The sequence below is a fragment of the Danio rerio genome, chromosome 16 (genome assembly GCF_052040795.2).
Source record: "Danio rerio strain M-AB ecotype USA chromosome 16, GRCz13ab, whole genome shotgun sequence".
In the NCBI taxonomy this organism is placed as follows: Eukaryota; Metazoa; Chordata; class Actinopteri; order Cypriniformes; family Danionidae; genus Danio; species Danio rerio.
In genome coordinates, this window is record NC_141036.1 from 4,511,617 (window position 1) to 4,583,705 (window position 72,089).

The following is a 72,089-nucleotide window of genomic DNA, read 5'->3' on the forward strand; positions in this document are numbered from 1 at the left end:
TTTATTGTTTTTCCCCTCTTCAAAATATATACTTTGCATAAAAGCATTATAAATATACTCTGCACAATATAAATAAAACAGATTTTAATACGAATTTCAGCAACCAAACACCCTTAATGTGTTTATTCCTTTATTAAGATGTTCATGGTAATCTTTACTTTCACGGTTTCATTTAGGGAAACTCCTGAGGTAAATAAGTGATATCTATGAACTTTAATAATAAATCTAAATAAAATGCAGCGCTTCCCACCTCCAGTCGCAATGACTTCTGGGACTTCCAGAGCGAGTTCGTCCTCAAGTCTGCATCAGTGCGTCCTCGATATCAAGAACACATCCGGGAAGTTTCACACATCCTCCACACTTGCAGTCTTGAGTATTGGAAGTGAACTTAGGCAGTTGATGATGACGTTTCACGAGAACACGAGGACGCAAGACCGCTGAAGAACGCATATTGAGAAACAGCCACTGTAGCTCCCTCTAGCAACAAGCGAGCAAGAGTCTTTTTTTCTACTGACTGGTTTATTTTCATATCCATTCTTCAGTTCTCAACATAGAAGGCAGATCAGAAGACATCAGACGTTTACCAGACGTAAGAACTTAAAAACATACAACACTAAATTACAACAGTGTATTTCCATATCAAATTAATCCAAAATCACCACGTCAAGGTCACAAATAATATAGTGAGCACATAATCTTAACTAATACAATTTAACTTCATAAATCGCACGGCTAACGAACAGTTAAATCCACACACCACACTAACAACATTACACTTCAAATCAAACAAAACCAACAAATCATACAAAACAAACATACCTCATTGGCTGGTTACGGAAGGGAGAAACTCAAGAAAAGCTTAAGCATTCCCTAGCTTGTTGAATGCTAGCGGCTTGGAAGTGAATGCATTTGTTTGTTTACTCACAGTGGTGCATCATTTTTATAGTTCCCCCTGCACTCAGCTCCGCCTTAATTGGTTCCTAGGTGAAACTAGCATAAGATCCAAAAAGACACATGACATACGCTTCACATATGCTGGAATAGTTGGCGGTGTGGCGACCCCTGATAAATAAGGGACTGAGCCAAGGAAAATGACTGAATAATAATGCTAGTGAAATGATCACCCACACATTTCCAGCTCGATCTTTACGTTTTGTCAGTTCAGTGGCTAATTCATACTTATCGAGTTGAGTCGTACGAAAATAAATTTAAAAAGGAGGCGTGGCACCTAACCCCGCCCCTAAACCCAACCATCATTGGGTGATGAGCAAATTGTACTAAATTGTATGAATTAAATCGCAGGAATTCATACGAATTAGCCACTAAATCAAAAAGTTACGAATTGCCCTGAGATTGCGTTGGAAATGTGGGGTTTTCTTAAAAAAGCCTCCCAGAGTTTGCCAAAATTCAAGAGTTCAAACTTAGCTGATAATCAATAAAGCGTATTTGGCATGCTGTCCCGGGAGAGAGCCCTGAGCTCGTAATATCCTCGAGCCCGGGGCTCCCTCCTGTCAGAAGGGCGAGAGGGGAGTTCGAGCTCAGGTAGGTCTCGAGAACCTCCCTGCTTGTCGCCGTGAGAAGAGTAAACTAAGGTTGTTATGGATGATAATTTGTTTTAGTCGATTGGCTATGGTTTATGTTTTTGGACGGTGGAAGGAAACCGGGGAACACGGGGAGAACATGTAAACTCCGCACAGAAACACCAACCGGCCCGATAGGTTGGACCGGCGGTGTTCTTTCTGTGAGACAACAGTGCTAGCCACTGGGCCGCCGTGTCGCCCTATCAGAAAAGGGGGTGGATGTAGGGGTGGAAAGGGTGTGAGCTTCAAGACGAAGATAACTGTAGTGAAAAACTCAGATTATTTATAATGCTTCCGTAATCATCTAATAGGGCAGATTACGGAGCTAATAGGGAGCCAGCAGTGTTGATCATAAGCACGAGATCCTCTCGAAATTAGTTTATGAATAAACCGCACAAATCAAAACAGCCATGCAACCCGTTTTCAAATTCCACACAGTCCTACAGTTGTTAGCTTTTTGTATTTCTCCAAAGCCTTATGACAGAGATGCGGAGGATGTGCTGATCCAGCTGAAATGAGGCACAGAGAGAAAATGAGTAGCTCTGAAGAGACTGGCGCCGCAGTTGGACACAACTGTCTGAAAATCTGAAAGTACAAGTGCAGGCGGGTGGAGACGATGCAACACTTTTTTTTTTACCCCCTTTATTACCCATGAGTCAGCAGCTACACCCTAAAACATGCTGCCATGCTGCTTTTAATCATTCATTGCTCATTTGGAAAGCTCATTTAACGAAATAAATATGCATATTTAACACAATTGTCACCTTTACAATAAATACACTCTGAATGTTGTACAGGGATTCATATACAAAAACACACCAATAACCAAAACATAATATATAAATAAATGCACATTTGCACATGCATCCATTTACCAAAATGTGAATGTTGCTGTGTGTTATATAAGGCAGTGGTCCCCAACCTTTTTATCACCGCGGACCGGTCAACGGTTGTCAGTTTTACAACGGACCGGTGTGGGCGAGGGGGGTGGGGGTTGGGGGTCTTCACGTGAACACAGCTGCTGCGCTCGTGCATCCAGGTTAATCATGAACAACTCAGTGCGCATGAGCTAGTAGCACTATCGCAGTCTGATTATGCTTCAATTAGGGGTGTCACGATTTCGATTTTTAATCGAAACCGATCAAAATTTATGCTCAATTTCGATTATCGAATCAAAAAATAGAATCGTTGATGCTGCCACGCCCCCCCATGTCAGCTTGGCTTGCCAAGCGGGAAAAAAACAGGCTTGTTGAAGTGCTTGTTAAACTGCAGACGCAGGAGACCCGTCGACAGAACTTAAACCCTCTCCTCTTTCAATGAAGTCGCCGGTGTTTAAGCATTTTGGATTTCCAGTGAGTTATGTTGACAACGTTCGTGTTGTCGACAAAAAAAACACAGTTTTGCAAGCTCTGCTATGTACGTATTACGTACGGTTCGTCCGATAGACAACACCGGCATCGCGATCCTCCGCCCTGCCCCCGTTGCAAATCCGCGAAAAAAATCCGTCGAAAATCGCGAAAAGTACACACTCAGGCCCTGTTTACACTGTCTTTGTTTAAGTGAAGTTTTAAAACTAATTTCGAGAGGAGCACGTGATATAATTGACTGCAGCTGGCCACCTATCTACACTCATTAGTTAGCCAATCAGATCTATCCTAACTCACTATAAGTAGCCTAGCTAGATATTACTCCCTTATCTTCGTTTTCCGAAGAAACCCCCCCATCCACCTCTTTCTCCTCCTTTTCTCCTTTACAAAAAAGAGGAGCTCTGGAGAACCACCTGATCTCGTACTCCCCTCACATGCTCTATGGACCTGGCGGGAGCCCTGGGCTCAACTATCTCCGAGCTCAGGGTTCTCTCCCGGGACTGCATGCCAAACCTGCTTACAGTTGTCAAGCAATATCTAAGTGTGAACTCTTGAAATGGCATTTTAGAACGACAACGCTTTGACATCCACAGTGGCGTGTGGCATTTCTGAGCAGCCCTCCTTCCTCTCTGCCTCTGAAAATGCACATCACGTGACCACACAGACACAGACGCACACACAGCCATGCGCTCGAGACAGCAGGTCCAGGCAGTCAGTGGACTGCTTCAATCTTTCACTCACTTGTACTTAGTCATTTTAGCGAACACCTCAGATACTGTTGGCTGGTTCCTGTTGGTTGTGCGTCTTTTTTACCGACGCCATTATAACGACACAGATCACTGCCTATTCACGAGTCCCGCAGAAAAAAGTGATTGACAGCTGGTATTACGTGTGTATCTTGCCTTTATTCATTTACTGTATGATTTGTTTATGGGTAAAACAAAGACCATCCAGGTCAGGTAGTTTAAACGGTAGGCTACAAATAATTAATTGGTCATTAATTAATTAATTATTCATAATCGATAATCGAATCGTGCCTTTAGAATCGAAAATGTAATCGAATCGAGTATTTGGAGGATCGTGACACCCTTAGTTTCAATCAAGGTTTATATGAATCAAATACATAACATCTGTGCCAAACATTTCAACTGGCTAACATATTAACAATAATACAACCGTATAGCCGAATTAAATGTGTGCATTGGCATGTTACAGCCCTAATGAGTATGATTATGTGAAACTCCATATAGATACATATTGCAATGATTTCGGGTACTTACTTAGCAATGCACGCACACATATATGCACAGTCCTTAAATGCTGTGCTGATACCTGTTTTATAACTTTAAACTATCAACAACCACTACTGAGCTATATTCTAGCGATCGTTCTTCCCGCTCTGTGGTGAATTTTGGCATAGTCCATTTCACGTGAGATGGCGGGGGTGAGTGGAAGAAACCAAGTCGCGGGGGGAATATTTTCTACAGAAATAATTTATGATTTCTTATGTGGCCTGGTACCAATTGTTCCACGGACCGGTACTGGTCCGCGGCCTGGTGGTTAGGGACCACTAATATAAAGGGGTTTAATTGGTTATATGAAGAAGCTGTAAAGACGCTCTGAAGTAAGGAAATACATTTGTGCTAAAGATTCAAGCTGCATTGAAGAGAATTTTCATCTGTCAAAGTAAGTCAACACATGCTTTTGTGAATTCATTCTGGTAATTATAAACAGATTATGTTTATAATTATAATCACAGATTATGTGTACATTCATAAACATAACAACTATGACATGTTGGCATCAGCCTTTGACCCATATGTTCTTTGACCTATGATGTACTAACAACAAACATGAACACAATTAACTGCAATGGAGTTATTCAAACTTTAATTACACATACTGTATGATCATCAAGTGCACTCAGAGTTACTCAGCAAGTCAAACATCCAAAATATATTGCTTCATGATTACAGTATAGGGAAGTGTTCACATTTGGACAGAGTGAATGATTTGATAATTCTTTTCACCTTCCTTCCTCATTTTAGACTTGCAATCGATGAGATCAAGGAGATCTGACATGACTGAGCCCTGTTTCAAGATATTTAAAACAACCCTGCTGAAAAAAACAGCTTAAACCAGCCTAGGCTGGTTGGCTAGTTTTAGCTGGTTGACCAGGCTGGTTTTAGAGGGGTTTTGGTTATTTCCAGGCTGTTTTCCAGCCATTTCCAGCCTGGTCATAGCTGGTCAGGCTGGGAGATGACCAGCTAAAACCAGCTAGACCAGCTTAGCCAGGCTGGGAGCCCAGCCAAAACCAGCTATGTCCAGCTTAAACAAGACTGATCAAGCTGGTTTTAGCTGGATTTAGCTGGTCATTTTCCAGCCTGACCAGCTAAGACCAGGCTGGAAATGGCTGGAAACCAGCCTGGAAATGGCCAAAACCTCTCTAAATCCAGCCTGGTCGACCAGCTAAAACCAGCCAACCAGCCTAGGCTGGTTTAAGCTGGATTTTTCAGCAGGGAACTGATAATGGAAAGGGGTGGTGCGGTGGTGCAATGGGTAGAGCTGTTGCATCACAGCATAAGGATCACTGGTTCGAGCCTCGGCTGGGTCAGTTGGCGTTTCTGTGTGGAGATTGCATGTTCTCCCTGTGTTGGCATGGGTTTCCTCCGGGTGCTCCGGTTTCCCCAACAGTCCAAACACATGTGCTATAGGGGAATTGGGAACGCTAAATTGTCTGTAGTGTATGTTTGTGATTGAGAGTGTATAGGTGTTTCCCAGTGATGGGTTGCAGCTGAAAGGGCATCCGCTGCATATGACATATGCTAGAAAAGTTGGTGGTTCATTCCGCTGTGGCGACTCTGGATTAATAAAGGGACTAAGCTGAAGAGAAAATAAATGAATGAGTTGGTGGTTCATTCCGCCGTGGCAAACCGTGAATGAATGATTAAATGATAATGGAAAGGTGGAAAACTGTTAGTGAATCGGTATCAATGTTTTTTAGGAAGCATATAACCTTTTGATGGGTTCATTTATTTAAAAATGAATTATAAAACTGTACTGTAAAGATGCTGCGTCGACTCTGTTACCAGGGTAAGTGCGACAAATTAACAGATGTGAAAGAATTGTCACAGTGAAATGTTCATTCATTCATTTTCTTTCAGCTTAGTCCCTTATTTATCAGGGGTCGCCAAACTGCCACCAACTGTTCCAGTAAATGTTTTACACAGTGGATTCCCTTCCAGCCGCAACCCAGTACTGGCAAACACCCATACACTATCGCATTCACACACACACTCATAGACTATGGCCAATTTAGTTAATTTAATTTACCTACAGCATGTGTTTGAACTGAACTGGAGTACTCGGAGGAAACCCACACCAACACGGGAAGAGCATGCAAACTCCACACAGAAATGCCAACTGGCCCAGTCGTGACCTGAACCAGCAACCTTCTTTGTTGTGAGGCGATCGTGCTACTCACTGCGCCACCGTGACGGTGAGTTTAATATTATTATCATTTATTTTACAGTTTTTTTTTGTTCCTCTTATGTAAAAATTATTCTCAAACACACACACACGTGCTTGTACTTTATGGGGACTTACAAACTCTAAAGCAAATGATTCTGTTACATTTTATGAGCTGTTTTCCTCATGGGCACCAAGAAAACAAAATAAAAACATCCGTACAAGGTTAAAATTTACTTGTAGTGTTATACTTTTGACATTTGGTCCCCATAATGTGATGAATACTAGGCGCGCGCACACACACACACAACCATCAGAACATCATTTGAAGAAGAAAAAGAACTTTAAATATGTACACGTGAGCTTGTCACAGCACTTGTGTATGTTTATATTAGCATATATAGAGGTAGGATATAATCATACTGCTATAAACTGGGTTGATGTCATACCCATACAAGAATCTGTTATTTGGCCTTTATGGCGATGGTGTTGAACCGATGTACTTCCGCACGACACAGAGCCAGAAGTGACAGTGCTTTGGTATGTAGTGACTGTCAGGTCATTGACTCCATTAAATGTTTGTAAAGGGGGTAACTCCCTCTCAGCCATGTGGCTCGTACCAGTCTTTCGCTGCAGGAAGTCAGGAATCACCTGAGCTGGAAAGGGGCGTGGCTCCACCAAAAGGCGGCCAATGTTTTGTTTACATTCTCTCAGCGTAAGTGTAGGAGAGGTGTGTTGGGACAGGCCCACTGCCGGTCCTCCAGCATTGCTTACATAGCCAGCGTGATGAGCGCTGCGTTGGGAAAGTGAGTGGCGTGGTGTGTAGGTGTTATCGCTGGCGCTGTTTCAATGCATGAATGGCATCTGGAATGTGTGTTCAGGGAAAGGTGGAGAGCTCAGTGTCATTTTCTCCAGGTAGCCTCAATGCGGCACGCTATAAAAGCAGACTTTAACCTCCACATAACGAGAGGTCAGGTTAATGGTTTGATTGATTCGTTCACCTTTGATACGTTCGCCAGAGTTCATTCGCGTTATTTCCAAGCAACTGGTCTGTTGCACTGGAAATCCCCCTGTGTTTCTTGAGATGTTGTTTCCTGATGCTTTGCTTTGGAATGCTTCGGCAGGTCTGGACTTGCCCAGCTGTCAACTTTTTTTTTTTTTGCAGTATTTCTGGCATTAGGTCTGTCCACAGCAAAACACACACAAGCACATGCTTACACAAAACTCGCATTCTTGAAAATTATTAGCATACCGAAACCAGCATAATATGCCTCAGTCATGCAATGACCAGATTCTTGGGATTCCTTTGGTTCATTATTTTATTTTTTTTCTGCAGCATTTATTCAAATATTTTTTATTTGTGGAAAATCTGCAGTTTGATATTCAGTGTGATGTGACACTGGTATAGGACTTTAAAATTCTGAAATAATTATGAGAAAGGTTATACAACGAACTAAATCCGGAATCTTGGAGTTAAAACACTAAGGGCTCTATTTTGATGATCTAGGCACAAAGTCTAAAGAGCATGGCGCACAAGCATTAAAGACGTGTCCGAATACACTTTTGCTATTTTAAGGACGAAAAAAATACACTCTGCGCCCTGATGCATGGACTAACAGGGTTGTGCTCATTCTCTTAATGAGTTATGGGTGTGTTTTGAGCATAACGTGCATTTAACCAATCAGTCTCATCTCCTATTCCCTTTAAGAGTTGCGTCACACCATGGAGCATTTGCTATTTACATGGTGGACTTTATAAGTGGAAAAACTGAATGCTTCCCCACTGGACCCATTTCCCTAACCCCAACCAATAGTGTTTTCAAAAGCACCGATTGACCAGGGCCCACCCACTTTCCTAACCCCAACCAATAGTGTTTTCAAAAGCACCAATTGATCAGGGCCCACCTACTTTCCTAAACCCAACCAATAGTGTTTTCAAAAGCACCGATTGACCAGGGCCCACCCACTTTCCTAAACCCAACCAATAGTGTTTTCAAAAGCACCGATTGACCAGGGCCCACCCATGTTCCTAAACCCAACCAATAGTGTTTTCAAAAGCACCGATAGACCAGCGCCCACCCACTTCCCTAAACCCAACCAATAGTGTTTGCAAAAGCACCAATTGACCAGGGCCCACCCACTTTCCTAACCCCAACCAATAGTGTTTTCAAAAGCACCGATTGACCAGAGCCCACCCAACTCCCTAAACCCAACCAATAGTGTTTTCAAAAGCACCGATTGACCAGCGCCCACCCACTTTCCTAAACCCAACCAAGTGTTTACAAAATCACTGATTATCCAGCACCCACCCACTTCCCTAAACCCAACCGATAGTGTTTTCAAAAGCACAGATTGACCATCGCCCACCCACTTCCCTAAACCCATCCAACAGTTTTTGGTTTTGTGTTTGCTTTGTAGAACCGTTCTCGACTCGAACCTCGTTGTCAATGCATCTCAAATCCTCCAATGTACACAGCGAGCCATGGAACAAACTGGTAACAGCTGAAAAACCCTTCCACACTGAGGTAACGAAATGCAGCCATACGTGCCTCTGGCTACATAATTTGCGATCTCCAGAAATGTATATAGGACTACATTTTCAGAATGAGCATATGTAGGAAAAATATGCAGATGGGCTAATAGTTCAGGAGGACTAATAATTCTGACTTCAACTGTATATATTGCATCACTTGCCTTTAAATATAAATATAATGCTACAAAACCTGTTACTATTTCTGTAATGTGTATTTGTGTGTTCTGTTAATCTCTCTTAAGGTGTGAACACTACCTGGCACGCGAGCCTAATGTGGGCACTTGACTTATCCTAATGAAGAATTCACACCCTTGACATCTGAGCATGGGAATGTGCTCCTAACCTGCAGTAAAAGTCAGTCATGTCGAGAGCTGGACGAGTGTAGAGCTCTCTTGTGAAGAGCACTAAAACATACCTTCCCGTAGTAAAATTGCAATCCCAGTGGATTATCAGCAAATTTATGTGGCTAAACAGTGCCGAGGTTTACACAGAGATTCTGTCCAGAGTAACAGCTGCTCTCTGCTGAATTACAGAGGCTCATGCTGGGATCTCCTTCTCACCCTCTGGTTCATATATCACTGAGTCCTTCTCTGCGAGACAAAGTCACTCTGCACTTTTATTACTTGTGCTACTAAATTTTTTCTAAGAGTCTCAGGGGCATGCTGGGTAAGTGATTAAGTGGTAGAGAGGTTTATAACTCTTAGGTGTCCAACTTAGCATGGAAACCACTTTCAGCTTTTTGGAAAGGAAGCTGTTTCTGTGAAGAAACTTATAAACGATGTACATCTATCTTATATTGTCTTATTTGTTTATCTCTTACAGTGATTGGTTAATCGGTTTTGAAAATTGCCAAGAGATTTCTTATGTAAAAAACGTGACTCCATTCATAGAACTGAAAATGTGGAAAATATGGAAAATCAGTCATTCATTCATTTTCCTTCGGCTTAGTCCCTAACATATGCATTCCTGCATATGTTTTACACAGCGGATGCCCTCCTCGCCGCAACCCAGTTATATATTTATAAATATCAATGCAATCTCACGGCAATTGGTAACTTTTTGATTTAGTGGCTAATTCGTATGAATTTTTACGATCTCATTCGTACAATTTAGTACGATTTGTTCATCACCTAATGACAGTTGGGGTTAGGGGTGCGGTTGGGTGCCACGCCTCCTTTTTAAAATCGTACATTTTCGTACGACTGAACTCTGCCTCGTGAGATCAGGCTGTATATATATATATATATAAACACACACACACAAACACTCACTGGCCACTTTATTAGGTACACCTTACTAATACCGGGTTGGACCCCCTTCAGAGCTGCCTTAATCCTTCATGGTATAGATTCAACAAGGTATTGGAAATATTCCTCAGAGATTTTGGTCCATAGTGACATGATAGCATCAGGCAGTTCCTGCAGATTTGTGGGCCTCACATCCATGATGTGAGTCTCCTGTTCCACTACATGCTAAAGTTGCTCTATTGGATTGAGATCTGGTGACTGTGGAGGCCATCTGGGTACAGAGAACTCATTGTCATGTTCAGCAAACCACTCAGAGACGATTCGCGCTTTATGATATGGTGCGTTATCCTGCTGGAAGTAGCCATCAGAAGATGGGTTCACTGTGGTCATAAAGGGATGGACATGGTCAGCATCAATACTCAGGTAGGATGTGGCGTTGCCGCAATGCTCAATTGGTACCCAAAATGTGCCAAGAAAATATCCCCCACATCATTACACCGCCAGCACCAGCCTGAACCATTGATACAAGGCAGGATGGATCCATGCTTTCATGTTGTTAAAGCCAAATTCTGGCCCGACCATGTGAATGTCGCAGCAGAAATTGAGTCACTTAAATCTTCTCCATTCTGATATTCTGCTTAAACTGCAACAGATCATCTTGACCATATCTACAAGCCTATATGCAGTTGAGTTGCTGCCATGTGATTAGATATTTTCTTAATGAGCAGTTGAACAGGTGTACCTAATAAAGTGGCCGGTAAGTGTGTATAAGTATATATATATAATTCCACATTTGATGATTCACCCAATCCCATTTGACTGACAGTTTGAAAAACAGAGGGGGGTCTTCCATATATCTGTCTTATCTGCAGAGAAACAGACAGGTTTACATCAGTATCCCATTAGCCGCCACTCAACCCCCACATTATTCATGTATGTTCCTTATCCACACGAAATGTAAATCACTTGTGTATGTGTGTGTGTTCCATGCAGAAGATCAATCAGTGTAATTCCTCTCACGTGCTGCTCCACCAGCTCTAAAACACATACACAGTATACAGTGTTGCATTTGTATTTAAAATGCAAACTTTATATATGATTATGATTGATTATTAATGATAATAAATACAAAAACATTTATAAACTATCTGGCTGCAAATATGAGCAAACTCTGAATCAAAATACAACTTGCATACAGACCTGGAGACCGCAGACACATTGGTAGACTTGTCAGACACGAAGAATGAGGCGTGAAATCACTGTTAACCTTCATTGTCTGCTACTGATATGTGATCTGGATCGAGTCCATCGTCTCCAGTCAGCGCTGGTCTGAACTGCCCTCCAGACAGGAAAATGTGACAGCAGCATTGTTTGCTTAACACTCCAATAATTACTCAAGCATTTACAGTATCACGAGCTACAGTTACTCAACCCACTTCAAAGTATGATAAAAGGTGAAGGGGGAAATTTTTCTTTTACTGTATTATTCTTCCACTCCTAGGTAGCTCTTTTCTTAGAATACTTGTGGTTATTGTAGCTTAAGCATGTGAATATTTTACAATCGAGCAAATGCTTTCATCTAAAGCATTTCATATTTTATAGTAATGGCGAATTCGGATCATTTTACTGATTCGGACCGAGATTAACAACATTTTTTTTGAGTCATTTCATTCAATTTGCCAAAATAACATTAAAAGGCTAAGAGTTTCTTCCAAACACAACTAGCCCAAACGTTGATCACACTGCAAACAAGTCAGAACTAGAATGCAGTAAGAAAGAGAAAATAATCCTTCATTGTTTACCTGGGTGTTTTGCCTATGATTATCTCGATTCACCTCTTCTGACATGTCCTCAAATTAGAGTCGTTCGTTCACGTGACACTGACAGTCGCATATGAGATTAACCAATGCACACAGACCGAGCTGGAAGAACCCGTACCCCATAGCAAAATTTCACTGCCCCAGATCTGGCCCACACAATCAGCATTTGCTTGGCCCACATGCCGCAGTGAATTACAGCACATGACTGGACCAAGTCTGGCTTCCGTACAAGCAGCAAACGTGGACCATATCTGGGCCAAGTCTCAGCCAAGTAAATAACCCATAACTGGGCCTGAACTGGGCCATATATGTTGATGTGACTGCAATGTTATTATAAACCCTTGGAGCATTTCACTTTTTGAAGTTTATTTATAAACAAATTTCGAGAGGATCACGTGCTTATGATTGTTCACAGCTGTTCCAACTTAAGCTAATGACTGATTATCCTATCAGACGATCCTTAACTCCCTATAAATAACCAGACTTTTCTCATCTCAATATCTTCGTCTTGAAGAAACCCCCCCACCCAACCCTACTTTCCCTCCTTTCAAACGGGCGTCACGGTGGCCAGCGATTAGCGCTGTTGCCTCACAGCAAGAATGCCCCTGGTTTAATTCCTTTCCAAACCAGACGGAATTTCTGTGCGGAGTTTGCTCGTTCTCCCCGTGATCGCGTGGGTTTTCCCCGGGTCCTCCGGTTTCCTCCCACAGTTCAAAAACAAGCACTCTAAACAATTAATCCAAATACTTTAGCTAAACTCTGAGTACACTTTTCAGCATCCATATCTGACACTTAGCTACAACAAGCAAGAGGGGGAGTCAACGAGATCTACCTGAGCTCAAACTCCCCTCTCGCCTTGCAACGGTAGGGAGCCCAGGGCTCGAGGATCTTATAAGCTCAGGGCTCTCTCCCGGGACAGCACGCCAAACTAGCTTTATTATCAATCATCAGCTAAGTGTGAACTCTTGAAATGGCTGTGCTTTTTCTTGAAGCGACCTGATTGATCGAATTTTTTCTTTACTCAAAAATAATTTAAAAGTATTTTAAAAGTGGGTCAAGATAGACCAAATTTACGTGGCCCACATATACATTTTAACCTCTGGGCCAAATACTACATTTGATATCTGGCCCAAGTCTTGAGTGCTGCCTGTATGGGCCTACTCACACTATGCTATCCGTACCGTGCCCAGGCCCGTTTCCCGGATCGTTTGAGAAGTGTGCGACCTTTGATGCTCTCACCGCCTTCGATGTGAACGCACAGTTAGAGTGACATGTCTTGTGAATTACATAATATAATTATCTTTGCTGTAGTTCACTGAACAGCCACCGGTGTCACTATAAGAACGTTGTCTTAATTCATTTATTCATTCAATTTCTTTTGGCTTTAGGCTGATATATACTTCTGCGTCAAGTGTATGTGCATGGGGCATGGACGCATAGACCTCGCCGTAGCCTTCGATGCGCACCTCTCAAAAAATTACATATATCGCGTAAGCTCTGTGATTGGTTGGCTTGGTAGCGCTGACGAGTGTGGGTGGGACCGAGAGCTGCGAGCCCGATGGAGTGATTGATTGCAAGTTTGGAGTCCTGTGAAGGAGCTCCGGATTGAAACCGTTGTCTTGTGTTTACCTCATGGTTAAAATTGTTGCTTGATGCAGACGTTTAAACCAGGCTTCAGTCCCTTATTTATCAGGAGTCGCCACAGCGGAATAACCCGGCAACTATTCCTGCATATGTTTTACACAGCAAATGTCCTTCCAATTACTGGGAAAGTTTTCTGAATTCTACACAAGTTAACTTAAATTTTTTAGTGTATGAAATGTAAAAAACAAACATGTAGAAAAACTCTTTAAACGAAAAGCACTCTTCCCCCGTCTGTGTTCTGCTCCAGATCTAGATGTCAGATGACTTGTTACATTTCCTTGGCTAATTATAGGTCGGTCCTGCTCAGCATGAGAAAACAGTTTCTCTCTCTCACACACACACACACACACACACTAGCAGTGGTTTGCGGAGCAGGTGACTGGATGACGTACACTGGATCCCTGCGAGGGCAGTTTCCACAGCAGAATACCTGATCGCAGGCACGTTGCTCCGGTGACGTGTGAACTGGGAACAGCTCTTAAAGCGACACCTTTAAACTCACTCGCTACACATTCAATCTCTAGTTGAAAAATAAGCCATTTTCTGGATTTATATGGCTGGCTTCTGTTTTAGACATTGCTTGGGGTGTAAGGTTCACGGTTACAACAGACAGGTTTACACAAGGGCCGTTCAGGGAGCATTTAATCTCTCACCCATCAGCAGCTCGTGGCCTCCAGAGACCCAACTGTTACAACTCCACATTGCAAGTATGCAGCGCTTTCTAAACAGCAAACCTTTGTCTGTCTGTACAAAGTACATTACAGTTCCTCTGGTGTTTGAATGAGTTATTTGCTGAATCAGTGGCCACGCTGGACATTTTGTGTAACCTGGGCATAGACAGCCAAAGAAAAGGTAGTTTTTAAACAGTTTTAATGACTAATTTCTAATAACTGATTTCTTTTATCTTTGCCATGATGACAGCACATAATATTTGACTATATACTTTTAAGACACTCGTATTCAGCTTAAAGTGACATTTAAAGACTTAACTTGCATAATTAGGCAAGTAATGGTAATTAGGCAAATGGTATGTGATGATATAATATCAATGTATAATGATAGTGTGTTCTGTAGACTATCGAATACAAATATTGCTTAGGGGGGCTAATAATATTGACCTTAAAATGTTTTTTTTATTATTATAAACTTCTTTTATTCTCGCCAAAATAAAGGCCCAATCCCAGTTCTATTCCTTAGCCCAGTCAAATGTAAATGGAAACCTCTTCAGAAAAAAGATAACTATCCAATCAGAAAACAAAACAGAGTGACCAGGTGTAAACAGGCCCTAAGGGGTTCCATGCAGGATAAAAGGACAAGTGATGACAGTGAAAGATGAGCAAGTGCAGCGTTTGACAGTTCCTGTCATCTTCTTCCCTTGACTGCAGGAATGTCCAAACTCGTTACTGAAGGGCCACTTTCCTGGAGAATGTAGCTCCGACTCCAATTAACACACCTGGAGCATCTAGTCAAGGTCTTACTGGTTATAATTAAAGCTTTCAGGTAGTGTTTTCAAAAGTATTACGGTACTGAAATTTTTAAAAGTCTATTTCCCATTAGCATTTGATCGCTATTTAGTATGCTCTTAAACATGGCTGATTTGCGATTGTGTTCCTGTGCTCAACAGAAGTGACTGTGATTGGTCGTGAAGGTCATCAGTTCACCACTTTTCACCGCTATTCACCACTTGCAAACACAGATACATGGACACTGGAGTGTTTGAAAGTCACGACTGTTTGGATCGACTGAACTACATGGCTTTGAAACACTTCATGTCCCTGTATCTAATTGTACATTCCAAATAGGACATATTGCACTCCGAAGGGCACTTCAAAGTGAACACATTCCTGGCTGCCATATTGAAGTGTCATTCCAAACTGAAGGACTCAAAACCGGCCTGGTCCTTTGAAAAGAAAAGTTGTTTCGTGTCATACACTGTACTCAATTCAGAAGGACTCATGTACAATTAGGTACATAAATATTATTTATTTTAAATATTACACAGTTCAAACATTTTTGGCACTGTACACCAACACAATGGATTTGAAATGAGGCAAACAAGATGTGCTTTAACTGCAGACTGTCAGCTTTAGGGTATGTACATCTAAATCAGGTAAATGTTGTAGGAATTGCAACAGTTTGCATATGTGCATCCCACTTGTTAAGGGTCCAAAAGTAACAGGTGGAGGAGTTCAAGTATCTTGGGGTTTTGTTCATGGGTGAGGGAACGTGAGATTGACAAACGGATTGGTGCAGCGGCAGCAGTAATGCGGTTGACGTATTGCTCCGTTGTGGTAAAGCAGGAGTTGAGTCGAAAGGCAAAGCTCTCGATTTACCAATCAATCTACGTTTCTACTCTCACCTATGGTCATGAGCTTTGGGTCACGACCGAAAGGTCAAGATCTCGGATACAAGTGGCTGAAAGGAGTTTCCTTTCAGGGTGGCAGGGCACACCCTTATGGATAGGGTGCGGAGCTCTGTAACACGGGAGGATCTTGGAGTAGAGCCGCTGCTCCTCCACATCAAGAGAAGTCAGCTGAGGTGGCTTGGGAATGGGAGGTGTTTCAGGCATGTCCCACCGGGAGGAGGCCTCTGGAAAGACCCAGGACTTGTTGGAGGGACTATGTCTCTCAGCTAGCCTGGAAACAACTCAGGATCCCCACCGGAGAAGCTGGAGGAAGTGTCTGGAGAGAGAGGGAAGTCTTGGGTTCTCTCCAAAAACTGCTGCGACTAGCCCCCGGAAAAGTGGATGAAAATGAATGAATAAACAAAAATTAAGTTGCCCACAAAAAATCTCTAGAATTTTGTTGTCTTCACTCAATTTAAATAGATAGTTTGAGCAAGCAGCAAAACATGTTTTGAGTAATATAGCCATTTCACATATTTAAATAGGCGGCACGGTGGCGCAGTAGGTAGTGCTGTTGCCTCACAGCAAGAAGGTCGCTGGTTCGAGCCTCGGCTGGGTCAGTTGGCGTTTCTGTGTCTACTGTCCAAAGTGTATAAGTGTGAATGTGTGTATGGATGTTTCCCAAAGATGGGTAGCAACTAGAAGGGCATCGGCTGCATAAAATGTGCTGGATAAGTTGGCGGTTCATTCCGCTGTGGCGACCCCGGATTAATAAAGGGACTAAGCCGACAAGAAAATGAATGAATGAATATATTAAAATGTTTTTTTTTAAAGCCAAGCTTCAATCATGAAACTTACATTTTGAAAAAAAAAGATTTCTGTTGCCAACACAAAGCTTTCCCAGAACTCCGAATGTAGGACACAAGCTGTCCTGTATGGACTATATTTTTATGGTGTTTTGTTGTCCTTTCACTGCAATAAATCATGATACACTTTCTCTATGTGGTAAACAGAAGCTTTGACATTCTGCCAAACTAAAAAATAATGCATTTGTTTTGAACAAATCATTTATAAGTGAAACAACAGAGAATTTCTAGATAGAAAGCTCTCTAAGGATGAGCAGATTGGTTTGAATGCTCGTTTTAGATTGCCGTTAATTCATTTTATTTATGCAGCAAAAGCAAAGGTTGAGGAAATGAAGTACTGTTGATAATCTGCACAGATTTCGAATAAATCACATGGTGTAAGAGGTGCTGTAATCTTTATCAGCAACCTTCATGAGGGTGTTTCATAAGTAAATGGTTCCTGTAAGTATTGTTATCTAATAGACCCAAATGGAATCTGTGCATGCAAATATATACAGTTAAATCTAAATTATTGGCCCTCCTCTGATTTTTTTCTTTTCTTTTTAAAATATTTTCCAGATGATGTTTAACAGATTCAAGAATTTTTCACAGTATTTCCTCTAATATTTTTATTCTAGAGAAAATTTTGTTTGTTTTATTTTGGCTAGAATAAAAGCAGTTTTATTTTCTTTCAAACCCATTTAAGTTCAATATTATTTGGACCCCTTAAGCTATATTTTTTTCTGATTTTTGTCTACAGAACATCATTATACAATAACTTGCCTAAGTACCCTAACTTGCTTCATTATCCTAGTTAAGCCTTTAAATGTCACTTAAGGCTGAATTCTAGAATTTTGTGTTCTGTTATGTTTAGAAATGTGTTGAAAAAAAAAAAACTACTTTCCGTTAAATAAACTTAAAAAAAAAAAAAAAAAAAAAAAAAATATATATATATATATATATATATATATATATATATATATATATATATATATATATATATATATACACAAGGGGCTGATAATTCTGACTTCAACAGCATTCATTCAGTTTCTATATTTATTTCAGTAATATTATTAACATTCAAATGTTTATATAATTCATTAACAATAAAGTTTCCAAGGTAATATTTTATGTCTCTCAATATATATATATATATATATATATATATATATATATATATATATATATATATATATATATATATATATATATATATATATATATATTAAATGAGAGACTTGCTTTGTTTACCAAATTTGCATTGTAAACATTATTTTTAATTTATTAAAACATTATTATTATTTATTTTTGTTTTTGCTAGTATACTCCCAAAATCCACATAAACAAATCTTGCTACAATCCAACTTGCTCTTTAAGATCTCAAAACTTCTGGTAGCAAAGTCTACTAAAGGAGGCCGAGCCTTCTCATTTATGGCTCCTAAACTCTGGAATAGCCTTTCTGATAATGTCCGAGGCTCAGACGCGAGGCGGGTGTGTGGGCCTCCTGTAGGACACCTTCCTCCTGTCTTAATGAACCAGACATTTTGTCACAGGCTTTATGTTTGTTTCTATGTTGGTTATATAGCTGCTATTTTAATTTATAGCACTTCATTTTCGCATTGACCTTTAATATCTCCTGTTCAAATATGAACAGCAGCTACGCTAATTATTTTCATTTCCATTTCGACCTGGGGATGCCCATAACAAGGCCTCTAGAGACTGTGCAGCGGCATTGATGGGATCCAAGACCTGTAAAAAGATGATGTAAACCATCGAGGACTTTAAGGACAACACATACACTTAATAGATAAATATACTTCTTTAAAGATGTACACATAGACATCACCTATATGCTGAAAAATTAAGGTTAATTGTGTATATAATAACTTATATTTGATTGCAACTTTAACTTAATTTGTTTGTAATGCAATGTGCACCTTTAGTTGAACAAAAATTATTGTAAAAAGCGCCTTACATATAATCTTGAATTGAAAATTTAATACAAGCTTGGAATATATATACTGTATTATTCCAATATAAAGGAAGACACTGTGCTTTTTAGTTGTTTTTGGAGCTCGACATCATAAATAACTACCCATACTGTATGGGAAAGAGAAGCTAATTTTCAAAGAAGAACGAAAATAACAGTGTTAGAATGACATGGGAGTGTTAATGATGGTAATTCTCCACAGAGCTGTGACAGGGGGGGGAAATCAATTAAGCTGGGAGCAAAAAGTCACGTTTTTATGCAATCCCCATGTATTTTTCATCCTACGTCCTAAGCGAAAAGGTTTTGTTTATAGACTGTAAAACCCGACAGTCAACTATATCAAATAAAGTGAGTGTAGTTAACTCAAAATTGACTGAAAGTTAAATCTACTCGTTTGAAAAGAGTTTTGAACTCGGTGTTGAAGGTAATGAGTAGGCCCACACGGAATCTGCACACGCAGAAATCCGCAGATTTTCCACAGAATTCCACAGATTTTTATCCCATTATTAATTCAGTTTATTTACTTGAGTAAATGTGTAAATCTGAATTTATTCAGTTTTTATTCAGTAATTTATTACTTTTTATTTAATATATTAAGGTTTTAGTTATGATACTCCGCTGGATACTCCCAAAATAATTCAGCAGAAATTCACAGATTTTTATCCCATTATTAATTCAGTTTATTTACTTGAGTAAATGTGTAAATCTGAATTTATTCAGTTTTTATTCAGTAATTTATTACTTTTTATTTAATATATTAAGGTTTTAGTTATGATACTCCGCTGGATACTCCCAAAATAATTCAGCAGAAATTCACAGATTTTTACCAAAATTCTCAGCAGAAATAGCAAAAAACATCCGCAGATTCCATCTGGCCCTGGTAATGAGTTAATTTAACACCTCATTACTTAAATTGAGTCATATTAGTTTTTAAATCAAATGGTTTGTAGCGATCAGTCTCCTCAAACGGTTTGAGTTTGACTTACTGGGTTTCACAGTACTCAGTTGGTTTGAGTTCTCTTCATTTATTGGGTTTAAATTGCTTCGTTTACTTGAATGGATTAAGTTCACAGTACTTAAATGGTTTCAAGAGTTTACACTTAGATATTGCTTGATAATAATAGCAGGTTTGGCATGCTGTTCCAGGAGAGAACCCTGAGCTCAGAGATAATTGAGCCCAGGGCTCCGGCCTGGTCAATGAGCATGTAAGGTGGTACGAGATCAGGAAGTTCTTGAGAGCTCCCCCTTTTAAAGGAGAAAAAGGAGGAGATGGGGTGGATGGGGGGATTCTTCTAAAAACGAAGATGAGGGGGTAAAGTTAAGGCCTGTGCACACTGGGACACTTTTTACTCACGTTTTTTGTCAACGTTTAACACCTCGTGGCTAAATAAATGACGCCAATGTGATCAAACCAACGTGCAAAACGGCAGGCGCAAAAGCGTCATTATTAAAGAAACGTCTCATGCTCGTTTGTTTTGATGCGCCACATTTAAACCTTCTCTACCAATCAAATTGGCACTTTTGATCGGTGTGTACAAGCCTTTAGTTGGGCTATTTATAGTGGGTTTGGAATGATCCGATTGGTTTACTAATGATTACAGATGAGAGACCAGTTGCGATCAGTCATGTTACCTGTTTTCTAGAAATTCGTTTGTGAAACTTCACTTGTTGCAAACGGTTTCCCTTAAATGGTTTGACTTTCTAGGAGTTATGCAGTGTAGATCTGGCTTGTCTATGTTTATAAATCATGCATTGTATTTAAAGTGTCTTTATTTGTGCGTGAAATGTTAATTCAATTGTATTCCTTTGTAAAAGTGCCATCATTTAAACTCAGCATGCTCCTCGAACAAAAAAAACCCATCACACTCGCCAAACTGAAATCCATTTCTGCTTTAATACAAAACAATATTATTTAAAAATAAATATGCGGAATAATAATAAACTAAAAACACACACAAAAAAAGATGTTAACAGCACCATTAAATATATTACTCTGAAAACGTGGCACACAAAGAGAATGTTTGTTTGTCATCCCAACACTTCTCCACCGAGCTGATCGCCGATATAAACAAACTAAAAAAGGCGCTTTTCAGGAATGTTTTTGTCTCTCGTTTGTCTGTCTAGAAAAAGCCGTCCACAGTTTTTCAGATTCATGAAACAATAACACGATATAAATAGATCAAATTAAATAGACAGAATACTGCTCTAACAATTTAAATTAGGTGCAGCGAACTACACAAAGGGATATTAGAAATGTATATACAGATATCGTGTGGTAATAAACAGTTCCTAAAGTTGTGTGCAATATTCTCTTTCTTTGGAAAAAAAAATATATTTATGAATACCGCGTACTAACAGAACGACTTCGTTCCTTCACACATTACAAAATACTATAGTCAATTCTATAGTGTCGCTTTTGGAATACACTATAGTAAAGTACTTGATATTATAATATACACTGTGAAAAAGGCTGGGTTCCACACAATTTCTTCATGTTGTCCCAACACAAATCGATTAAGTCAACTTAACTTACAAATTTAAGTGGATCAAAGATAAAACAATTAAGTTGTGCCCAAAATAACTTAAGAATTGTGTTGGTTCAACTCAATTTTAAATAAGTAGTTTGAACAAGCAGCAAAAAAAAAACGTCAGTATAATACACTTTACCACAGTATGGTTCAAAAACACTACTTACTATAGTATTTTTAATGTGGAATGTCAAAAGTCACTGATTTGTGTGTGTGTTTTGTCATATATACATACACGTAATATCCCTTTAGTATTATCACACCAAGTCCTATTGGATGTTAGTCAGTACAGGTGTCTTTTCGACTACGAATTCACCCTAGCAAGTGACATCACAGAAAAAGATAGTTCCGCATTCGTGTTCCGCTCCTGGACCCACTGTTCCGAAGATTCCGGAAAAGAATCTTTAATGTGTCACTTCCTGTCCTTTGATTGACAGTCTGCTACTGTTCGTAAAGAAAGGTCCGGAGGTTGTCGGCTCTCAGTGAAGGCTGAGTCTTTAATTATGCATCCCTCGCTGTGTTTCGTCCAATCACAGGCCTCAGACGTAGTGACACTGCAATATATCCCATTCACACGCGAAAGCAGCGTCTTCGTTGACTTATTTGTAGGTGATAGCAGCGACACACATTGTCATTTAATATATATATTTATATATATAATATTCTTTATATTAATATCTTAAAAATATACAATGGGATGATATCTCCTGCACTTAGTGTTTCGTTCAGGATAGTGTTTGCAGTTCATCCAAGGAATGTTCTTCCTTAGGTTTTGAAAGTGCTGTGCCGTTTAAAAAGTTTTTATTTAAGTTCCTTCCTTCATGCAGAGTTCTGCCCGGCGTTCGCTCGATCATCATCTTGGCTTTTCACATCTGAAAGAGAACAATTGGATTGGTTAGAAATCTGACATGTTGGTATATATTAAGGAGATATTCCTAGAAGGGATACAGCTGCAGTCGGAAGTTATTATTTATGTTAATAATAATCTACCCCTACCCTCAATGTAATGTAAAAATATGAATTACTGATGTACAGTGTGACACAAATTATGCTTTACTTACTGATGTAAGTATCCACCGCTGTATCTCTTTAAGATTTAACACACTTAAGGAAATCCTAGGCATTTATTGATGTGACTCCACCCACTTGACTCCTTGAAGCCAATCAGAGTTAAGGCTGTTTACTCACTCTACTATTTCCCAATGGAATGTTTTTACATTATTAGGGTGTAGAGGTGAGTAGAATTTAATGAGTTATTTCATAAATAATATGAAAACTCTGTATAATTACTGTTTGTGCATTATTTTGGTGGTTGGGTTTGGGTTTAGGGTTGGGGTGGACTTTAATAAAATACAATTAATGGGTAATTTAATAAATAATATAAATAATTCCCATTAGTTTCCGACCACAGCTGTATCTCTTCTAGACTTTGCACAGTTAAGGACATGTTATGCATTTATTGATATGTGACTCCACCCACTTGACTCCTTGTAGCCAATCAGACTTCTTGTAGCCTGTTTAATCACTCTGTGATTTCCGAATGAAATGTTTTACATTATTTAAGGCCTAGAGATCGGGTAGGGATTAATAAAATACAATTTAATGAGTGAGTTATTGAATAATACGAATAATACTCTCTATAATTACTGTTTTTGCATTAATTTGATGGTTGGGTTTAGGGTAGCCTTTAATAAAATACAATTAATGGGTAATTTAATAAATAATATAAATAATTCTCATTAATTTCCGATCGCAGCTGTATCCCTTCTAGACTTTGCACAGTTAAGGAAATCCATTAATTAATATGTGACTCCACCCACTCGACTCCCTTTATAATAATTTAGTCTGCATCTACAGTTATACATGAAATTAATTCTATTCTTTTTGAAATATGGTTAAAGTGAACTTATGGTAAACTAAAATACACGTAAAGGTTTTAATAGTAATATATTTTAGTATACCATAAGTTAACTTTACCCAAATTTCAAAAAGAATAGAAGTAATTTCCTATATAACTGTAAATACAGATTAAATTATTAGCCTTAAAAATATTAAATTCTTTTCATTTACTTAGTTTACATTTTCAAGAGCTAGGAGATTTGTTAAACATAGCCCTTCTTTAAGACATAAAAACGAGTTATACGAAATACTTAAATAAAATTATCATGGTAAAAATGTCCTCTTTAAAATAAATTTAAATGTCATAAGGTGGCTAATACATTTCTTTTCAACTGTAAAACTAGAATAAAGTTGATTTCATTTTGACAGCGATAATGCGCTTGGCAATATTACACGCTGCATAAGGGTTGTTGCTAGAAAGGATACAGCTGCGGCCGTAAGTTAATGAGAATTATTCATATTACTTATTAATTGTATTTTATTTGACATATAAGTCACAGTTTAGTCAATTTAAAGGTCATATTGAAGAACACCTTTGAAAGGAGTTATAGTTTGGGTGGAATCACCGGACAACCAAAAGATGCTTGCATTTCCACTGAATATGACAGTAACACATATAGAGTAACAGTGTTGGGGAAAGTTACTTTTTTAAAAAGTAGTGCATTACAAAATTGAGTTACTCCCCAAAAAAGTAACTAGTTACGTTACTTACTCTTTATGGCAAGTAATGTGTTACGCTACTTTTGAGTTACTTTTTATTACCTGGCTATTTTTTCCTTTCTTTTTTTAATAGAGGAGCTCTGCAATTAACAACACACTGTATAACCCACGTCTACGTTTACCTTTAAAAAACATATAATAAATAATATATTAGGACAATGTTATCTGAGAACATCCTTAACCCAGAGCTATACATGTCATATATACAGATTATTGTAAGTTTAATGCAATGTGTGTACTACTTTTGTGCTATCTGTCTTACGTAAAATCACTGTCCATTAAGACTCTAATCCCCTTTTCTTCGATGCGTTCAAAATGTTGAACACATTCTCTCATTGACGGCGTGATTCATCGTGCCTAATGTATTTTTATTAATTTATTCTAATTAATTTAATTTAAAAAATGTAGCTCGGGTTACATTTTCAAAAAAGTAACTCAAATATTATGACATTTCTTAATAGTAGTTACTTTACTCGTTACTTGGAAAAGTATGATTATTATGTAACTTGTGTTACTTGTAATGCGTTACGCCCAACACTGTAAAGTCTGTTAACACATAAGATCACACACACACACTGGTAGGACATTTGATGAGAAGCAAACCGCATGGACACACTGATATTCACATTTTACTTCAACACTAAAATCCAAAAAATGCTGTGATTTCCGCACTTTGTCAGCAAATTACGGTCTGAACACAAAACAATGAGCAATAAATGATAAGATGATGATCCACTTCACAAACACACACATATGCACTTTCCCTGCTTACTGGAAAACACCAAATCATAGTTCTTGTTGACAAAATACCTCATTAACGTCACGTAAACAGTTCATTATGATATCAAATCCACAATGTTGACACTACACAGCATGTAGTGACGTCTGTTAGTGCAAGGCAGGGATGCGCTAGATTTAGTTGTGTCGTACATTATACCAAACAAACACAAACACACACATACTGTACACACAAAGTCAACCTGAACATGCAGATACATCATTCTGGATACATCCGAAAATGCTCATTTTGTTGAAGTCAAATTTATTAGCCCTATTTTAAGCAACTATTTCTCAAACGATGTTAAACAGATTCAGGAATTTTTCACAGTATTTCCTAAAATGTTTTTATTTCTGGAGAAAGTCTCATTTGGTTTATTTCGGCTAGAATAAAAGCTGTTTTCATTTTTTAAAAGCCATTTTAAGGTCAATATTATTAGCCCCCATAAGCAATATTGTTTTTCGACTGACTGCCGAACAAGCTATTATTATTTCCGATAAACAGAAATAGAGGAAATAAGAGAGAGGGGGGGGGGGGGTAATAATTCAGGGGGGCTTATAATTCTATGTAAACTATGTGCATAATAATAAAAATTAAGTTAAGTGAACTTAATAGTTCTAAGTTGAAACAGAAATACTTTATATTTTTGGAAGAAAAATCAACTTGTCACTTTTAAGGCAATGGGTTTACTTCGATTTTTTGGGGGTAATTGCTTTTTAAAGTGTAGTTGAAACTTGATTAACTTATTAAAATAAGTTCTAGCATCTTGTTATATATATTTTTAAAGTAACAGTCTTATTTCAAACCAGAAAGCAGAAAGTAAGATTATTTATTTGAGTGTCATTTAATTTAATTTTATATTTTATATATATATATACACACACACACATACATATATATATATATATATATATATATATATATATATATATATATATATATATACACACACACACATACATATATATATATATATATATATATATATATATATATATATATATATATATATATATATATATATATATATATAAATTAATTAATTTTTAATGGTCATGCTTTCTGATTTAAGATATTTGGAGAATATCTATGAATATCTAGAAACATTAAGTAAGACAAAAAAAAACGTTAAGAAAGAAAAACATTGTATTACATCATAGTGTTTAGCTTAAAGTGCAATTTAAAGGCCTTATTATGATAATTAGGTTAATTGTAAAAGTTAATTAGACAAGTCATTGAAAAGTGGTTTGTTCTGTAGCCAATCAGAGAAAAAATTGGAAAAAAGGGAATAAAGGTGGCTAATAATATTATTTTTAATAATATATTATTATTTAATAACCTTAAAAAATGGTTTTAAAAATATGAAGGAAATAAGACTTTCTCCACACAAAAAAAACATTATAAAAATATTGTATAAAAAATGTCCTTGCTCTCTTAAACATCAATATTTTAAAAATTATTTAAAGTTGATATATAATATAACATACCACAATATCAATCAGGAAGAGCATCTTCAAGTAAATGATGCATGCACGACAAAATGCAGCTAAATGCAGACAGAAGGCAAACATTTCTCCATGTATCCAGACCAATGCAGACGCAGCCTATAAGATAATGCAACAAGCGCTGGAATCATGCACGTTTCAGCAAGGAGAAAGGGTTTTCAGAAGAGACCGGAAGACAAGATGCGTGTTGCACATGGTGGCAGTTCATAAACAAACCTGCAAGTTCTTTCGTTTAACTCAAGTTGTCTGGACTTGCATTGCATTTGTGTGAATTTGCAGGAGCATTTACAGGTGAGGGGGTCCTGCACATACAAGCGCTTCCTTCTCTCTGAGCAAGGCTCACAGTGGCTGCAAGAGAAGCAGAAGGAGAGACAGAGAGACAACTAAGCACTAGTGATCTGGGAAGAGCGCTGGACACACACATACACACACACTGCAATAAAAAAAGCATTTCTTACTTAAACTAATTCTAGTCCAAATATCAAAAATTCTCACATTAAAAAAGCATTTTCTGTACTAGTATTAATAACGTCAGAATTAAGTGTGTTTTTTCTGTAAAACACGCTAAATAATCTTGTTTGATTATTTTGCTTACCCTATTGGCAGATTATTTAGCTTGCTTTAATAAAAAACTCTATTTATTTTGATAGATTATCTCTGAAAACAAAACAGTATTTTTACTTGTTCAGAAAATGCTTTATAATTTAATACTTTTTTGATATTTGGACTAGAAACGGGGCAAAAACTCTTAAGTAAGAAAAGCAGTTTCCGCAGTGCACGGCCACACACACTCATGCACCTCACCATCACACACAACCTCACCGCATCAAACGCTACAGATTTAGCTTTTTGTCAGATTTAGCATGAATGGCGGAAGGAAAGCTGGGCTTGTGTGTGATGCGAGCGAAGCATGAACCCGTTCGTCCGTCAAACATTCAGAAATGAGAAATGATGATTAGTGGCAACAGTGAAATCAGAAACACAGACAACACAGACTGCTTTTACAAACACACACGCAGACAGATTCACATATACACCATGGAAAGCATGAAGCAAGAGCAGTGTTTGCAAAAATGGCTTGTTCGACCACAGGTGACACAGTTTAGCAGCACAGTTTTAATAATAATACAAATATATAAACAAAATCTAAAAACCAGTTGCATTTAAAATGATTCGTTGACTTTTAAAAGTCAGTAAAAACGTTGAGTCTGAAAGTGATCGGTTGACTGATTTTTTAAAAGTAAAACCGATGCTTTTAAAGCGATTAGTTGATCGTACATTAAAAAGTGAGTAAACCTGTTGCTTTTAAAGCAAATAGTTGATTTTAAAAGTGAGTAAACTTGTTGCTTTGAAAGGGATTAGTTGATCATACTTTAAAAAAGTGAGTAAACTCATTGCTTTTAAAGGGATTAGTTGATCATACTTTAAAAACGATTGTAAAACCGATGCTTTTAAAGTGATTAGTTGACTACTTTTAAAATGTGAGTAAACGTGTTGCTTTTAAAGTTAATAGTTGACTAAACTTTAAAAACAGCGAGTAAACTTGCTGCTTTAAAGCGATTAATTGATTATACTTTAAAAACGTGAATAAAATCAATGCTTTTAAACTGATTAGTTGGTCAAACTTAAAAAATGTGAGTAAAAACGATGCTTTTAAAGCGATTAGTTGACTATACTTTAAAAACAGTGAGTAAAACCGATGCTTTTAAAGCGATAAGTTGATTATACTTTGAAAAAGTGAGTAAACTTGTTGCTTTTAAAGCGATTAGTTGATCAAACTTTAAAAACGTGAGTAAAAACAATGCTTTTATAGCGATTAGTTGACTATACTTTAAAAAACAGTGCGAAAAAACAATGCTTTTAATGTAGTCAACTAATCGCTTTAAAATCATTGGTTTTACTTACTGTTTTTTAAAGCGAATAGTGGATCATACTTTAAAAAAAGTGAGTAAAACTGAAGCTTTTAAGTCAATAATTGACTTTAGTTTAAAAAGTAAAACCGATGCTTGAAAAGCTGACTTTACTTTAAAAAAGTGAGTAAAACCGATGCTTTTAAAGCGATTAATTGAGTTTATTATTTTTTTAAATAGTAAAACCTGTGGTTTTAAAGTGATTAATTGACTGTACTTTAAAAGAGCTGAGTAAAAGACGATGCTTTTAAAGCTATTAGTTGATCAAACTTTAAAAACGTGAGTAAAAACAATGCTTTTAAAGCGATTAGTTGACTATACTTTAAAAAACAGTGCCTAAAACCAATGCTTTTAATGTAGTCAACTAATCGCTTTAAAAGCATTGGTTTTACTCACTGTTTTTAAAAGCGATTAGTGGATCATACTTTAAAAAAGTGAGTAAAACCGATGGTTTTAAAGTGATTAATTGACTTTAATTTAAAATAGCTGAGTAAAAAACAATGCTTTTAAAAGCGATTAGTTGATTATACTTTTAAAAAGTGAGTAAACTTGTTGCTTTTAAAGTGATTAGTTGACTATAAAATTAAGTAAAACCATTGCTTTAAAAAAAAAAACATTTTATTTTAAAGCATACACCATTTTTTGTTATTTTATGCTAATGAGAAAATCCCATTTAAATTTGGAAGAAATGCCATCAGTAATTCACAAAATAAGACAGAATTATGTAGTAAAGTAATTAAATAAACTGATTAAAATGACTTTCCCCATGATGATTAATATGTATTAACGAACTCAAAGGAAATCATTATTTTGACTGAAGCTCTTCAAACAAAGTCCCATGTGTACAGTAGAGCAGCTGTTGTCAGAAACGCTACAGTAATGCAGGTGTGCAGAGCCTCATCCCAGCTGTACATTAGTTAATGACAGAGACAGTCATGCAGCCACTGTTTATTCACCTTTGGTTGCTTTCCTCTTTGCGGGCCGTGGGCCAACAGTGTGAATATGAGTCAAAATAAATGCAGACTGAGTGAGATTACAAAGAGCAAACAAGCTGGCCATAAATAAAGCCAATGACTGAGAGTAAAGTACTGCTTGAGCGCAGGTGAGCCGAGGCGCTGAGACCGCCTGAATCTCCCTCTCTCGCTCTGTTTGGGTTTTTAACCCTCCTCACTCTGGGCTTTCTGCAAAACAGGAGAATAACGCAGGAATAGGACATCTAAGAGAAGCAGCGCCACGATCTCAAAAGCACTAAGTTGTTACAAAAAAAAATAATGCAAATTTATTTTTGTTTGTCGCTTCCGCCTAATGTTTAAATACTTAGTAAAAAGTTTTATACATATCACAAATTGTTAATATTTGTGTTCTATAAAGGTCTGATCACATTTCTTCTACATTTGAAAGTAAATATTGTCCTTTTTTTCTAAAAAAAAAAAGTTAATTGGTCACACAATAATGCATTTTTAATTAGCTGAGAATGGTGATTGAAAATCTGGGATATTTGACTAAACATAGATTTTTTTATTATTCTCTTTTGTTCACTTAAATGAGGCAAAAACAAATAAAAAACAACACTGACATCATTTTATTTTAAATTTGAAGAAATGCCTTCAGTACTTCACAAAACAAAACAAAGTTTTATTCAAACACATAAGTATTGTAAATCCAGATAAACAGAGAATTTCCAAGCGCACTCTTAATTTTTCCATACTTGTATGTTTGTATATTTTAAATACATACTATTTAGTAATATTAAATAATGCTAGACTAAATAAAGTGAGCTTTTTCGAGCATAAAACACTAAAAATGTGACCAAGAACCACAATAGCAATCATAAGTTTTGAATTTTGGAAAATGGCATTTAAGCACCACCATAAATAAGTTTTGCATTGACAAATTTGTTGGCTGAGACATAAATATTTAAAAATCTGTAATCGGAGTGTTAAAAAATATTGTAAATATTGGGAAAATCTTAACCCAGGCTCACTTGATTAATGTGCCCAGGGCTAGATCTTTGAGAACTGAGAAATATGTACCTGGGCTACGTCTTGCAGTTTTTTCAGTAGTCCACTAGCCTTGTAAAGGTTGACAATCTCAAATAAGTTCCTGGGGCACATTTTCTAATATGTGCCATTTTTCGTAAATTCACCAGAGGCAGGTTTCTGTTACCGTCCTTCACCAGACTACAACCGCTTGTCTCCGCATCCAAAGTCCAACACTAAGTAGCGAGCTACAAAGCTAATCAGTCACACCAGAAAATGTCAATAAGGAGGTAAGCAGTAATTTGTACTACTCTGTAACATTCATCTTACACTCAAAATTCTTCACATACACACATACTTCTTGGTTCTCAAAAATGTAGCCCTGGGCACATATTCCCAATGAGACTGTTGGAAAATCTTCTTTAAAGTTGTCCAAATGTTCTTAGCGATACATAAAACCAATATAAAGTTAAGTCTTCACATGTTTACGGTAGGAAATTTACTAAATATCTTCATGGAGCATCATCTTTACTTAATATTCCAATGACTTTTTGGCATAAAAGTATAAATATTTTGACCCATACAATGTATTTTGGCTATTGTATGTATTTTAGCACAAAATTGATTTGTGTTGGGTCAACATGAAGAAACTGAGTAAACATGTCGGTTTTAGCAAATTTAAGTGGACTGAACCAAAAACAATTAAGTTGTCCCAAAAAAAAAAATTGAAGAATGTGTTGTGTCAGCTCTTTAAAAATAAGCAGCAAAGAAAATATGTCCATAAGGATGTAACCAGTTATCTGTACCACCTCGTAGCATTCATTTTACACACAAAATACATCCATATATGTGTCCACAAGCACATACTTCTCGGTTCTCAAAACTGTAGCCCTGGGCACATATTCCCAATGAGACTGTTGGAAAATCTTCTTCAAAGTTGTCCAAATGTTCTTAGCAATACGAAAAACCAATGTGAAGTTAAGTCTTCACATGTTTAGGGTAGGAAATTTACTAAATATCTTCATGGAGCATCATCTTTACTTAATATTCCAATGACTTTTTGGCATAAAAGTAAAAATATTTTGACCCATACAATGTATTTTGGCTATTGTATGTATTTTAGCACAACATTGATTTGTGTTGGGTCGACATGAAGGAACTGAGTAAACATGTTGGTTTTAGCAAATTTAAGTGGACTGAACCAAAAACAATTAAGTTGTCCCAAAAAAAAACAAAATTTAAGAATGTGTTTTGTCAGCTCTTTTAAAATAAGCAAAATGAGCAAACAACAAAGATTTTGTAGTCCTGGATCACCAAAAATGTAAATATACTATAAAAGCCACCATTTTGAATCCATATAGCTAATATTTATATATACACAAATCGTTAGTATACATATTCATTATTGAGTTTTGCTGAGGTATCTTTGTACCTGTGGATCCTGAAACTGCACTGACTTTAGTGTTGCTTGTTGAAATGTTGCTATTGTGACAACCTTAATGAGCAGTAATTAAATCGAGGAGCAGCGCGTCATGAACAGGCCTCATGAGGAAACACACAGACTCTACAGTCCAGATAAGCAGCTAAAGGGATTGAGTGTGTATATATGTGTGTGTTTGAGGAGCTTAGAGGTGAGGATCGAAGTACAAGCAGCTGAACTTGAGCTTGTGAATCAGCGAACGCTTGCCTACGTGCGGAGAGAGACGCCGCTAAAACCCATGAGGATTTCTCTGAGCCTTTCTGACCCGACTCATCACCTGAACACACACACACACACACACAGCTGCTGCCGGACCCTCCTGAACATAATTCAAGTCTAATTACCATATTTACACAGGAAATATGTATTGCAAAACGGTAAAGTTACTTTTAAAATTAATATTTGACAACATTAAGCCTGTATTCATTTTATAAACAAATAAAAATGTAATAATTACGCATTACTTTTCTTAAAAAGTAACTAACACATTTAGTTACTTAAAATATAAAAGTGACTTGTAATATATTAGCGTTAAAAATTCCTAATCTTACAAATACACATAAAACATACTTTTGTGTTACCTGCCTTAAAAAGTAACTAGTTAGAAATTTAATTACTTTAAAAAAGATGCAATATTGTAATTTAACTCTTTCAAAAGCAACAACGCTGGAAATAGCTAGTCTTATTTTAAGGTGGTACCCTAAAACACAAGATATATATATATATATATTGTCATGATTGCCAGTGATGTATGTTGGGATATGTATGTGGAATGAACCACTAACTACTCCAGCATTAGTTTTATGCAAGAGATGCCCTTCCAGTCGCAACCTAGTTCTGGGAAACACCAATACACACTCATTCACACTCACACACTATGGACAAATCTGCTTACCCAATTCACCTGTACCGCATGTGTTTGGACTGTGGGGGAAAGCGGAGCACCCAGAGAAAACCCACACAAACATGGGGAGAACATGCAAACTCCACATAGAAATGCCAACTGGCCTTGCTGTGACTCAAACCAGAGACCTTTTGGTCCCACTTTATATTAAGTGTCCTTAACTACTATGTACTTACATCAAAAAATAAATACAATGTACTTACTGTGTTCATAAAGTATTTGAGAGCACTTGTGGTGCTCTTGAGTTGGGATAGAGGTTGGGTTAGGGACAGGTTTGGGGGTGTGGGTAGGTTTAAGGGTGGGTTAAGGTGTAAGGGATGGTCAACAGTGTATTTACAAGTGTAATTACAGAAGTTAATTACAGATGTAATTACATACAGGTATTTAATCAAGCATAAGTGCACAGTAAATACATGTTTTTACACAATAAGTACATTGTAACAAACTATTAATTCCTGTGTAAGTACATATTAGTTAAGGCCACTTAATATAAAGTGGGACCGACCTTTTTGCTGTAAAGTGACTGAACCACCATGTGTTCATTTATTTCAACTATTTATACAGGTTAAATTGGTACAAATTGCACTTTAAGGAACACAGACACATAGTTATTGAACCAAACTGAATCAACACTCGACTGACCTCATTCATATTTTAAAAAGCAACTTTATGACTGATTTAAATGTTAAAATACTTGAATATCTTAGTTAATAACACAAAGCCCCTTTCATAAAGCTTAAATTGAATAATGCACATTGCTGTAAAGCACTTTAAAGTCACTTTTTAGTGTGCATATGTGAATTACGGAAAAAACGCACACACATATTAGCATTATATAACCCCATGACATTCACATGTGGCGTCAGATACATTAGCGGTCAATGTATAATCGCACACAAAGCTTAAGACACAATGGAAGTAAAGAAGGTTTGTGAAGCAGCTCTCGGTAACCAACAATAACCTCTGTCCCGGGATCACCTACTGTTTAAAAGGCTAAAAATAAAAGTGGGTTAACGGCACTTGTTACTATGATTAGTACGGGGGAAGCATTAAGGGTCAGTGTTGAGCAAGTGTGAGCATCGGCGGGTGGTCTTCACTTCACAGCTGCCAGAAAAACCCAAACAAATCCCATAAAACCGCCGGTTATTGGCAGGTCAGAGCATCAGTCCACTGAAATGTCACGTCTGATGAGCTCCACACACTACTGCCTCTATGGTAATGATGGCCCTGAAGCGATATTATTTGACATATTACATATATCTACATATTGCTGGCAACATGTTATCCTATTAAGGTAATTATTAAAAAGTATTTTGAAATGAATGTTCAAAGGCACGTCACAGTGGCGCAGTGGGTAGCACGATCGCCTCACAGCAAGAAGGTCGCTGGTTCATACATTATTTTAAAGTTCTCTCTCTGAGTTATAATAAATGGTGACCATTTACAATAACGTTCCATTCATTCATTTTCCTTCAGCTTAGTCCTTTTATTCATCAGGGGTGGCCACAGCGGAATGAACCGCCAACTCTTCCAGCATGTTTTACACAGCGGATGCCTTTTCAGCTGCAACCCAGTACTGGGAAACACCCATAAACACTCATTCACACACATCACGGCCGTTTTAGTTTATTCAGTTCACCTATAGCGCATGTCTTCGGACTTGTGGGGGAAACCGGAGCACCCGGAGGAAACCCACGCCAACACGGTAAGGACATGCAAACTCCACATAGAAATGCCAACTGACCCAGCCGGGACTCAAATGATACAAACAGTATATTCCAGAAGAACTTTAACGGTCCATATCAGTCTTTCATTTAATAGATCTAGCATGATGACTAACGTTTTGATTGCATGTTCGGCAGATTGTCCTCTAAGAGTCTTGTCTTTTTATAGCAGTTGCATGTCTATTTCTGGCAGACGTCTAAACGATATCTCTGAAAGGAAGAGCAGGTTTAGTTTTTGGGTGTTGTGTGGTGAGTAAGTCGCGGTGAGTTTGTGCCTGAGGAGCAGGAGGGATTGGGATGTTGTAACACTGAGTGGATGTTGATTTCACTGTTTGGGTGTGAGAACAGTCAAGCATTTCATTTCGCTTTGTTGTGGTCAAACGGGAGCTGAAGGCGTGTCGAGGTGTGCTCTGGGAGTCACGATGACTTTGATGGACAGTATAACTGAATACATTTGCATCGAAATTCAACATGATAGCATGCTTTTGAATGAACTTCATTTGTGGCATTCAATATGCGCTCACGGTTCACTCTGTTACGTTATTATTTGTTTTACTGAGCATTAATAATTTATTTTTATACTTTTATAATGCCTGGAGCTTTTTATACTTTGTGGCGATAGTAATCCAGTGGAGATAAAGGTGATGGACTGTTACTTGAGCGTGGTTTGGAAATTATATTGAGTTACATTACATTTTTATCACTCTGATTTTCATTTTAATAATGCTGCTGTGTGCTGAGTCATTATTTTATTACTAAAATCAGTGGCAAGAAGGGGTGAAAAGAAAGTAAACCCAGAGTCCTGGGTTACTTTAACATGGTTCTGGTTTTGTTTTAATAATGTTGTTGTCATTTTATTATAGCATTCTTCTTTTTATTGAAGTTTTAAAGAAGAATTTGAAATCAAAATAAGTTGGTTGCTGTTGGTTTTAACAAATTTAAGTTTACTGAACATAAAACAATTCAGTTGTCCCCCCCCCCCCCCCCAAAAAAAATCTCAAAATATGTTGTTTCAGCTCATTTTAAATAAGTAGTCTAAACAAAACTAAACTGAATTTGCTGACAAATTGTTCACTTTCTTGTTGCCTTTTTAATGAATCGTTGACGAATTTAATACATTTTTGATGCATTTGATGATATTCTGCTGATACTTCCTCAAGGATGTATTTCTTTTTATTTTATTACTAAAGTCAGTGGCAAGAAGGGGTGGACTTCCTGGAGCTTTAGAGTTGGAATTAAATCCAAAGCCTAGAGTCCTGCATTACTTTAGCATTGTTTAGACATAATTTTTAATGACATTTCATTTTTAATACTGAATAATACTGAATTTTAATACCGCATTTATCATTTTAATAATGTTGTTGTTGTCATATTTATTATTATTATTATATCATTTTTGAAACTTTAAGGAAGAATTTGAAATCAAAATAGGTTAAAGGTGTTTATATTTCAGTGTTTTTTAAATAACTGCAAATTTTAAATGTGAATATTTTGTCAAGATGTGATATTCTTCAAGTGATCTCTTAGATTTTTTTAGTAGCTGTAAATCATATTTTGAAAACATTAATATAAAAGAACAAACATTCAAAGTAAATTGAGTAAACTTGTTGGTTTTAACAAATTTAAGTGGATTGAACATAAAACAATTAAGTTGTCCCCCAAAAAAACTCAAAAATTGTGCTGTTTCAGCTCATTTTAATTAAGTAGTTTGAGCAACGTTTAAGTATATCGTTGAGAAAATCTTAACAAAATGTTGGCCTTAACCAAACCAAACTGAATTTGCTGGCAAATTCTTCACTTTCTTTTTTTTTTCCTTCTTTTTTTTTCCTACAATTTTCTTAATTTTTAGAAACTTTAAAGAAGAATTTGAAATTAAAATAAGTTTAAGTAGTTTATATTTTAATGTCTTTCAAATAACTAAGTTTTAAATGGGACTTGTTGGTTTTAACAAATTTAAGTGTATTGAACATGAAACAATTAAGCTGTCCCCCCAAAAAAGGCTCAAAAAAATGTTGTTTCGTGTGCGTGCTCATTTTTAAATAAGTAGTTTGAGCAAACAACAAATGTCAAATTTTTAGTGTATCATTGAGAAAATCTTTGTCTTAACCAAAAAATTTTGGTCTTAACCAAACCAAACTGAATTTGCTGGCAAATTCTTCATTTTCTTTTTTTCTTCTTCTTTTTTTCTTACAATTTTCTTAATTTTTAGAAACTTTAAAGAAGAATTTGAAATTAAAATAAGTTTAAGTGGTTTATATTTTAATGTAGTTCAAATAACTGTACGTTTTAAATGGGAATATTTTGTCAATATTGATGCAATATTCTTCAAGTGATTCTTTTCAGTAGCTGTAAACAATATTTTGAAAACATTATTATTAAAGAGCAAACATTCAAAGTAAATTGAGTAAACTTTAAGGGTATTGAACATGAAACAATTAAGTTGTCCCCCCCAAAAAAGGCTAAAAAAAAGTTTATTTTTAAATAAGTAGTTTGAGCAAACAACAAATGTCAAATTTTTTAGTGTATCATTGAGAAAATCTTAACAAAATTTTGATCTTAACCAAACCAAACTGAGTTTGCAGGCAAATTGTTCACTTTTTTGTTGCGTTTTTGATGAATCCTTAATTAATTTGAGGAATTTTTGATACTTCCACAAGTATGTATTTCTCTTAGCCATTACTTTATTACTAAAGTCAATAGCAAGAAGGGGTAGACTGCCTGGAACTTTAGAGTTGGAATGAAATATAAGTGAATATAAAGTAAACCCCGAGTCCTGTGTGTTTACAAAGTGAACTGCACAGACGCTGTGGACATCTGAGTTCATTTAGAGTGTTTTCATACGAGGCAAAACCGCCTTATAAGTACTAATAGAATAATAAGCAAATGGAATGCGCCATTTATGACAATGCAAGCAGCGTGAGTCTGGAAATGATGAATAAATGCACGCTTGGATTTCTCACCCACATCACCTCAGCTGTCTCACACATTCTCTCCACTCACATACAGACTGCTGAGGCTGAGTCATTTACATTAGATAAACACCAACTCACTGACGAGGCAAGTCATTTTCGTCTAGCTCCTACAGGAATCCACTGCTTATGCTTGGATTGTGATTGGTCAATCTAGGCAAACAGTTAGTGATAAACTGCCTCTTGCTGGTAAGTGTTAGCTGCTAGCACAGTGTCCAGCTGGCTGCTTCTCATTGCCGGTCGATCAGCCCAGTCATTGCACATTTTTAGCTGCGTGTTAAGAAACGCCCTGTGCCATCTACATGTAAATCCATCCACGCGATCAACAAACAAACCCTAAGCAATTCCCAGAATGCCCCGTAGGAAAAATAGAATCTATAATCATAAAATCACCCAAAAAGCTTGACATAGGAAATAATCTTTCATGAGATGAAATGAAAACTCAACTTACTTTTCTTTCTTTGCTTTGACTTCTGCCTTTGGCCTGAAAAAGAAGATGCGACCGAGGATTAATTCACAATAAATAACTCAAAGGATTCATTCACTCAGATTACAAGAATTTTTAAAGGACATTTCAGCAGCAAGACACCTTTTAAGAATGCGTGATGATTAAAAATGATATTGCAATTTGGCAAAAGCTGTGATTCTCATGCACATCTTGTCAGGAAAGCACGGCTCTGTTATAAGTAGTAAATCTCCTAAAGCCAGAGGGTGCTCAAGAAGAGTCAACAGGAAATCAAATAAACGATTTAACTACTTTTTTTTGATTAAACGAGAGTCGACTATGAAATCCTTTCACAAATTTTAGACACACAATTGAAGTTATAAAGTGAGTTTGGAGTAAAAGCGTTATTAAATGTGGTGTTTTCACATACTTTCCGATGTAGTAGCAATACAGAGCCATAGATCACTGAGAAGGCACGCAAACATGAAGAATGGTTATCTTCGATTTCATAATCACACCAATTAAATCATTGTCAGGGAACTATGGCTGTGTAGCAAAAGCTGCTCCATCTGAAAGCAGGTGCTGGAGATTTCCTACTGATTACAGAACCGGCTTTACTGACAAAATGCGCATGAAAATTGCCACTGATTTAGTTTAGTTTATTTGTTTACAGGGTCAATGCACATTAATAAACATTACTGTAAAATGTGCCAGAATTAGCCAAGAATGGCTATTTTTCATCCGTAGACCCTTTACAGAATGTTAAAAAGTCACACCTAAAATAGAAGCACAACATTAAACATTAAATACACATTAGTGTGCCACTAGATTAATTGTGCAGCTCTAATATCATTCCAATATTAGAAAAGCAAATAGCAGATTAAGTCATCAGAATCTGAATTGAAATATCTTTTTATTTATTACATTTATTCCTAAATTAATCTCAGCATGAACCATAAGTTTTGTTAAGTTTGTTGATGCACTTGCAACTGAAATTGAATATTGAGTAGGGAGCGGGCTTTCTTTTTGCACATCATTTAGTCTTAGCAAACTAACAGTAAGAGAGGCAGGGCTAAGAATATTGTGGCTGAAGCCGTCAAAGTGACATCACCAGTTAAGAACCGCCACAAATGTAAGCAAATGGTCAGACATTAGTAATACCATTGTGCTGGAGTTTTACAGCGCAGTTGTAATTGTTCATTTATAATGTGCTTGTAAATATCGTACAATATTGTAAAAACTGCCAGTAATACTGTAAAAATGGCAAGTAATACTGTAAAATTTACAAGCGCAATGTAAATCAACAATTATAATTGCCCTGTAGTTTTACAGCGCAGTTGTAATTGTTCATTTGCAGTGAACTTGTAAATTGACAGCAATACAGTAAATATTGCCAGTAATACTGTAAAATTTACAAGTGCACTGTAAATTAACAATTACAATTGTGCTGTAGTTTTACAGCGCAATTGTAATTGTTAATTTACAGTACACTTGTAAATTTTACCATTAATATTGTAAAAAATTGCCAGTAGTACTGTAAAAATGGCCAGTTATACTTTAATTTAGTCCAATTGTAAATTTTAAATAAAATTGTCCTGTAGTTTTACAGCGCACAATTGCACAAGTGCACTTTAAATTAACAATTATAATTGTGCTGTAGTTTTACAAGACAATTGTTATTGGCTAATGCCCATGCGCTTGTAAATTATGCCAGTCATACTGTAAAAATTGCCAGTAATACTGTAAAGTTTACAAGTTTATTGTGAATTTAATAATTATAATTGTGCTGTAAAACTACAGCACAACTGCAATTGTTAATTTACACTGCACTAGTAAATTTTACAGTATTACCGGCTACCAAAATTGTCAGTAATGCCGACATTTTTTACAGTGTAAAAAATAAGAATGTGCGCTAAAATCAAATAAACAGTGCCTGTTTTGACTTCACATAGACTTTAACAGACATACCTGCATTCACACTTGGTGTGTTCTGTGAAACTCAGCTGAAAATTATGCTGCGATACGCGTTGCTTGACCCGCAGCACCTAGACGGACACACAAAAAAAGCACATTAAGGGTATACTTGCACATTTATGACTGTAATATATGAGATTTCGAAGAGAAGATGATGTTCTAACCACAGTCTAATGAATTTAAGTTAACAGATACTTGAATAAATAGCAAGACCAGGCCTCAGCTGTGGCCAAGAGCAGTTTCAACCACATAAACACAGTGTGCAGCGGTAAACAACATAGCTGACATGCCAGTTCACAGCGCCTCAAGGTCCCCACGTTGGGCGAGCATAGTAGTCATAGGAAGCAGGCCGAAGGCTGTCCTTTTTTTCTATTATTACTATTATTATTATCATCATTACACATCATTATTAGAATTGTTGTTATTACCTTCATTATTATTGATATTACTGTTGCAGTCATCGCAGAATATTTATTTCATCATTAACAACTTTTGTTGTTGATATTAGTCGTATTATTATTATTAATGTATAGTTGACAATATTAACCAACCATTAACTAAGACTTCAAGCTCAATAAGCTACTAATTAACTCCTTATTAATAGTTTGTAAGGTAGTAGTTCAGGGTTTAGGTATTGGTCAGGATTAGGGATGTAGAATTTGATCATACTTTATAAATGCATACAGACAGTTAATATCTTAATAATAGGCAAGGAATAAGTCAGTAATAAAGGGTGTGAATTGTTACTTAAACTGAAGTGTTACCTTATTATTATTATTATTACGTCTATGAATGCTAAGTACTAGGGTTGGGGCGATAGACAATGCCATCATCCATCACCGATGGCCATCAGACACCACGATGCTGAGCCGGCATCGCAAACCACCGTTGCAAATCCTCAATCCGTTGCAATCAACCGTTGCAAATCCGCTCGCGAAAAATACACACTCAGGCCCCGTTTACACTAATAGGTCTTAGTTTTTAAATGGCATTTTAGAATGAAAACTTTCCACATCCACACCATCGTTTAGCATTTCTGAGCAGCCCTCCCTCCACACTACCGCTGAAAAGACGCACATACACTGTCATGCGCTGGAAACAGTGGGTCCAGGCAGTCATGCTTCAATCCTTCACATTCACATTTGTACTCAGTAATTTTAGCGAACAACTCAGATACTGTTGGCTGATTCCTGTTGGTTGTGCACCTTTTTACCAACCAAGTTTGTCGACACCATTATAACAACACAGATCACTCTGCCTATTCACGAGTTTGCAGAAAAAGTGATTGACAGGTGGTAATTATGTGTGTAACTTATCTTTAATTATTTACTGTATGATTTGTTATTGTGTAAAACAAAGACCATGCGGGTGAGGTAGTTGAAACGATAGACTTCAAATAATTAATTCGTTAATAATTAATTAATGATTCATAATTAATTTACCACCGCCTATGACGACATACCATCAACCATCGCGATGTTTCATATTAGACATCGTACGATACCAAATTGGTCGTCATCGCCCAACCCTACTAAGTACTATTTAAATATTACCAATATTATTCAGATTGTCATTGCCGTTTATAAACATTCCTGTTATTTCCATTTCTGTTCTATTGTTGTTTATGTATTCTGTTTAGCAGATGCACTCCTAATAAAAAACACTCATAAGAAAAGGTCACACTTTTTAAAAGTACAATTTTCGCTATTAACAAACCATTAACTTGACTTTTAACTCAATAAACCCTTAAATAGCGGCTTATTAATAGTTATTAGGGTAGTAGTTGGGTTTAGGTATTGGGTATGAGTGAGATTATGCATAATATGTGCTTTTTAAGTATTAATAAACAGCCCCCTGCTAAAAAAATCCAGCTTAAACCAGCCTAGGCTGGTTGGCTGGTTTTAGCTGGTCAACCAGGCTGGTTTTAGAGGGGTTTTGGCCACTTCCAGGCTGGTTTTCAGCCATTTCCAGCCTGGTCTTAGCTGGTCACGCTGGAAAATGACCAGTTAAATCCAGCTAAAACCAGCTTGACTAGCCTGGTTTAAGCTGGACATAGCTGTTTTTGGCTGAGCTCCCAGCCTAGCTAGGCAGGTCAAGCTAGTTTTCTAGCCATGGAGATGACCAGCTAAGACCAGGCTGGAAAATGGCTGTAAACCAGCCTGGAAATTGCCAAAACCGCTCTAAGACCAGGCTGGTCAACGAATTAAAACCAGCCAACCAGCCTGTGCTGGTTTAAGCTGTTTTTTTCAGTAGGGCCAATATCTTAAAAGGCAGGTAATAAACCAATAGTTTTAGTAAGAACTGGTCCCCATACTGAAGTGTTACCAATTGTTATACAATGATTCGCCTAATTACCCTAACCTGCCTAATAAACCCAGTTAAGTCTTTAAATGTCACTTTAAGCTGGATACTAGTGTGTTGACAAATTTCTAGTCAAATATTATGTGCTGTCATCATGGCAAAGATAAAAAAAATAAGTTATTAGAAATGAGTTATTAAAACTATTATGTTTAGCAATGTGTTGAATAAAATCTTCATTTCATTAAACAGAAATTGGGGAAAAAATATACAGGAGGGCTAATAATTCTGACTTCATTTGTGTATATATATATATATGCACATGCTGGATTAAAGCTGTCTCACCTCCATAGTGACGTTTCGTGTCTCTGTCGGGACGCATTCGAGCGCCTCATCATTACAGCATCCTGCACAGCGCATGAGAACCACACAGGACGGGATGTACGTGTGCTCGATCTCATCGGGATACTCCTGGATGATGTCTACCAGCAGCTCTCGGGTCTTGCACGCACTCTTTTTATACACATCCATGAAGGGAATCACTGAGGAGGAAGCAAAGCGAGAGTGTTCAGTTACCGTCACACCGTTCTCCCGTTCAACTAAAGTTCTCTCAATGTTAACTTACCTTTGTGTCATTCCAAACCTGTCTGCTGTTATTAATTATTTTCTTCTGTTAAACACAAAAAGAGAGTTTTACAGCGACTCTTTTCCATGCATGACTGTTCATTCATTATTAACCATGACTGAGTCTGTTACTGCTTCGAAAAGTCTTTACCCTTGTGGAAAAAAATGTGCTGAAAGGGGCAGTTCATCCAAAAATGAACATTTACTATTTACTCGACCTCAAGTGGATATAAACCATTTATGAGCTTCATTTTTATGTTGAACACAACAGAAGATATTTTAAAGGAGGATGAAAACCTGTCGACTTACATAATAGGAAAAGCACATCCAATGGAAGTCAATGGTTATCGTTTTTCAGCGCTCCCTAAAATGTTTTATTTTGTGTTTAACAGAATATAAAGCTTTGAACTCTCATAATATTGCATTAGTGAAATTGAAGACTATTTAATTGCATTAAAAGAGAAAACACTTGATAATATGTCTATGAAACGGCATCATTAAAAAGGTGTAATTACAAATATATTACTCATTTATATAGTATATGTCATATAAGTTTCAAAAGTATGACATTTTACCTTAAAACCTTGGCTTATTCATTCAACTGTTTAGTTTAACTATAATTAAATTAATTTACAGCACAGTTTTTAATAATAATACAAATATATAAATAAAAACTAAAATACAGTTGCATTTAAAATGATTCGTTGACTTTTAAAAGTCAGTAAAAACGTTGAGTCTGAAAATGATCGGTCGACTGATTTTTTTAAAGTAAAACCGATGCTTTTAAAGCGATTAGTTGATCGTACATTAAAAAGTGAGTAAACCCGTTGCTTTTAAAGCAATTAGTTGATTTTAAAAGTGAGTAAACTTGTTGCTTTGAAAGGGATTAGTTGATCATACTTTAAAAAGAGAGTAAAACCGATGCTTTTAAAGCGATTAGTTGACTACTTTTAAAAAAAGAGTAAACGTGTTGCTTTTAAAAGTAAATAGTTGACTAAACTTTAAAAACAGTGAGTAAACTTGCTGCTTTAAAGCGATTAAATGATTATACTTTAAAAACGTGAATAAAATTAATGCTTTTAAAGCGATTAGTTGACTATACTTTGAAAAAGGATGATGTTTTATTCATCCTCTACTTGTTCCAAACACAAAGGAAGCTATATTGATTTTTTTGTTCTTAAGTGAATGTCAAACACTGCTTTTTTACAACATCCTTCTGATTATCTTATTTTGTGTTCAGCAGATGAAAGAAATCCATACAATTTTAGAATTACTTACGGGTGAACAATCTATTTAAACACATTCGCCTACTGTAAGATTTAACATCAATTTAAAAGCTTGATGATGTTTTAAATTAATTACTCACTGTTTTTTCACAAGGGAAAATATATAACACAAGTTCTCTTTTTGTTTCTCAGCCCTTTTTATATCCAACAGTCATGATAAATATGAAAAGAGTGGCGTGAAGATTCATCCTTTGTGTTTTACAATCAAAATAACAGCATACAGGTTTGAATCAACATCATAAAAAAAGATGTGCTGCTTGTTCAAACTACATATTTAAAATAAGCTGAATCAACACAATTCTTGAGTTTTTTTTATAACAATTAGGGCTGCAAAATTTATCATTTCGCAATATGATCATTCGTAATAGTCACATCACAGGATATGCAATGTTGAGTTTGCATCACAATTTATTATTTGCATGTGTTTTTGAAGCCTGTGATTGTATAATGATTTTATAAAGCAGGTATAAGAAATTGTATTATTTGTGACCTTAATTACAAAAACGCACTGCAAATAGCACAGACCACAACGAAAATATTTCAGGGGACGCCAAAAAGTTTATAGATAGCTTATTAAATTTCATGGAGAAGCACTTCCACAGCAGAATCATCCCAATCGATCTAACATAACCTCTTTCCAAATAGAGATACTAAGATTTTAACTCTTTTAAAATAAATGGTATTCATATTGCAATATATATCGCAAAATAAAAAAATATCGCAGTTTTTCCAATATCATGCAGCCCTAATAACAACTATGTTCAATCCACTTTAAAATAACTTCATCAAATGTGTTAGGACAACATGAAGGAATTGTGTTGAACCCAGCAAAATTCACATTAATGCCTCACACAGGGCACACTGGGGACTTCACTATGCCAAGTGCGCAAAAAAAACAGAAGCGTCACACATGTTGAGGCACACACAGCAGCACATGTGCCTCACTTGCACGTCCACCCTAATCTGCACACCTCCTTAAACTGGCTCGCCATCATTCATTCTGACCCCAGAGCCTCCTGACCTGCAGACTGCCAGGGAAAAGCATGACCTCAGGCAGTGCGGCGCCAGGTTTCATGGCAGACACCTGACCTCTACCAGAAGCCCACCCTGCGTGAGCTCCTGCCACCCATGAATCTGTCACAGCCCCAAAGCCATGTGAAAAAACCCCAAGTGCAACCCTATTTATGATGCGGCCAATAACTGCTGGTTTTGCTGATGGCACCAGCTACGTTTCACCCAATGCCCTATCATTTTTCATTTATGGCCATATGTTTGTATCCCATATCTTTATTTAGCAAAGTGCAAACTCTCACGTGGTCTGTTTTGATTCGGTCGCTCTTAAAGGGATAGTTCACACACAATTTGTCATCATTTACTGTCAACATTTACTCTCAAAACCTGTTTCAGGTTCTTTCTGTGGTTGAGCACAAATGAAGATACGCTGTAAAAATACAAAATACAAGTGTTGGAACAACCTTTTAAAAAATTAAGTAGGTTGAACAAAACAATTAAGTTGTCGCCACAAAATAAAATTAAGAATTGTGTTGTTTCAGCTAGGCATGGGCCGGTAATAAGATTCTGAAGGTGTGATAACCTTGGATAAAAATATCACGGTTTCACGGTATTGTGATTACTGCTCTAAAACATTTTATTTTTAAATGTCTGGGAAAACACAGGGTTTCTGCAGGTTTCATCACGTCAAATAATAAGACTTTAATAAGACTTTTTAATACCTTTTTAAGACCATTATTGATGAAATGTCAGACTTTCACAGGGCAAAATGCTGTGAAATATATATTATTTAAATATATTATAAATATTCTGTAATAATCAGTGGATTATTATTAGTTGCCTAATTAAAATTCAGTTATTTCTTAGCCACATATTTTAAATAATGTGTAAAAACAAGCAAATTCTAACTATATACATACATTGTTATTAGCACAACCTTTGCTAATTTTAAAAAGCTATAAAAAAAATTATGCACAACATAAATTAAATGTTTTTAAATGTAATTTTATTTGCTAATGTTCAACAAATTATTGTCAGAATTCTGAGGTCTAAATCAAGGATAATATTTATTTTGAGGGTAACTACCTTTAACTTCTAGATTATTTTAAAATGCTATATAAAAACACATTTTTTTTGTGTCATTTATTTAATCGACACACACAATACTAATCTAAAAGTCTTATAAAAATCTAACCAAAACAGAATATTTTTCACAATTGCAATGTAGCATAAACAATATTAAATTTAAGACTATCAGAATGTCTTAGAGTTTTAAAAGCTTTAATAAACAACATTTATGCATAAAACATGGAGAACTTTTCAACAAAATGTTATTGTAAGGATGTAAGGAAGACAGTTAAACCATATTGCTAAATAGTTTTTTTAGATGGATTTGTTGGTTGTACTGATTGGCTATAGCTTTACATGGACAATTAGTGAAATTTTGACCTGTTTAAAAGTATTTAAGACCCATAACAGCATTTTTCAGTGAATTTTTTAAGGAATTAAATTTAGTTTTTGAAATTTAAGACATTTTTAGACCCTGGAAAAACTAAAACTTTTTTTCCCCCTTTGAGCACAATATAGTTTATTTTGAGAAACTTTTAAAATATTTTGCAGCTGTAAACATGTCAGGCTGCTGTCTTCATTTGTTTCAAAAATACTAGCTGAGTCCCAAATGGAACACTATGCACTCATGCACTATGTACTTATTCACTAACAAACTCAACAGGATAGTATATGTATGTAGTGTCGTCCCAAATGGCACACTTATGGTTTTTTACTAAGCGGAAAATCAAACCGTTTCCCTGATGACGTTTGACGGTCGCCAAATAAGGGAAATAAACGACCAAATTATCAAATAATACCTGCCATGAGTATAACCGCATTCACCATCGGGAGGCGCAACATGTGCGTCCGATAGCTCCGCCCCTTCCGCTACGTAAGCAAACGTGCGGTCGTTGAGTGCGTGAAGTGTCCATCATTACACACTTCATTTTAGCGGCTGAATGAGTGCATCATCCGGGTAATTAAAGTGCACTTATTATTTTTAGAGTTTTCAGTGTGAACACACTACTGGCACTATTTATTCTACAAAATGGCGCAGAATAGTGCATAAGTATGCGATTTGGGACGCAGCTACTGATTTCTTTACAATTTAAAATAGCATCTTTGGGTATTTTTTCTGCTGGCGATACTGTTTTCCTAAAAAGCTGGGAAAAAAGTAAATAAAAATATCTTACGGAGAAAATGTTGGCAGTTTTAAAACCTTGACTCTTCCAAACTGCGTTATACCATAAAAACAGTTATCATCCCATGCCTAGTTTCATCCAATTTTAATTAAGTAGTTTGTACACACAGCAAATGTCAAATTTTTGACAACATATTTATAGATCAATCATAGCTATCAATGGCTATTTTTTTCCCTCAGAATATCTAGTTTGATTAAATGTTGAGAAAATTAGATTTTTTTTGCGTGAACTATCCCTTTACCCAATAAGGTTCGGTCTCTGTTATGATGCAAATGTGCTTTAAACACTAAGCAAAATCCTCAAGCAGATGTTGTGGGAAAGTGAATGCGAATGGAAGCAGATGGGGAATGATGTAAAAATAACAATACGCGTTCACTCAGAAACGTAACAGGGACTCTATACAAACAACCTGGTCCACTGCTAACAAATAATTGTGACCTTGAGGACAAATCAGGAATAAATCATACAGTGTCTCTGTTAATAAACAAACACGGCCATGGTCAATGACTCCACACAAGGTTGCTTGCGGGCAGAATGAATTATTCACTTTGACGATCCTTTGCACGGCCTAATGAGGGTGGGAAATATCTCCTAATCTTGAGTGTCTAAGCAAATATTTATGAATGTTTAGTTTCAGCGTGATATTAGGTGGAGTGAGGGTTGCGTAACAAACGCACACACACACTACAGTGGGCGATTACCTGCCTTTTAAGTGACAGAACTTGAGATAAAAGCGAGAGTGTAATTACAAACACGTCCTCTAGGTGGTGCTGCTCTCTTTTTAGATACTTTTTTCACGTCATGAAAACTTCACATCATCATCTATGAAGAGATTTAAGCACATTTAAGGTGACTTACCATCATTTTTGCTCTTTCCCCCTTCTTTGGGTATGTGGGCAGCCTATCAGGATAGAGAAATGACAATTACATATAACAGAACACACAATAAAAGATATAGATTATTATTTATAATAATGTAATTATCTTTGGCATATTGCATTAACTATTACTTTCTTTTTTCACTTAAACTATACTATAACGTTCAGAAGTTATTAGATGCTTCATGGTTTACTAGGAAATGTGCACTGGATTACTGACTCTAAATACTCCCGTTGGCCAAAATAATAATCGAAGAAGGCACTACAGGATATTTCCTCTGGCAATGTTAGTTTTCTATGGTTTTAATTAACAAACTCGCAGTTTTGTCAGGTAATAAACAACAGATTCCTCTAGCTTGAGGAACTGCATGTTCTTCAATAAAATTAGCATCTGTTAATGGGCTAAAAACAAGAAAGAAGTGAGATGTCAGTTTACGAATGTGTGAAACTTGAGCATTTAGGGGTACAACAGCTTGTTTCTAATGCAGTGCTATCACTTGCACAGTTTTATGTATGTATAGCTTATCATATGAGCACTGTAGCCTGTGTGACACTGGACCACAAAACCCAGCCTGATCTCACGAGGAAACATAAGTATATTACGTTTTGTCAGTCTGATCTTACGAGGAAATGCAACACATGCATGCCCATACTCAGTCCTGGAGGGTCGGTCTCCTACATGTTTATGTTTCAACCCCAATTAAACACACCTGAACCAGCTAATCAAGCTCTTTTTAGGTATGCTAACACTTTCAGGTAAGCGTGTTGAAGGAAGTTGGAGCTAAACTATGCAGGATACCGACCCTCCAGGATCAAGTTATGACATCCATGGCTTAAAACATGGATCAAAATGATAATTTCCCCCCCCTTTTTTATCAAAAATCATTACAATATTAAGTAATTAATCTTGTTCCATGAAGACATTAGCAAATGTGGTACCATGAATATATACAAACTGCATTTTTTATTAGTAATATAGCAATGTCGATTGCTAAAACTTTATTTGTAAGACTTTAAAGATGATTTTCTCAATATTTGTATTACTTTTTAATCTTAAATTTCAGTATCTGAGCCAAATATTGTCCTAACAAAGTGTACATCAATGAAAACTCATTCAGCTTTAAGATAATGCATAAATCTCAGTTTCCAAAAATTGACACGTATGGTTTTGTTGTCCTGGGTGGTCCTATATTAGTATTTTAATGCATATTTAACTCAAACACACATACAGCAGTCATTATACTTATTTCACATCATTTTATGTCATGGTGGTACATTTAAAGAAAACCTTAAAAGGGCTTTTAAAATCATTAATGCAAATAAATAGTTTATTTTACAACAGAGAAACCTTCTATAATCTTCATAAGGGACCTTATTTGTCATTCAAAGAGGCTCCAGAGAGCCAATCATCTTCCAGCAATCCTTCAGACTATTCTTCTTTCCCGCCTACAGATTAGTCTCGCCATGGTGTGTGTGTGTGTGACCGGTTGCTGGTTGCTCGCGTTACTGCAGGTGGTGGACTGGCGCAACAACTCTCGGTGTTGCGTGAGAATCTCCCCGGTTTGCCTCTCTGACCATCTGCTACATATATAAGCAGACGTTTCTTGTTCTCTTATTTTCTGCATTTAACATTGAGACAACCACGACTGCCCGCCGAGGTAAAAATTTACCTCAGGCGAATGTGTTTCTTGACAGCAGACATGCACTCTCGTGCCACTATTCAAGTAAATGAATTAATTAGGCGGGAGACAAAGAAAAGCAGGATTTCAGGTAATATCTTGTTGTTATTCTCGTCAAGAGAGCATTGTGTGACAGCATCTTAAGTCTTAAAGCATCGCGAGCACAAGTGAAACGCCGAAAGTCGTTTTGTATCTCTATTGATGGCATTACTAGTAAGAAATAACCTCCTGGTTGATTCAGCACCCGGATGACGCGTTACTGCACGTAACATCTCACATATAGTGATATCTCACCAAATCCTTCGCTTAAGTGAGATTAAACCTTAGGATAGCAGCAGTCCCATACTATTGTTAGCCTATAAATATTCCTGTCAAAGCAGACAGCGCAACAGAAGGACCATCTCTGATTTAAGTGAAAACTTATGGTTAATATCCACATTATGAGTAACATGTTGTGCAATAGGAAGGCTTTAAAGGTCATCCATAGATGACAATAAAAAGATACAAGCTTGCTTTCTATTATAAGTAACATTAGGCTAATCGTTTTGAAACAAAGTAAGTAAATGTAAACTTTATGTAACTTATTGTAGCATATAAATGGTGTGGGCTATTGCATTTCGTCTTTAAGACGATCTCACGTTACACATTAATAATAAACAACCCCAATGCACATGAATTTCTCTCATTTCATACTGACCCCCTGAACCCTTACCTTTACAGCAGACAGATGGAGGAGAGCCGCGAGAAATAACTGTATCAAATAAACAACCAAGTTCATGATTGTAATTCCAGTGGAGTGTTGCGGTGAGTCTCTGGCTCTCAAAACAATTAAGAAAGCGAAGCTGCTGGGTATGAATGAACCGAGTGTGATATCGTGGGTCAAAGTAACACATCCATTCTGCCCTTCAGATCCGAAGCACCTGCGTCGAATCCGCTAAAATTAACTTCTGGACCGCCACCCGCTCCTCCAGAGAAAAAAAAAGGATATAAATAAGAATAACAATAATAATTATAATATAAAGAAAAGTGGAAATCCACACTATCTTGGTCCTCTGCGTAATTTAAAATTAAAATCCACAGTATAACGGAAAGCCGACGTTTAATGAATCTGAATCCAAAACGTCAGAGGCAAAACAAACAAAAAGTTTCGTCCACTTCCAAGCGCAGCCTCCAGTGTGCACGCGCGTCTATAGGGCCAGAGGACGGCTTCTGCGCATATGATTATCATCAAGAGCAAAGGCTTGCTGTAAAGTGATCCAGTGGCAATCCTTGGTTTGACCGCTGCACACGCGTCCGTTTTTTCCTCGTCTTATTTCCGTGACTGTTTTGGCTCGCGCTGGTTCGTACTGCCGTGGATGTTAACACGCGTACGGGAAGGTCTTATCACTTTTGCGCTCGCTCAGTCTATCAGCGCTTCTGCCGCTCAGCGCTGCAGGTCTTGAATCTACACAAGGCGGCCTGAGCCTGATTGGCCAGTGGGAGGTGACGTAGATGATGATGCTCTGTGAAGGGTTTGACTCTCCTCGTCAGGACTTATTTTACAATGTGCATGAAGAGACTTTATTTCACTCATTCTAAAGTTGCACTCACGTTAAACAGCTTTGGAATAATATTATTTTTTAATTATCGTCCTTATTTAAACATGATTTAAATTTGTCTATAACAGATATATTTCTGTTTTTCTCGGGTAAAGATCATGCTCTTGATCTTATTGTTAATTTTTTGTTACATTGTAATTTTTTTATACACAAAAATAAGTTCCTAAAAACAATACTTATTTAATACTTTCCTTTTTAAAATTTCGTACAATATTGAATCTCTTGAGCTTATTGATAATAAGAATAATACGTTTCTTAAAGCTTATGATAATCTTTATTCTTAATGATTGAGGCTTTGTAAAGTTTTTTTTCTTTCTTAATTTGTTTGTTATTGTATTTTTTCTTCAATGCAGTGATGTTATTATTCTTGTATTCAATAAAAGTCAGGACTTATTTTATGAAGATATGAAATAACCTACGCATAATTCCCATTGCATGTGGGCTATTCATCTTCATATACAGCACAAAATAGATGTACATTTACAAAATCTTTTGGATTGGATGAAATCCTCAGGATGTCTCAGACAGTCTGCATCTTTTTCCAATTTGAGTCTTTTATTATTAACAATATAAAATATTAAACATGAAGAGCTCAGATGCCAAAGCCTCTAAATGCCATCTGAATTTTCTTCTATAATGAGCATTTCTCGCAAACTGCTGTGTAGGTTCAGTAATTTCACATTTATAGTATTTAATAGGTTATTTTCTTTCAGTTGTTTGCTTTTAAAGTGAAATAACTAAAAATAAACAAGAGATGAGAGAAAAATTACAGATGTAACTATATTTTGGCTAGAATACATTTTAATGCATTTTATTTCGGCTAGAATAAAAGCAGTTCTTATTTTTTTAAATCCATTTTACGGTCAAAATTATGAGCCCCTTTAAACTGTTTTTTTTTTTTCAGATTGCTTACAAAACAAACCATCGATATACAATAAATTGCCTAATTACCCTAACCTGCCTAGTTAACCTAAATAACCTAGTTAAGCCTTTAAATGTCTCTTTAAGCTTTATAGAAGTGTCTTGAAAAATATCTAGTCAAATACTATTTACTGTCACCATGGCAAAGATAAAATTAATCAGTTATTAGAAATGAGTTATTAAAACTATTATGTTTAGAAATTTGTTGAAGAAATCTTTTCTCCGTTAAACAGAAATTGGGGGTTAATTAGGTTAACTAAGAAGGTTAGAGTAATTAGGCAATGTTCAATGTTTAACGATGGTTTGTTCTGTAGAGTATCATAAAATATATAGCTTAAATGGGCTAATCATTTTGACCTTAAAAATGATTTAAAAAAACTTTCTCCAGAAGAAAAAATATTATCAGACATACTGTGAAAATTTCCTTGCTCTGTAAAATATAATTTGGAAAATATATATATAAAAAAAAAAGAAATTCAAAGGGGGGGCTAATAATTCTGACTTTATACAGAGTTGAAGTCAGAATTATAAGCCCCCCTGAATTATTAGTGCCCTTGTTTATTTTTTCCCCCAATTTCTGTTTAACGGAGGGAAGATTGTTTTAACACATTTCTAAACATGATAGTTTTAATAACTCATTTCCAATAACTGATTTATTTTATCTTTGTCATGATGACAGTAAATAATATTTTACTAGATATTTTTCAAGACACTTCTATACAGCTTAAAGTGACATTTAAAGGCTTAACTAGGTTAATTAGGTGAACTAGGCAGGTTAGGGTAATTAGGCGAGTTATTGTATGATAATAGTTTGTTAGTGTATGTAGACTATCAAAACAAAAATTAGCTTAAAGGGGCTAATACTTTTGTCCCAAAAATGTTTTTTTTTTTAATTGAAAACTGCTTTTATTGTAGCCGAAATAAAATAAATAAGACTTTCTCCAGAAGATAACAATATTATCAGACATACTGTGAAAATTTCTTTGCTCTGTTAAAAATCATTTGGGAAATATTTAAAAAAGAAAAAAAAATCAAAGGGGGGAGAATAATTCTGACTTCAACTGTATATATATATATATATGTATATATATCAGTACATATAGGGTTTGGAAATGAATTGGCGACATTTTACTATAAGGTGTCATGCACTAATGCATCTGTCAATAATAAAAATGGTTATAAATATGATGACAAATGTATTGTTCAGTAAATAATATCAACAAACTCATTTTTTATTTTAATTATGTCCAAGTGATTGTGCAGGGAATGTTAAACAACAATACCATGCTTATGAAGGATGTTTAATTGTCATTTCATGTTGACTAATAGTTAACTAGTGCTAACAAGTATCCTATTAAAACATAACAAACAAGACCTTTGGTGTGGGTGAAAGAGTACAGAAACATACACACATACTGCGGTCAGCATTTGAAGGGCATCAAAAACTTTTATCAAAGTTGTGCTAAAACTATTCAACAACACTCATTCTTGTCTTAGGACAGTTTTAAAAATATTGACCACTATATATAGCTCTTTCCTAAGCGATGATTGTAGAGTTACAAAAAACATTGGCTAACTGTAAAGGCGTCACGCTGGAATCTCTGTGATAAACATATAAAATATCTCAATAATATTGACAGACTTCTAAAATTACACATTCATGCTCATGAACAACGCCCAGATTACATGTGAACTCATAAATATCTGTGTAAACATGAAATCGTTTTTCATTTACACACACAAATGTGCCTGTCTGTCATGTCCTCAGCGGTCACAGATACCTGTCCTTGGCAGTCCTGCATATTTGAAACCTGCAGGGAAAGAAAAAAAAATCAATCCCAGAGTACGGGGATGAATGACAATCTGAGCTGATGTTTACTCCCTCGCGGGCATGTAGGAAGTGGCAGGGGGTAAAACTGGGGCTTCCAAGTTCCCATGAGTGCAAGCTGCTGAGAAAATCTAATTCAGTCAGATGGCATACGTGAAGACTCAGGGATGGCGCCCCGGCAGAAAGACGGGAGGTTTAGACAGAGCTTCATTTCCCTTCAAAATCACCATGACCTCTTTCTCACACACACATACACTGTATTTTATACTGTAAAAACGCTTAGAGAGGCTCGACGCTATACCTAAAAAATTTTTTTTTAATTAAGAGGATATCAGGGTTGACCTCATAAACCACCTCAACATTAGCTATGTTTCCATCCAAAAATGCGAATAAACTTTATGCGCAAAACTGTATTATCGCATAAAAGTTGTGCGAATGAAGCATCGTTTCCATCCAACGACTCAAATTGAACAAAATCGTCACTTCCTGATTAACTGGCGCCAAATATCAACAGTAAAAACTGCATTTGCTGCAGTAAGAGAAGCTGCATCAATCTTTTCTAGATGAACGCGCCTCAGAAGACAATCCTGACAAGCAGTGAGCGCGCAGTGGCGTTTAAAGGTGTCAGACGCGGAGCACAGGCGCTCTTGATTCTGGAGGTCATTAATAATATAATAACATTAATACTGAAACGGTAAGGCGTTTTATAATGACCAAAACAACATTTCAGATGTTTTATAATGTGCTCAGCCTGACGTTTTACCCATTTACATACATTTTAAGCATCACATGATCTCTTTTAACAAAATCACATGACCTTTTTTAATGCGCATGCTGGAGTTTGTGCGGTAAAAGTGTTTCCATCGCAGTTTATGCGCATCTTTTCTTATCGAATAAAAAGTTTATCCTACCCAGTTAGGCGCATACGTTTTTTTATGCGCATTTTCAAAATTGATGCGCATCATGACGTTTCCATCAACTGTTTTTTTTTGCAAAATGCGCATAAAATAGGTGGATGGAAACATAGCTACTGTAACACCTACAGTAGGTCATACCTATGTCATTATACAAATTTGTGTTCTTATAAACCACATAAACAAGCACACACACACACACACACACACACTTGTACATATAATTTACGGGGACTGTAGGCTTAATGTATTTTATACTGTAAAAAAACACTTATTAAATGACTTTACACTACCCCAACTCCTAAACCCCTCCCTCACAGGAAACACTTTTGAAGCAGATTTTGAATGTGAAAAAAACCTGTGTAAGTACTACAAGGGCTTATATTATGTCCTCATAAACCACTTTAAGACGTTGTCCTAAAAATATGTAATGAGGCAGCTCAATAATATGCAATAAAAGCCATGTTTTCTATCTTAAAAGGTGTTTTTGTCCTAACCACCTCCAACTCATTTATTCATTCATTTTCTTGTCGGCTTAGTCCCTTTATTAATCCGGGGTTGCCACAGCGGAATGAACCGCCAACTTGTCCAGCAAGTTTTTACACAGCAGATGCCCTTCTAGCTACAACCCATCTCTTGGGAACATCCACACACACATATACACTACGGACAATTTAGCCTACCCAATTCCCCTGTACCGCATGTCTTTGGACTGTGGGGGAAACCGGAGCACCCGGAGGAAACCCACGCGAAGGCAGGGAGAACATGCAAACTCCACACAGAAACGCCAACTGAGCCGAGGTTCGACCCAGCGACCTTCTTGCTGTGAGGCAACAGCACTACCTACTGCACCACTGCCTCGCCACCTATGACAATGATCAGCCTCAGGTACTGATTATGTGCTGTATTCAGTGTTAATTGCTACCAATGTGAGTTTAAATACAATTTTTATGTAAGATGCATTGCCATACAGCTGAAAGCAGCAGCAGATAGTTCACCTTAGATCTTGAATGTAAGTTGACAAGCAGAAAATGTAAGTGATTCAGTGCGAACCACCTAAGCAGTCACCCAGTAGCCTATTAATAATGGTTTAATATGTATTAATTTTTTTTTTCTCATAACCATCTCCAACTGCAATGTGCAAAATTCCTATTTTAGAAATGCTTTCTATTTCTACAATGTCACCGCTGAACAACAGCATAAACTACTATGACAATGATTAACCTCAGGTACTGATTATGTGCTTTATTCAGTGTTAATTGCTACCAATGTGACTTTAAATACCATTTTATGTAGCATGTATTGCCATACAACTGAAAGCAGCAGCAGATAGTTCACTTCAGATCTTGAATATAAGTTGACTAGCAGAAGATATGAGTGATTCAGTGTTAAACCAACAACAGCAGTCACCCAGTAGCCTATTAATAATGGTTTAATATGTACTAACTTGTTTTTCTCGTAACCATCTTTAACTGTAATGTGCAAAATTCCTATTTTAGAAATGCTTTCTATTTCTACAATGTCACCGCTGAACAACAGCATAAACTACTATGACAGTGATTAAACTCAGGTACTGATTATGTGCTTTACTCAGTGTTAATTGCTACCAATGTGACTTTAAATACCATTTTACGTACATAAAACTGAAAGCAGCAGTAGATATTTCACCTTAGATCGTAAAAACAAAATATCAGACAGTTCGAGAATGGAAGTGATTAAGTGCAAACCAACAACAGCAGTCACCCAGTAGCCTGTTATTAATGGTTTAATATGCATTATTTTGCTTTTCTCATAACCATCTCCAACTGCAATGTGCAAAATTCCTATTTTAGAAATGCTTTCTATTTCTACAATGTCACCGCTGAACAACAGCATAAACTACTATGACAATGATTAACCTCAGGTACTGATTATGTGCTTTATTTAGTGTTAATTGCTACCAATGTGACTTTAAATACCATTTTATGTAGCATGTATTGCCATACAACTGAAAGCAGCAGCAGATAGTTCACTTCAGATCTTGAATATAAGTTGTCTAGCAGAAGATATGAGTGATTCAGTGTAAAACCAACAACAGCAGTCACCCAGTAGCCTATTAATAATGGTTTAATATGTACTAACTTGTTTTTCTCGTAACCATCTTTAACTGTAATGTGCAAAATTCCTATTTTAGAAATGCTTTCTATTTCTACAATGTCACCGCTGAACAACAGCATAAACTACTATGACAATGATCAGCCTCAGGAACTGATTATGTGCTTTACTCAGTGTTAATTGCTACCAATGTGACTTTAAATACCATTTTACGTACATAAAACTGAAAGCAGCAGTAGATATTCCACCTTAGATCGTAAAAACAAAATATCAGACAGTTCGAGAATGGAAGTGATTAAGTGCAAACCAACAACAGCAGTCACCCAGTAGCCTATTATTAATGGTTTAATATGCATTATTTTGCTTTTCTCAAAACCATCTCCAACTGTGATGTGCAAAATTCCTATTTTAGAAATGCTTTCTATTTCTACAATGTCACCGCTGAACAACAGCATAAACTACTATGACAATGATTAACCTCAGGTACTGATTATGTGCTTTACTCAGTGTTAATTGCTACCAATGTGACTTTAAATACCATTTTATGTAGCATGTATTGCCATACAACTGAAAGCAGCAGCAGATAGTTCACTTCAGATCTTGAATATAAGTTGTCTAGCAGAAAATGAAAGTGATTCAGTGCAAAACCAACAACAGCAGTCACCCAGTAGCCTATTAATAATGGTTTAATATGTACTAACTTGTTTTTCTCGTAACCATCTTTAACTGTAATGTGCAAAATTCCTATTTTAGAAATGCTTTCTATTTCTACAATGTCACCGCTGAACAACAGCATAAACTACTATGACAATGATTAACCTCAGGTACTGATTATGTGCTTTATTCAGTGTTAATTGCTACCAATGTGACTTTAAATACCATTTTACGTACATAAAACTGAAAGCAGCAGTAGATATTTCACCTTAGATTGTGAAAATAAAATAACAGTCGGTTTGAGATTGGAAGTGATTAAGTGCAAACCAACAACATCAGTCACTCAGTAGCCTGTTATTAATGGTTTAATATGTATTAATGCCTTTACTATTTCGTTAGGAGTGCAGTGACTGGTATTTTAACGTACTATGGTGTTGCATCGTGTTTGGTGCAGAGAGACAAATTGCTTGTCACTGGAATCTTCACGTAATGTTAGAACTAGGTCAGAGCCATGTCATTACACAATTTTGTGTCCTCATAAACCACATAAGTACACACACAAAGAGAAAAGAATCATTCCCCATGTTCCCTGACACAGAGACGGGTCACGGCCTTTTCTCCCACTGCGCTGCAATTCAGGCACTTTACCCTGTTACTATGGTTACCAGCCACCACTTCAAATCTCCTTCTCTTTATACCCCGTCCTCATCCTCGCTAACTTTACCCCTCAAGTGACAGGCGCGTTTCTCACCGTGGAACTTTTAGGGTAGTTGAAAACATGTGTTAAACTTGTACAAAAGATGTGTGATTTGGCACAATAACAGCGCTGGGTATTCATTGATTAAAGTCAACCTGAAGCAAAACAGATTTCGTATAATGAATTAGCTTTTAGTAAAACTTTAAAGGCACAGTTCACCCTCAAGAAAATGTCAGGATCTACTCACTTGTTCTTGTTACTTTCATCTGTTGAACACAAAAGAAGACATTTTGAAGAATGCTGGTGCTCATTGACTTCCATAGAATTTTTTACACCGATTATTGAAGTCAAGGAGTGCAAGCATTCTTCTAAATATCTTCTTTTAGTGTTCAACAGAAGAAGAAAATTCATAATGGTTTAAAATCCATACACAAAGGAGGAGTAAAGCCATTTTATGTGTGAACTATCCCTTTAATTGTTTGAGGGGGGTTATTGACTCATCTAAAGAGTGATCCCCCTGCTGAAAAATCCAGCTTAAACCAGCCTAGGCTGGTTGGCTGGTTTTAGCTGGTCGACCAGGCTGGTTTTAGAGGGGTTTTGGCCACTTCCAGGCTGGTTTCCAGCCATTTCCAGCCTGGTCTTAGCTGGTCAGGCTGGAAAATGACCAGCCAAATCCAGCTAAAACCAGCTTGACCAGCCTGGTTTAAGCTGGATATAGCTGGTTTTGACTGGACTCCCAGCTTGGCTAGGCTGGTCAAGCTGGTTTTAGCTGGTCATCTCCCAGCCTGACCAGCTAAGACCAGGCTGGAAATGGCTGGAAACCAGCCTGGAAATGGCCAAAACCCCTCTAAAACCAGCCTGGTTGACCAGCTAAAACCAGCCAACCAGCTTAGGCTGGTTTAAGCTGGATTTTTCAGCAGGGCCAACAAAAAACAATATGCTTCCAATGTGTTGGATGATGTTTGTTTGTTTTTTGAAGTCATGCTTTGAGAAAAGTGAAAAGGCTTGTGCTTGTGTATCATTTGTGAGCAGAGCGGGTTCATTCTACATTGTCCATTGATTTGGTTTCACCCATAGAGGGCACTGTGTAGACAAGAAAATGTCAAAATGTATTTGATAATAGACATTAATAAAAGTGTTTAATAATAAGAGCAAATAGGAGATATTCTAAATCTTTATGTTAAATGATCTTGATGTGCCTCATGGTAAAAATAATCACCTGAATGATTTCCCAATCTAATGTTTGAATTAAAGTATTGGTTTTATCTGTACTGAATTCGCAGTTATGGCTAGATATATTTCCACAGTAGTTTAAACTCGGTTAAAGTGTACAGAATCTGTTTAAAGTCACTCCAGATTAGTTTGGATTAAGGTTGCGTCTTTAACTGTGCCGTTCAAGGACGTTAATCTTACTGTCCTTAAACCACTGCTTAGTTTGGTGGTGTGATTCCACCAAACCAAAATGTTTTAAGAAAGCTTTTTCTCCCAGTCCCCATTAAAAGTATTCAGTCTTTTAATTTCACCAGTGTTGGTTGTTACTGTTTACAATTTACTGTAAATAAATTACTTATCTACTGAAAAAGCAACTATAAGGGAATACTTTAAATTTTTAGGGACATTTAATTAATATACTTGTGTTAAAAGCTGAAAATAAATTAATTCAACACTATAAATGAATTCAGATAAGCAGAATAATTATATGCTTTTTAAAAAGAATGATTTAATTTTCAAAATAATTATATTTTAAGAAAGACGGTTACATTTCATGTAGACTGCACATGCTTAAAAATATTAAGAAATAAAAAGAAAGTCGGAAATTAAATGAATAAATTATATATATTCATTCATTCATTTATTTTCTTTTCGGCTTAGTCCCTTTAGGAAACTAGGGTTGCCTCAGCGGAATGAACTGCCAATTTATCCAGCATATGTTTTACACAGCGGATGCCCTTCCAGCTGCGACACATTACTCGGAAAAATCCATACACACTCATACGCTAGGGACAATTTAGCTTACTCAATTCCCCTGTAGCGCATGTTTTTGGACTTGTGGACACAAACACAGGGAGAACATGCAAACTCTACACAGAAACGCCAACTGACCCTGATATATATTATTATTATTATTATTTTAGAACTTTTAAATATTACTTTTTTATAATAAAATTAAAAGGCCATGTTGAAGAATGTTTAATTTATATTGCCTAGAGATTTATACAGATTTAATTTATTAAATAGATTATTAAGTAATTAAGTATTTAAAATAAAATTTTAATTATGCAGTAATTCATTCATTCATTTTCTTGTCGGCTTAGTCCCTTTATTAATCTGGGGTCGCCACAGCGGAATGAACCGCCAACTTATCCAGCAAGTTTTCCCACTGCCTCGACTATGCAGTAATTAATTATGTAATTAGTAACTGATTACATAAATAAAGTAACTTACTCAAAACTGGATGGCAGAAAATGAGCTTTTCCCCCTTTAAAGCCTTCATAGGAGCCTTTTGGATCAGTTTCCTACATGTTTCCATAGTCCATTTCATTTCATGAGGTGTGTTCTGTAGACATGTTCTCCTAATTTTTAATTCTTGTGGAAATATTAGTAATTTCGGTCACACTTTACAGTATGGTTTCATTAGTTAACATGAATTAATGTACTGACTGACATGAACTAAGAATGAACAATATTTACACACCATTTATTAATCATAATTCAACGTTTACTAATGCATCATTAAAATCCAAAGTCATTCTTGTTAACATTAGTTAATGCTTTGTGAGTTAACAAACTAACGTTATTTTCATTAACTAATGAATAAATGCTTGTAGAGTTCATAGTTTGCTCATGCAGAAGATACATCAACTAATGGAAACATATAGTAAAGTGTTACCGAAATTTCTAGTAAAATTCTTAAACAATTACAACAAACAACTTAATGTCATTTACTTTATTTCAGCCGTAAAGTGTCATTGCTTGTCCTCATTACTCTCTGTTCACAGAATAAAAGAAAAGAAATGAAGCCATAAGCAGGGGACTTTTACACACAAATGCTGCTGTTTTGGGGGGTTATTTTACTTCTGAAATGAACACTGCAGAGTTTATAAAGTTGTTATTGTTAAAAGCAATGGACATATTTATTTGCTAACGTAAGCTTTTGTTTGTTAACTTTACTTAACATTAGAAAGCCATTAACATTTTATTTTCCAACATGCATTAAATGATTAAAATCAAAAGATATCTAAAAGTATTACCACTCCATGATGCGAGTTAACATGAACACAAATGAGTAAAGATTCCAACACATATTTAGTTTAATTGGACAGTTCATGCAAAATTATACATTCTGTCATAACCTACTCTTAATTCCTCCAAATCTGTCTTTCTTTCTTCCTTCTGATGAATACAAAATGTATTCTGAAGTAAGCTAGATACCTGTAACCATTGAACTCAATTAGTTTTTCCTACAGAACCATGAAAGTCAATGGTTACAGGTTCTTAGCTTTCTCCAAAATATCTTCATTAGCGTTCAACAGAAGAAAGAATCTCATCAATGTTTGAAACCACATGAGGCTGAGTTAATAGCTAGCTGTTTTTCATTTTGGGGTGAACTATCCTTTTAAATAATAATACTTTATTGTGAAATGATCACCATTTTTTACTGTGGTGTGCGTGTGTATCTGTCTTAAGTGCACTGAGATCTTCACTCCATCAAGGTCTGTCCCCCAGGTTTATCTGTCACCTTGTCCACTAGTCTAACTCTGAGTGTATTATTATGTCTGTGTAAAAGGCCCCTGATAGTTTGTTACTCGAAGCGGAGGCCACACTTACTGTAGATAATTCACACCATGAGTATCTCCAAGCTTTCCTCTCACAGCTGCACATAAAAATCCAACCTGTAAAATATTGTGCCTGGCAGACATCCAAACCTGTGCACTGGATGCACCCAATGCACCATCTCCTGATCCTGCCGAACTGAGGTTAACCAATGCTTTAAAGGTCCCGTGAAATTCAAATACAACTTTTAGATGTTAGTTTCAAGGATATTTATTGTCTAGTGTGCTCCAAAACAGTGACAAAATTCAGGTTTAGAAAATATAAAACCAATATAAACATATAGGGCTCTATTTTGACGGTCCATGCGCAGAGCGCAAAACGCAGGGCGCAAACGCTTTCAGGGCGTGTCAGAACGCGTTTTTGCTAATTTAAGGACGGGAAATCTGCCTTGCGCCGTGGTGCATGGGCTAAAAGGGTTGAGTTTATTTTCTTAATGAGTTATAGGTGTGTTTTGAGAATAAACCAATCAGAGTCTCATCTCCCATTCCCTTTAAGAGTCAGCTGCGTCGCGCCAAGAGCACATTCGCTATTTACAGGACGCAAAGTAAGTCTAAGTGGAAAAAATGAGCATTTCACAAGCAAACAGTAAACAGCTTTTAACAGAAAACTGTTAAACAGAGCATCTACTGCGTGAGAATGAGAGATAATGGATTACTTTCACTTTCGCTCTTGGATAGGGAAACCTTTAGCACAGACATCAATTAGTCTATAAATAATTAATTTCATTTGTTAAGCGCAAAGATTTGTTTCAAAACTGTTTCTAAATTCAGTTCTAATTTCCAGCAAACGAATAAATAATCAATAATGACCAAGTGTGGTCAAAATACTGAGTTATTTCCAAATACACCTGCCATGCCCCATATGGTCTAAAACCTGACAGCTGGGCAAATCTAAGCTTGTTTTAATAAAACAAATATAAATATGTATATAATAAATAATACTGCTAATAATAATAACATTATACAAAAGCAAATTGTTATGAATGAACTGAAAAAGCCTCCCGAGATGAAGAAGACATAAAAGCAGTGATTTTTCATATTTATAGGCTAGAAAATAATGTTTTGTAATATTTTAATCCTTTATATTTATATCCTATATCTATTCTTATTATATCCTATATATATATATCCTTAATATTTACATTTTTTCATATGTAAAGATATTTGCCTATTGCTCTCTTGTGTGTATTAAGCAGTGTGTAAGCGAGTCGCAACTCTGCGCTGGAGTTTAGACCGGGTTTGTTTTGGTCTAATAAAAAATCTATTATAGTTTCTCAAAATAGCAACGCGCCAGCGGTCCGCCTCAGAACCCCTTCCTTTTTACACCAGAACGCCTATATGCGCACAAATGAGCGCTAATGCATTTGCTATTTAAACAGCGTAGCGCAACGCCTTAAAACGACTCTTGCGCCAAGCTGAAACTACCAAAGGACTATTGCGCCGCGTCTTGCGCCACACTGCGCCGGGTGTATGATAGGGCCCATAAAGTTTGTCACTTGGTCTAAATGGATCAAGGATTTTTTTCACGTCACCTCATACTTTAGTTTTACATAAAACTTGACCAATCAAATGCTCTCTAGTATCTGGCATGCCCCGCCCCCTTCAAGAAACTTCTCATTTGATGTGCTTGAGCTCAACTTCTCTTGCTGGCAAAGCTGTTAAAAAAAAAAAAAAAAAAAAAAACATTGGCTGGTTTTTTTAAAGGGGAGGAGCTACTCTATGCCCCACCCTTTCTTCATGTTTCAGTTGAGATCATACCTGCCAACACTACCATTTTTCCTGGGAGTCTCCTGTATTTCAGACCCATCTCCCGCCACCCTCCCGTTTTGTTATTTCTGCTGGAAAACTCATGTAATTACAAAATAAATACATGAATAAAAAGTCAGCATCATATTACCAATAGTAAACTCACACCCTTGATCTGATGGAGAAGACCATGGTGAACAATGCAAATTTACCATTTGTTGGTGCACAGAAGTGTTTTTGGTTACTTTTCTGAATTTTTTTTTTTTTAATGACAGGACCCTTTCTTTTGGAGTAGGAGAGAGCTCCAGGATTTCCTCTAAAATGTTTTAATTTGTGTTCTGACTGAAGTTCTCATGGGATTCACACCACATGAGGGTGAGTAATTAATACCATCATTTAACATTTTTTTGCGTGAACTAACCCTTTAGCTATCAACCAACCCACACAAACCCTGCTCCTTAATCCTAAAGGCCAGTCAGAGTTCTTTAAGACGTCTCACATGCTTTCTGTGAAAATATTTAGTCTGGGCCCCATGTCCAAGGGAGTCACAATGATAACATGAGCTGCTGCAGATCAAGACAGAGCTTGCTAGCGCATTGCATAATAACACTGAGAGCTACACTGAGGATGACAGGGTCGGCGAGGAACTGAGGGATGCTGGATTGGGGAAGTTCCTTAAATGACGTGAACAGGGAGACGTGGTGAACTCCTGCTGCGGCATTCCTCATCGAGATTTAATTGAAGAACAACATGCAGGTTCATCCACAGTGTTTAAGCCTCCCTAGCTTTTGCTTAAGAACATTTAAACATAACAGAGAAACCTAATGAGTCCCGTCAGCATCAACCCCCACACTAAACACACGCACAGGCCTGCTTGAATACATTGTTGAGATGCAGATGTTGCATGAATACACAGATGTAACACACACGCACTCAAAAAATTATGTTTGCTGTTTGTTGAAACTGCTTAATTAAAATGAGTTGAAACAACACAATTCTTGTGCTCTGGTTTCCACCACAGTACAAAGACATGCGCTAAGTGAATCGGGTAAACTACACTAGCCCCTTTCACACAGTGATACCGGTAAATATCTGTAAAATTTCCATAACGACTTTACCGGTATATTCAAAAAAGCGCTGTTCACACAGGCGAGGACGTTACGGAAATTGTCCGGAAAAGAGCATTCACACATCCATTCCAAAATACCGATAAATTCTGACATCATTCACCACAAATGAGCTTTAAACGGCTGCGCTTGTATTTGTAAACATTTGACTAAATTACAAACTCTGTGGATGATCAATATTGTGAACAACTTTCGCAGGATCACTTTCGCATGTCGAGATGTTCATAATATGTGCGTGTGCAGGCGCTCACAGGCTGTTTCACAGGCACACGCAAAGCTTGAAGGTAAACAAACAACGGCTTATCATAAGCATCTCATCGATGATTATTTACACAGTTGGCATTAAGAAGAACATATAAACGTGATCTGACTAACTTCTAGCAGCTAAATGTGTCTGGAAAAATATTCAAAGGCTTTTATTCTCATGAACTGTGCGGACGTAAACGCGTCTGACTGTTGTGATTGGCTAAAGCAGACGTCTCACGTCAGCACGTTCTAGACGTGCACGCGCTTATTACGGCAATCTTCCTTCTGCATTCACACAGCGCAGCATTCCGGCAAATTGCCGGTAATGTTACAACTTCTCTTTCCGGAAAATAGCCAGAACAAATTTACCGGTATTTTCAAAAAGGACCTGTTCACACATACAAGCTTTCCGGAAAATTGCCGGCAATTTTCCGGAAAGGTCTGTATGTGTGAAAGGGGCTATTGGCTATAGTGTATTTGTTTGTGTATGCAAAAGTGTATGGGTGTTTCTAAAAGGTCGCAGATTTCTTCGTTATAAAGACAGTTGATTTGGCATTTTACAAATCCGTCGTTCCAACGAACATTCGCAAACTTGTACGCTTGCAACTACACCTCTGGAGCATAATTAGAAGCAGGGCTGGAGTGGGACTCTTTTTCAGCCCTGGAGTTTCAAGCCTTAGACCGGCCCACCTCAGTTCACCACTGACTATATTAAAATAAGGTCATTTCCAATTCAGTTTCTAATTACACTATCACGTCTTTTTTTGAGAAAACAGCTGTTTTAGAACTTCAAATGTTCTTAACAATAAAAATGAAAAAAAAAATGTTACTCAGACGAGGACCGAACCCGGGTTAGCAGCATTATAACCTAACGTGCTAACCACTGTACCACACTAGCTATACATTGATTGGTGATTTATTTAGTTATCTCATCATTCACCTGCAGGCTGCATCTTGCTCACGAGGTTAAGAGAAAATAGATAAAAAGAGCAGAGCTGCGGTAAAATAATGAATAAGAAGGCTGTGGTCAAGTAAATAAATTATTTTTAAAAAGTGTGACTGCTGAGAGCAACAGATTCTGGAGCTAGTGACACCGGCGCTCGTGGCCAAAAAACGGACCGGCCCACCGGGAACTCTCCCGGTCCTCCCGATTAGCCAATCCGGGCCTGATTAGAAGCATAGTTCCTGGTTGGATCATTCTCACTTATGCCCTTTTCATTTAGAACATTCTAACATTTAAACTTGAAATTATTAAAAAAAAAAAAAAAAGCGATTTAAGCGAATTAAAGCGATCCCTCCTAGGTGCAATTTGCTTTTAAAGTATTTTTACAGTTCATTCATTCATTTATTTTCTTGTCGGCTTAGTCCCTTTATAAATTCAGGGTCGCCACAGTGGAATGAACCGCCAACTTATCCAGCAAGTTTATATGCAGCGGATGCCCTTCCAGCCACGACCAATCTCTGGGAAACATCCACACACACACACACACACACACACACACACACTCATACACTACAGACAATTAAGCCTACCCAATTCACCTGTACCGCATGTCTTTGGACTGTGGGGGAAACCAGAGCACCCGGAGGAAACTTACGCGAAGGCAGGGACAATATGCAAACTCCACACAGAAACACCAACTGAGCCGAGGTTCGAATCAGCGACCCAGTGACCTTCTTGCTGTGAGGTGACGGCACTACCTACTGCACCACTGCCTCGCCATTTTTGCAGTTCAGTTTCAGCAATCTTCATATTGACAGTTGCGTTTCCTTCATAGTGCACTTTGAAATTGCTTATGTTATTTTGAACACAGCCGTGACTCACGACGAAAGCTATAGGTGACCTATTATTATTATTTTTTTTTTTAAAGATTTATTTTTGGCAGAGCAGAGCAGCTACAGTTTTGGGAAACACTCATCACCACATCGTTATATTCCCAAACAATGCATCATACTGTGATAGTTCAGCCACAAGTAATGTTGTTGTTTGGGAAACGCACCCCAGTACTGTTCTATTGGAGAAAGAAAACAGCCGATGAAACTCAGACAGTCATAAAATGGCCTCCACAGGTTCCAGACCTGAATATGTAATGTAATGTAATGTAATGTAATGTGTATTTATATAGCGCATTTATTGTGTATGGCCATACACCCAAAGCGCTTTACAATCATGAGGGGGGTCTCTCCACACAACCACCGGTGTGCAGCATCCACTTGGATGATGCGACGGCAGCCACAGGACAACGGCGCCAGTGCGCTCACCACACACCAGCTATTGGTGGAGTGGAGGGACAGTGATAGAGCCAATTCGGTGGAAGGGGATGATTGAGAGGCCATGATCGTAAGGGCCGATACAGGGACTTTGGCCAGGACACCGGGGTTACACCCCTGCTCCTTCACGAGAAGTGCCATGGGATTTTTAATGACCACAGAAAGTCAGGACCTCGGTTTAACATCTCATCCGAAAGACGGCGCCCACTGACAGTTTTAGTGTCCCCTTCACTTTTACTGGGGCATTAGGACTCACGCAGACCACAGGTTGAGCGCCCCCTGCTGGCCTCACTAACACCACTTCCAACAGCAACCTGGTGTTCCCTAGTGGTCTCCCATCCAGGTACTGACCAGGCTCAGCCCTGCTTAGCTTCAGTGAGTAACCGGTCTTGGGCTGCAGGGTGACATGGCTGTGGCTTGTGGAATATTACAAAGGCTGTGTGAGATCACCTGAACAGAAAAAAGATATGACTCTCTAAATCTAAAGATGAACTCTGAAAAGTGCTTAAAAAAAGCCAAATATTAAACAGGACATTATTTCTGAATATACCAGGAAAACTAGACCAAAACAGATCAAGCTCAGCTTGGTGCCAAGGGAAGCCAAATTAAACGAAGACTCTTGCTTGAAGAAGAAATGTTGTGCTGTTTTTGTACATATTTCCTATATTTTCTGTTTGTTTCAATAAACACACTGATTGATTATATATTGTGCAAACATCTTTGGCCAACAAAGCTGGTATAGTGCTTTAATACTTTTGCATAGTAGCTAGGAAGCATTATGCTGTTGAAGTAGGGAACATCGCAGAAAGCTTTTGCTTCTGCTTGTGTGTTTACTGAAGGTGCATTGAGTAGGGATTAAACCAGTGCAAATGTGCTAATGTGTGAACATTTTTGTGTGCAGGATTGGGGAAAACTGCTTAGAAATGTTGGAAAACAAAGATGTGATTCTTGAATCCCGTGGCCAGCCGAGAGATTTGTCGAGTGGTGAGGAGTTGACGCAAGTTCAGGCTGTTGAGAACTCTTCATAGTTCAAGTTGAGCAGCTTTGGAAAAAGTCCTAGACAGAAGTGAGGCGGGAATAAAATCAGGCCCAGATCGGTGAAATGACGGGACTGTTAACGTTTCAGATCCTACTGCACGTGCTGATTTACACTTGTTTAAGAAGGTTGCAAGTTGAGTTGAAACAGGTGAAGTGAAATTGATTTGTTGAAGTAAATATTATGTAGAAATCTTAATATGATAAAAATATTAGGTTTTCTTTATAGAGATTGTTCATTTAATCATTTTCTTGTCGGCTTACTCCCTTTATTAATCCGGGGTCGCCACAGCGGAATGAACCGCCAACTTATCCAGCAAGTTTTTACGCAGCGGATGCCCTTCCAGCCGCAACCCATCTCTGGGAAACATCTAGACACACATTCACACACACACACTCATACACTATGGACAATTTAGCCTACCCAAATCAACTGTACACGTCTTTGGACTGTGGGGGAAACCGGAGCACCTTCTTGCTGTGAGGCGACAGCACTACCTACTGCGCCACTGCCTCGCCCTATAGAGATTGTGAAATTAGAAAACTATCTAAAAACAAGGCATGCGGTACATTGGTAACACTAGTGTCTTTGCTGCACATGTAAGCAAAATAGTTTTTTTTTTGGGACAACTTAATTGTTTTATGTTCAATCCACTTTAAATTTGTAAAAACTAATAAGCTAAATTCAAGTCTTGACATTAAAAACCAGCAAATGCGGGTACATTTCTGCATCTTGCTTATATACACTATGAACAGCAGCTACGCTAATTATTCTCTCTATCCTCTATTTCCACCTGGGAATACTCTTCCACCTGGGGATACTCATCCCGAGGTCCTCAGATTATGCGGAGTCACTGATTGGATCCAAGACCAGCGACGAGATGATCCCAAGGTGTCCATATCCGGGACCAGGCCGTATCCTGAGCTGCTGCTGCGCTGATGGTCGTGGGGAGTGGAGAACATGAGACTGATTCCAGCGACGCTTCAGGGACAGACAAGTCTTCGCTGAGGCCAGCTTCCAGCCTCCACCGTGGTGACTGAAGCTCAGCACAAGGCTTTTGGCCAGCGGAAAAATTAAAATGGTCGTGCCCAGCTGAGTCTGGTTCCCTCAAGGTTTTTTTTCTTCACTCTCCTATCGGTGAAGTTTTTTTTCCCTCTCCGCTGTCGCCACTGCCTCGCATGGTTCAGGATTGGTAGAGCTACGCATCGATGAATTTGCTCTTCAGTGTTTAACTCTCAGTAACGACTTTAAACCACACTGAACTGAGCTAAGCTGAACTTAAACACTAAAAACTGTACTACCCTGATCCAGTTATTATGAACATTTATTTGAAGCTGCTTTGACACAATCTACATTGTAAAAGCGCTATACAAATAAAGCTAAATTGAATTGAATTTCAACTGTGGTGGGTCAGACAGACACTTTTAGACTAGCCACGTTGGCTGGTTGAAGATAATTTTTAAATTGAAGTTTTCTTAAAAAGCAGAGTTCAACAATAAGGATGGCCCGGGTCCAGCACGAGAGATGACTAAAATAACTGTGTTCACGTGAGCAAAAGAAAGCAGATGAATATGAATGAGAGGATGATCATGCGCAGGGTGAGATACAGGGGTCCGTGTACGTTTTGTTCATTTGTTTTCCATTTTCATACGGAATAAAGGAAATGGAGAAAACGGACGTTTTTCCGTTTTTCTTTTGCTCACGAGAAATTGGTGCTGCTCGGAAATGGCTTTCTTTGCTCAGCATCAGGTTCAGCAGCAAGAAGCTTGGCAGTGAACTATGACCTTATTTTAATGACAAATGTCTAAGAATAATGCTAATTTACCTTTTTATTTAATTTATACATACGCAATGAATGTAAGCCTGCTAACTGTGTGTGGTTCAAATGATAGAATATGTAAACTTAGTTTATATATAATTAAATAAAAATAAATAAAAGCCTGCGTGTAAGGCTTTTATTTTGAGGGCGACGTCACAAGCTCAAATTTGGTTGAACAGTTAGAGGAAAGTGGGCGTTTCCGCACCGCCTACATGTGTAAAATGAATTTTAAAGTCGTTTATCCATTTTCCAACCCTAAACCAAAAAACGAAAATCTAAAAATCTTGTTTTTTTGTTTTCTCGTGAGCAAAAGAAAAACGGCCGTTTTCTCCATTACCTTTATTCCATTTGAAAATGGAAAACAAATGAACAAAACGTACACAGACCCACAGGCGATCCTCACTCTCTGACGAGGGTTTCAGTGTCACGTGCACATCTGATGCGATTCTTGTTCACTGATAGTCCTGCTGCTTTCAAGAGCTCCAGATTCTTTTTAAATGTCTATTTGTTAGCAGCAGCAGTTGCTTGTATGGTTTAATCATTTTTCTCTACAATAACATAGCTTTAATATGAGATTAACTCTCCATTTTGTATAGTAGCCTGGACAGACTACTGTGCACAATCCTTTTTTAAATGTCTTTTTTTTTTTGGAGAGAAATTTTGTTGAATAAAAAGTACATGTAAACAGCTTTATAACTTGTTTTGACACATGATTAAAAATAATGGGCTAAGCAGTATTTAATTATTTATCAATTTTTGGTAATACTTAGGGTTAAGCCCTGAAAAGTCTTGTAAAATAAAAACTAATTGTAATGCGACGATAAAACCACAACCCATTTGCTCAAGCTCATTGAGCAAAGGCATACACAACACAGAAAGAGTGAAATGAATGCGGAGGCATGTGGACATAACACAGAATCTAAATCGAGTCATTTTAGCATGCCAAAGTCAAATTTGTGCATACAAAATATATTTTTATTCCAACAACAAAATTGTGGCTAGTAAAAATGGTGAGTGGCTAGTAATTTTGGACAACTACTAGCCACATGGGCTGGTGATTAAAAAGTTAAGGTCAAGCCCTGGCAAAATGTATAGATTAATAGATTTTTTCATGATTAAATTAAGATTAAACACGCCACATTTCACAGCACTTACATTTGGAAAGGGCAAGTGCATTTTTTTAAGAGTGAAACAATATAGTAAGTTGGGGAATTATAATCATACACCTCCCAAAGTTACTAATTAAGAAAATACTTATTTAAAATGAATTGAAACAACACAATTTTGTGAGTTTTTTGGGGGACAACGTAATTATGTTAGGTTCAATCAATTTAATATTGATAAAAACATTAATTTAACTTAATCGATGTGTGTTGGGACAGCATGAAGGGATTGTGTGAAACCCAGCAGTTTTAGACTCCAGTTAAAATGCAGGATCTAACATTACCAAGTTCAGCAAGTGCCCTCTTTGATTTTAAACTAACACCAAGTCATATGTATACAAACACAGTGTCTGTATATGCTATAAAGTGGAGACCTAAACAGAGCAAATGTAATGAAGACACCTAACAGCTGCACCGTTACTTATGTGTGTTACTTATTAGTAATACATTCACATATCA

At 36.9% G+C, this 72,089-nt stretch overlaps 1 protein-coding gene and 1 long non-coding RNA gene across 12 annotated transcripts; one reads left to right on the plus strand and one right to left on the minus strand.

Annotated features, from left to right (window-relative positions):
• The first annotated feature begins 14,113 nt into the window (after positions 1–14,113).
• On the plus strand, positions 14,114–17,791 carry LOC141378143 (uncharacterized). 2 transcript variants are annotated; one of them, XR_015510833.1, is made up of 3 exons: positions 14,114–14,365; positions 15,044–15,158; positions 15,283–17,373. It is a non-coding gene; the product is annotated as an uncharacterized LOC141378143 (long non-coding RNA). The 2 variants fall into 2 exon arrangements; XR_015510832.1 differs by having other exon boundaries at positions 14,166–14,510; positions 15,283–17,791.
• A 2,924-nt stretch (positions 17,792–20,715) lies between these two features.
• vegfaa (vascular endothelial growth factor Aa) lies at positions 20,716–51,107 on the minus strand. Of its 10 annotated transcripts, XM_087285156.1 has the most exons (9): positions 50,396–51,107; positions 47,985–48,027; positions 42,579–42,623; positions 42,299–42,495; positions 39,650–39,726; positions 37,688–37,720; positions 29,270–29,361; positions 26,487–26,618; positions 22,103–22,240 (listed from the first exon to the last, which is right to left on the minus strand). In XM_087285156.1, exons 4-8 carry the CDS (start codon positions 42,482–42,484, stop codon positions 26,503–26,505), a joined length of 504 nt encoding a protein of 167 aa, XP_087141282.1. In that variant the 5' UTR covers positions 42,485–42,495; positions 42,579–42,623; positions 47,985–48,027; positions 50,396–51,107; the 3' UTR covers positions 22,103–22,240; positions 26,487–26,502.
• Between the last annotated feature and the right edge of the window lie 20,982 nt (positions 51,108–72,089).

Coding starts and splice junctions, on each gene's coding strand:
- vegfaa (XM_087285155.1), bottom strand. CDS start 50,461: ATGAACTTGGTTGTTTATTTGATACAGTTATTTCTCGCGGCTCTCCTC. Junction 48,028..50,395: donor TCCATCTGTCTGCTGTAAAG/GTAAGGGTTCAG, acceptor CTATCCTGATAG/GCTGCCCACATACCCAAAGA. Junction 26,619..29,269: donor GGCTCACCTGCGCTCAAGCA/GTACTTTACTCT, acceptor CTTCTCTTGCAG/CCACTGTGAGCCTTGCTCAG.